This window comes from Salarias fasciatus, chromosome 3 (assembly GCF_902148845.1).
Source record: "Salarias fasciatus chromosome 3, fSalaFa1.1, whole genome shotgun sequence".
In the NCBI taxonomy this organism is placed as follows: domain Eukaryota; kingdom Metazoa; phylum Chordata; class Actinopteri; order Blenniiformes; family Blenniidae; genus Salarias; species Salarias fasciatus.
In genome coordinates this window covers 28,159,029-28,229,393 of record NC_043747.1, presented here as the reverse complement: position 1 = coordinate 28,229,393, position 70,365 = coordinate 28,159,029, and the positions used below count along the sequence as shown (strand labels likewise).

The 70,365-nt window shown below is 45.1% G+C and overlaps 5 protein-coding genes and 1 long non-coding RNA gene across 6 annotated transcripts in view; 5 read left to right on the top strand and 1 right to left on the bottom strand.

Moving 5' to 3' along the window:
- The window catches only part of LOC115409575 (uncharacterized), an 11,336-nt gene extending 11,081 nt beyond the window's left edge, over positions 1–255 (top strand). Inside the window, exon 3 of the long non-coding RNA XR_003933991.1 lies at positions 1–255. This exon is cut by the window's left edge and continues 132 nt beyond it. This is a non-coding gene — a long non-coding RNA (uncharacterized LOC115409575).
- Positions 256–1,992: 1,737 nt separating this feature from the next.
- LOC115409073 (zinc finger protein 239-like) lies at positions 1,993–8,262 on the bottom strand. The gene is made up of 3 exons (XM_030120067.1): positions 8,120–8,262; positions 7,029–7,116; positions 1,993–5,818 (listed from the first exon to the last, which is right to left on the bottom strand). Exons 2-3 carry the CDS (start codon positions 7,044–7,046, stop codon positions 4,868–4,870), a joined length of 969 nt encoding a protein of 322 aa, XP_029975927.1. The 5' UTR covers positions 7,047–7,116; positions 8,120–8,262; the 3' UTR covers positions 1,993–4,867.
- Positions 8,263–13,068: 4,806 nt separating this feature from the next.
- On the top strand, positions 13,069–14,525 carry LOC115409152 (uncharacterized). The gene is made up of 6 exons (XM_030120160.1): positions 13,069–13,206; positions 13,281–13,325; positions 13,494–13,742; positions 13,849–14,088; positions 14,153–14,329; positions 14,390–14,525. The coding sequence occupies exons 1-6, from the start codon at positions 13,176–13,178 to the stop codon at positions 14,500–14,502; spliced, it is 855 nt and encodes a 284-aa protein (XP_029976020.1). The 5' UTR covers positions 13,069–13,175; the 3' UTR covers positions 14,503–14,525.
- A 4,814-nt stretch (positions 14,526–19,339) lies between these two features.
- LOC115409121 (uncharacterized) lies at positions 19,340–22,880 on the top strand. The gene is made up of 6 exons (XM_030120122.1): positions 19,340–19,438; positions 19,513–19,557; positions 21,637–21,885; positions 22,021–22,260; positions 22,326–22,568; positions 22,645–22,880. The coding sequence occupies exons 1-6, from the start codon at positions 19,408–19,410 to the stop codon at positions 22,755–22,757; spliced, it is 921 nt and encodes a 306-aa protein (XP_029975982.1). The 5' UTR covers positions 19,340–19,407; the 3' UTR covers positions 22,758–22,880.
- Positions 22,881–23,116: 236 nt separating this feature from the next.
- On the top strand, positions 23,117–32,015 carry LOC115408897 (endothelial zinc finger protein induced by tumor necrosis factor alpha-like). The gene is made up of 6 exons (XM_030119865.1): positions 23,117–23,361; positions 23,926–23,989; positions 29,177–29,307; positions 29,392–29,639; positions 29,733–29,815; positions 30,111–32,015. The coding sequence occupies exons 1-6, from the start codon at positions 23,178–23,180 to the stop codon at positions 31,393–31,395; spliced, it is 1,995 nt and encodes a 664-aa protein (XP_029975725.1). The 5' UTR covers positions 23,117–23,177; the 3' UTR covers positions 31,396–32,015.
- Positions 32,016–42,736: 10,721 nt separating this feature from the next.
- Positions 42,737–44,110, top strand: LOC115382772 (zinc finger protein 239-like). The gene is made up of 2 exons (XM_030084661.1): positions 42,737–42,754; positions 43,073–44,110. Exons 1-2 carry the CDS (start codon positions 42,737–42,739, stop codon positions 44,108–44,110), a joined length of 1,056 nt encoding a protein of 351 aa, XP_029940521.1.
- The last annotated feature ends 26,255 nt before the right edge of the window (positions 44,111–70,365 follow it).

The following is a 70,365-nucleotide window of genomic DNA, read 5'->3' as shown; positions in this document are numbered from 1 at the left end:
AGATAAAGGTAAAAATGAACACTAAAGACGATGGAGACCCAGAAGATCAATCTGGACTCAGAGAGTCTTCAGCCTTTCAATGAAAAATTAAGACTAAATCATAGAAAATAAGGAAGATGAAAGCTTTCGTTTGTTTCCAACGTATGTATCATTTTTTTAACAGAGCTTAAAGCTGGGGTTGGCGATCTTGGAAAACTAGCATGTAGCACAAATGTAGCATCTCCCCAAGGCTCCGCCCAGCTCCCACCCCATTGGAGGAGCTCCGTTGGGAGCGGAGACGCAGAGACGTTCCGCGCGCGCGCAGCACTTCCGCGTCCAGTGCGTCCCTGGCGTAACCTGTCCTCAGCGCTTCGCTTTTTCTCTTCTCGTGATCAGGAAGTAAACTGAAGTACATTCACCAAGAGACACAGTAGGTGGCGCTGTGCACCAAAGTTGTTGGTCGCCACTCTCCAAAGAAGAGGAAGCAGATGTTTGCAGTTCAGAGATGTGCTTCTTCTTTGGAGCCGGTGGCGATCAACAACTTAGATGCACAGCGCCACCTACTGTGTCTCTTGGTGAATGTACTTCAGTTTACTTCCTGATCACGGATTGACTTCAGAGATCTGTAAAACCGCAACAGCTTGTATTTTGCGACACCGGGCTGTGGTGGAGGAGAGGCGTGAGCGGACCATGGGGAAATATTGGTGATACTAATGAGTTTTTGGACAATTAAAGCCGTCTTGGGAGCCGACGCTATGGATGCCCAATTGGCTAACAGTATATGAAGGTCTGCAGCTTGACTATGGATCTAACATTCTCCCAGACCACTTTTCGGATCAGAAAACCCTTCTGAGTGAGTATATTGTTATACATCTTTCTATAAACAATATGAAAACTGTTTAAACTGAACTTATACTTTAAATGTGTCAGTCTGGTTCGATACTGTAATATAATATTAGCATAAAGCAATATAAAAATTTATATATGAGCTCCGCCTTTGTCTCATAGACCCCCATGTTATCCGAAAAAGCGCCGGTCAGCTTCAGTCAGTAGATTTCGAGCTTCCGCTTTGCCATGCTGTCAATGCAGCCAGAAGGCACGCGCACTCGCCCAGGCAGAGTAGCAGTCGCCGCGCTTACCTCAGATATATCCACTGTCTGCTAGACATCCATCGTAAACAGCTAAACGTGTAGAATGCTTGTAGGACTCGGAGGCACTCATTTTTACCCCACAGGTAATGTGCATGCACAATTAAAGGGGCATGGCTTGATAGCTCCTTAAGACCTTGGATTAAAAAAACCTCTCTCTTTCAGAACTCCGGACACAAGCTTTAAATTACACCACATTAATGTCAGTTTGTGACGATCAATTCTGAGCTGTCAAAAGATTTATATTTATTAATTTTGATTAATTGTGATGTTAGAGTGAGTTATTGGTTCAATGAAAAGAAGTCAGACAGATCTGAATGTCATGTCTGAGTTCAGGGTTTATTCCAGTTCATGTTGTCATTGGATGATCATCGTTTTTATCTGTATTTTAGCAGTGCAGCTGAACTATGAGGATGAAATTATTCATTTAAAGGTGCATTAAGGAATTTTCACGCTTTATATGAAACAACGGCCCCTGCAGGCCTTGGGCGTAACTGCAGCTTAGTGAAATGCTTGTGTCTGTGGCTTGGGTGCCGTACATGCACGGAAGAGGGGAACTCCTTTCTCGCTCTTTAAGTAGCACTCGAGTAAAATGTAAGTTTCTTCTGCCTGGTGGGGTCTGTGCTGGAGTTGTGGCAGTGCCAGAAGCCGGTCGTTTCTTACTTTCTGGAAGATCCATCCTCAATACTGCTCAGTTTTTGTTGCTCACGAAGCATCTGGCAGAGTAATGGCGGACAAAACGAAACTTAAATTAGGCCAGCCGGAGCGCGCATTACGTCACATCATAACAAATTCTCCCCAAAAAAATTCTCATGCCAGACCGGCACTGTGACTTTTAATTGACAATTAAGTGCTGTTAGCGGTACTTGCAATGAATATGTCGGGGCATATTGTACACATCATTGAATATTTGTAACACATTTACGGTGGAAGATAAGTATTTTTAAAGTTGAACAACTCCTGAATGCACCTTTAAAGCTTAAAATGTTCCAGACCTCATCCAAGTCAGTGTTAAATTGTTCTGCTCATGGTTCTATTATTTCTATTTGCAGTATCATCAGAGACTCAGCTGATATGTTGAATCTCTCACAGCACTGTCACTTTATTCCTCCTGATACTTAAAGTTGTTCCTTCGCTGAGTCCTGGTTTCGTCAACACACTGTTGCAGCTTTTTTTTTTAAGGTGGATTCCTGAAGTCCACCTGTGGGTCGGGATGGGACTTTATTTTGAAAGAAAATCAAAAGGTGAAAAAGGAAGGTTTTTTTCTTTGATAATAAATTAAGACTCTCTGCTAAGAAATGCTTTAAGTTGAAGGTTTAAAACTGCCTCCAAACACAAAGTGACAGAATCCAACAGCCGATTTAAATAAACACAATTAATTGTAATCAAAATAATAAGCAGTATCTCAATAGTGTCTACAAATCAACATCCGCACAAAATCACTCTTTTGACAGCCTGACATCGACTTAATTTAAATAAATAAATCACTAAAAGGTAAAGCATCCAAATGGACAAGATTAGCCTGTCTGAACATTTCAGACTCTGCTGTCCAGACGGTTATGACTGACACACTGATCGTTGCCCTTATGTGTGATCGATCCTTATTATTAACTGGGCAGGTCTGCAGCATGTTTTTAATTTGTTAAACAGATTTAACGAGACAGAAGAAGGACAGCATCATAAACAACCTTTACTGCAGTAAACAAACTTTTCAGCTGCCTGCAAATCCCAGCATGCACTGCGGTGTGACGTCACCCTTTGAAGCCTCATGATATTTTGTTAATTTTTTTTTATTTTTACTATTTAATCTGAGCAAGGAGTGCTTTTATTTGAAATGGACTGCTGTGATCGTCTTGGTAACGGTTTATTAACAACAGATTAATAATTTTTATGGTTGGTTTTAGGAGTGTAACGGTATTTGTAAGGGTCGGTACACACAATCACACGACGAATACATGAGTGAGTTGAAAAAAAGCGAATCCTGATTCCAACCTTAGGTGGCGGTAATGAGCCTAAAAGCTGCCGGCGACCACCATTACCACAGAAGAAGAAGAGCAAGCAGGTCCAAACATGAACAAATGAAGAAGAAAGTACAAGCGGAAGAGATGCAGCATGTGGAGTTGGTAGACCTGCGTGGGAAAGCTTGGGAAAGATGTTCTGGTACATTTGTGAGCTTTTGTTACTTTTTCCCCACTGTACCAAAAAACGTACCGAACCGTGACCCTTACACCGAGGTATGTACCGTACCGTGGCTTTTGTGTACCGTTACACTCCTAGTTGGTTTATAAATTTAGCAGTAGGGCAGAACTTTTTATTGTATTTTTGTTTTTAGTGTGGCGTGGAGTCATTGTGTGACTATTGATTTATATCAGAGACTATTGAGATACTGTTTCTTTATTTTAGTTCTGAGATGGATTTAATGCGTTGCTGTATTTTCTGTTCAGCTGTTCGTTGGTCAGAGGAGAGAAAAAAATGTTTAACCTTCAGTCCAGGCTTCTCTATTTCCACTGAGCTGCTCTGTTTGATGTTTTTCATTCTTGTTTTCTGTAGAACGTTTCCTCAGGTTAATAATGTGCAATTAAAACTTCTAATAAGCTGATTAATCCTCTGCTGTCTGATTTGATATCCTCAACACAGTGATCACATCTCTGATAAATATGCAGTTAAAGTTGAGTCATTGTTTCATCAGGAACTGGAGCAGCTCTTGGAGCTCTAAATCTTCCCTGCAGCTCCCCCTGCTGGCTGGATGAAGCAGACTGAAGCTGCTGGAACAATAAAAACTCAACATGAGAATCAGATCAGATGTTTTTAACTGAACTCTCAGAACATCGAACCGAAGCAACGTTACTAAGAACTTCACCAAGAAAAGGCAACAGATCAAAGATCAACCGATCACTGAAGAGATTATAAAGGAGGAAAAAACGCATTGCTCAGAGGAACAGCTGATCCTCCATCAGTCCACTGAACACTTCCTGATATGATCCCTGCATCTGGTCAGTCTGGAGGAAAACATTGTTCTGACTGTCCGTCTACCGAGCATGTGCAAAATACTGTTCACTGCGACTGGAACGCAGGACCAGGACAAGGAGAAGGACCAAGACCAGGATCAGGATCAGGACAAGAACAAGGAGCAGGACCAGAAGCAGAGTTTTAAAGAACTTGAATTTTCCCCGTTTCCAAGAAGATGGAGTCAGAGGGTTTTCAAAAATTTGTGTTTTGCCCCATTTCCATGGAGACAGTGTTTTCAAATGTTGCTTTATCCTTGTTGCCACGGCGACGGAGTTGTCAAAAAGTAGCTTTTTCCTCCCGGTTTCCATGGAGATCTATCCTTTCCAAACAAATGCATTTTTCACATTTCCACAGAGACGGAGCAAATTCAAAAAGTTGCGTTTTGCCCATTTCCATGCAGACGGAGCATTTTCGAGAACCTGCCTTGAGAACGTCGTCGTGGAAACGGTGCCTGGGTTTGCTGGGATGTTGGTTTGATGGAGTCGATGCGCTCTGAGGCCGGTCTCACGCCGGGCTCACTGCTAACTGAGCACCAGTGAGAAGAAACACACACAACTATGAGTAATTTTGAAATCAGAAGTAAAATCAGGAAACAACATTTTCGTTGTGGAACTGTTGCTTCTTTATCAAATACCAACCCGTGTTTAATACTGAATGTGTGTGTTTGTGTGGGAGTGTGTTTAGTCAGCAGTGTGAAGCTTGGTGATCGATCAGCTGGTGCTCCTCCGTCCTCACGCCTCCTCCGACACACACTTGTGCTTCCTCTCCTGGACCTTCCAGGCGAACTGCTTGCGGCACTTGCGGCAGCTGTAGGGCTTGTCCCCGGTGTGGACGCGCAGGTGTTTGGACAGGTCCCCTAGCGTGTAGAAGCACTTGTGGCAGTGCGGACAGCGGTGGGCCTTCACCCCGCCGTGCGTCAGCTTGTGCTTCTTGACGGACGCCAGGTTCTTGTAGGTCTTGCCGCAGTCCTCGCAGCTGTAGCGCCGGGCCTGCGAGTGCGTCCTCTTGTGGTGCAGGTAGGAGCCGCTGGAGGTGAAGATCTTCTGGCATTGGTCGCAGTAGTAGATGTTCTCCTTGGTGTGGGTGTTCTTGTGGCTCTTGTAGCTGCCCAGCTGGGAGAAGCTCTTGCCGCACTCCTCGCAGCTGTAGGGCTTCTCCCCGGTGTGCACGCGCTCGTGCACGGTGCGGTCCGACACGGTGATGAAGCCCTTGGCGCAGTAGCGGCACTCGTACGGCCTCTCGCCGGTGTGGATCCTCTGGTGGACCAGGTAGGAGCTCCGGCTGCTGAACGCGGCGCCGCACTGCCGGCAGGGGAAGGTCTCCTCTTTGGTGTGCATGTTCCGGTGGCGCTTGAAGTTCCCCTGCTGGCTGAAGCTCCTGCCGCAGTCCTGGCAGCTGTAGAGCTTCTCCCCGGTGTGGATCCTCCGGTGGACCTTCAGGTTGGAGGACGAGGCGAAGGCCTTGTCGCACTGGTCGCAGCCGTACGGCCGCTCGTCGCTGTGGATGAGCCGGTGCTGCTTCAGGTGTTTGAGCGACGGGAAGGTCTTCTGGCAGTGCTCGCAGCCGTACGGCCGCTCGCCGGTGTGCATCCTCCGGTGGCTGCGCAGCTCCCCGGGGCTCCGGAAGGCCTTGTCGCACTCGTGGCAGCGGTGAGGTCGAGGTCGAGGCGCTGGTCTCTGCTTCTGAGGAAACACAGAGCAGACGTGAGTCTCTGTGCTCAAGAGTGAGCCAAACATCCAGCCCGTCTCCCAGACGCATGCTAGCTTCAAGACTAAATCAATTAGCTTCGGTTGGAGGAACGGGAATACATAACTTGCTGAAAAATGCTCCAGCTGCGTCTTAATGTTTAGAGCAGGGGTTTTCAAAGTGTGGAATAGTGAGCCTCCCCAAAGAGAAGTCAAAAGCATGGTGGCCCCCCTTACTCGTATCGTCTCAGGTGGTCTACGATGACAGCGAGCTCCTCAGCCAACGCAAATGGAGACAGTGTCAGGCACTCGCTGACCAGTTCTGGTCCAAATACATCACCAACTACCTGCCCTCCCTCCAGACACGATCTAAATGGCAACTGGAGAAGGACAACTTAAAACTGGATGACATCGTCATGATCATCGATCACCAACTCCCACGGGCTCTGTGGCCTGTGGGGAATATTACAGCCGTCATCCCTGGAGCAGATGGCCGGATACGGACAGCAAAAGTCCGAGTCAAGGACAGAACCTATACATGTCCCGTCGCCCGGCTCATCAAGCTTCCAGCCCTTCCCTCAGATTCATCCAACTGACTTCAAGGACAGCAACTTCACTTAGCGAAGTTGGGGGCGGCTGTTCAGAAATGGACTCTGATTTATTCACCTCATGTGCACTCTTATTGCGAGCCACTCAGAATCCTGTGTCCACAGTTTCATTCAAGGCCTGTGCGCAGATTTCTGAGGGGGTCTGCATGGGTTTCACGTGAACAGGGGGTGTGCGCAACAATCATCCAATCAGAAGCATGCATTACCGTCACGCAGTGAGTCCCCCTGCAGACCTGTCGGCTCGTCCGCCGAAGCTGCTCCTTCGGTGTTGAGATCGTTCTGCCTCACGTTAATTACCTGTAGTGATCACTGCCATCCAAACCAATCCATCAATACAGTCCTACTCCATTGTCAACAAAACAGCTATCAAACAGCACTGTTTTGGGGTTCTCCAAGCATCACTGAGGTCCAAAAGGTTTGTTTTCAGTTGAGAACTTTGTGTAAATTGAGCTGAAGCGTCTCTTCCAGCCCTCTTTAGTCTGCTCTGATCTCTGCTGCTCACAGTTCACAGTTCTCTCCTGAGAGCCGATGTTCTCCTCTTCACACCTCCAGAAAAGCTGTGGACACCTCGTAAGGTCCATCAATGCATCCCGAGTTACCTTCTGGAGTGAACTCATGTTTCCGTCCTCAGTGGTGCCGAATCGAAGCGTCCGGACGGCGGCTCTCCTTCGTCCTCGTCCGCTACAGCTGCAAAAACAGAGTCAGAGAATTTTCACTGTTTGGGTCAACATCAAGTTGAATAACAGACGGCAGCAGGTTGAGGGGAAGTTAAACTTTAACTTCAATAAATTAGCACCTTGTAACATGCCTACAAATTTAGATTTTTCATTTTAATGCAGTCTGCGAGTTTGTACAATATCTTTAATTATCAGTGTGAAGTTTTAGAATCCAACCTAAAAAAGTTGCAAAGACATGCTGTACAAGGTAACAGTGGAATGATTTTACTGAAAATAGATACGAAACTGAAATACTAAGTGCATGTACACAATGTTTTCACTGGACTGAAAATGAAGTTTAACAATGTTCTCCAACACTGGACGCTTTGTGGACAGTCCCTGGTTACAAAGAAGAAAGAAGACCCTAATTCTAAAGCAGCTGCAGTTGAATTATAAAAAATGTTCACAAATTTGAAAGACAGTCACTGCAAAAATCCAATTTAGTCATCTGTAGGAATATTGACATCTCTGTTCTCCCATTGTTAACCAGCAGCGCCATCTCGTGGTCTGACATGCAAACTGCATCATTCCCCAAACATTACTGTGCCAATATTAAACTTTTCTCAAAATTAAAGTCTTCACTTGAAACGTAAACAAGCACGGCCTGTGCAGTCAAAATGTTCCTACAGTTGATCTGGATGATGAATATTGTCATTAAAAGGAGATAAAACACTGACGGCCGTTTCCATGCAAGTTATTCTTTTATTTCCGGGATGACACTTTTCAGACAGTCCCTAAAGGAGAAACCCGGAATAATTGTCTTTAATATTATATGACGTCGCTTTAATGGTCAACTGAGTGGAGATATATGTCCGTTACAGTCGTAAATGCGAATTTAAATGGCTGTGTTGGTAGTTTTCATGCACTATGTGAGTGTTTTGCTGCTGCGGCAGACACTTTATGGACGGTCCCCGCCGCAGCGGCCGAGCCGCCCGGAGCATCCGGGAGCCTCCGGAGCCGCGGGTTTTCCTCACAGAGCCGCCGCAGAGCAGTCGGTGGTGTCCCCGCCTCGTCCCCCTCCTCATGTCCGCAGCTCGCTGCTCCACAACAGTCCGCTCGGCTCGGGGAGTCATGGCGCTGAAGCTCCGCAGAGCGCCGACATGGCGCCACAGAGACACGGAAGCGGAGGCGGCGTCAGGGCGTGGTGACGTCACACATAAACACGCCGCACGTGTCATCATGACATCATCACTAACAGTCCGTCATCCCTGTTTTCTATTAAAATCAGAACAAATCCAGTGTCTCTGCTCAGTGTCTCCACCAGACTCACACAGAAAACACTAAATGCTCCCAGTATTATGAAGAAATCCTGAACTCTGAGTTATTAGCAGCATGTGTGACGGAGTTTATTACAGTAAACATCTCAAAACTGGTGGTCGAAGATGACTGTTGAATGTGTTTATTTCGGCTCTCCACAAACTGCAGCGATGAAAAATACTTACAACACAGCAATCTGTGTTGTATCCTCTGTCACACTCTGCCTTTCAGCAGCCAGAATGGCTGCTTTATACTCCATCAGCCCCTCCTGCTGGTCATTACTAGCAAAATAATACATTTATCGGAGCTATTTATTAGTCTTTGTATAATTTCTGAAGATTTATTAACTTGGGTTTGTTTGTAATATTGGAGATACTGTGTCTTTAGCTTTATTATATGTTTATTTGCATGTTTGTTTTGGGTTAAATGACACATTATTTTCTGTTGGGCTTATTTTTGTAGACATAAGTATTTCCACAGGCACCTGCAGTTTATTTGGGAGGTTGCAGGCATGGGACCAGCATGCACCTGGGTGGGCTGATGTTTTGTTTTGTTTTTTACTAGAGCAAGAGAGGCAGCAGGAAATGATGAGACTCCTTTTCGTTTGCTTGCTTCAGGAAATAAACCAAGATGAAGCTCAGTGGAATTTTTGGGACGCCCTCCAGCCCTTGGTCCCTGAACCGGACCCCCTCCAGCCCCAGGTCCCTGAACCGGACCCCCTCCAGCCCCTGGTCCCTGAACCGGACCCCCTCCAGCCTCTGGTCCCTGAACTGGACTCCCTCCAGCCCCTGGTCCCTGAACTGGACCCCCTCCAGCCCCAGGTCCCTGAACCGGACCCCCTCCAGCCTCTGGTCCCTGAACCGGACCCCCTCCAGCCTCTGGTCCCTGAACCGGACTCCCTCCAGCCCCTGGTCCCTGAACTGGACCCCCTACAGTAGGGGTGTGCGATAAGACGATATAAGATAGTTAAGGATTATAACGTCGGGACTATCTCTTAAATCAGAAAGATCGTTAAACCGTCTATAGGGCACGTTCTCCTCGTTGTTTTTTCACCTATATATAATATTTTTTGGAGTGATGATGTTACCTGAAAGCTACAGATAATATCAACTAAACATTCCCTCTCGTGCAGTTCTCCACGAATGTGGCAGTGTGGGGATTCTCTCTCCCTCTTGCTCTCTGTCCCTCTCTCTCCTCACCTGCCTGCCTGTGGCGTATACAGGTGTAGCTGATTTAGTAATCAGCTGGAGAGTGCTACTTAAGCTGCAGTCTCTCCCTTGTCTCCCTCTCTGCGTCGCATCCGTGCATTCTGGTGTCTCTCTTGCAAGGCAGAAGTGATCAGCTTTACCTGGGTTTGCTGATCGGCGTGTCTGTGTGGTGCGAGTCTGTTCTCCACACTGACTGTGGTAAGGTCTCTCTCCTGCTCGTAGCGTTATAGTGCATGCTTTTGCATGCTTTCTCCTGGCTAACTCGCGTGTGGTCATAGGTAGTGTGCAGCTCCGCTGGTGGGCTCTCAGCTTCTCTCCCCATGCGTGCGTGTGTGCATGTGTCTGCAGCCTGGGACAGGTATGTGTGTTTGTATATGGGAGCCCTGTCAGGGTTAGCTTAGCATGCTAATGCTGGGGGTATCATCTCAGGTGCAGGTGAATTAGGAGCACGCACTGCTGCCGACGTCGTGGCCGCACATCGGACTGCTGCTTTGTTTCCACGGGGTTTTTACGACTCAGGCCGGCTGTCCTCTCACGGGACCTTTCAACGTTACTGCCCGGATCGGCTTGATTCCTCCGGCCTGGCCGTCCGGATCTGCAACGTGAACTGTTCGGCTGATCTGCTTTTCAGCATCCACTGTCCCCACTGACATCGGACCTCGGATTTATTTATTGGTGCTTCCGGGTCACCTTACCGCCCAGAGCACTGTCTTATTGAATGAATGAATGTGAGCTTGGGGTTTGGTTTTTGTTCATTTTGTTTATGGTCGTTTAATAGCCCTGTTTATCATCTTTGCTTATTATTTTAGATCAATCCTGGTTTACCTGTTGTCTTGAAATATTCCTTTTTTTTTGTTTGGGGATTGATCTCTTCCTTTTCCTCCATTACAGTTGCTGAGGCCGGTGGTGGTGCGGTGATCCAGGTGGTGGTGTCCCCCTCCTATGGTGTGCTGTGTCCAGGGTCTTGGGTCCCCCTTCAGGAGTGTGTCACATTTACCCTGGTGTTTCTGTTTTTTTTTTTTTGTTTTTTTTTTCTTTGAGTGGACCCCCTTCCCCTCATCTGGCACTGCCCACCCCACAGCTCAGCAACTGCTCGTTTCCTTCTTTTTTTTGGTTCTTTTGGTTGATTTATCTTTAATTTCCTTATGTGTGCGTGGTTGTTCTTTTAGAATGTTTTAATTGTCATTTAAAATAAAGCATTTTAAATTAAGGTCCCACGTCTCTGACCCCGAGTACAACGAACCCGCGTACCCTTGGGGGGGCAAAAGTAATTCCCTGGGTGCAAGTCCCAGGGTGGTGTTGTCGGTCCTGTGAAGTGTCTCCCGCTTCCGCTTGCCACACATACATAATGGATACATGCGGAGAAACATTAACGATGATTGGAAAACAAAAGCGCAGCCACAGCCAGCGCTGCGTTCGGGGACGCAAAGGCGGCTAACAAGGAGCGGAGCGCTGTGGAGCTTTTCTGAGCTGCTGCTGGGTGGAGGCTGTGTCAGGCAGAGCTGGTTTACAGCAGCAGTACGGGATCTACAAGAGACCAGCCACCATAGAAACACCCCGAAAAGCTGGAGGGAGAGACGCTGAAGCTAGCACCCATGCTAATGCTAGCTAGCGAGCTACCGCTAGCAGTTCATAAGCTAGCATGAGGGATTTTAGATACAACAAATCACAGAAATGTGAAAAGACACTGAGTGAACAAATCAAGTTAACAGCTGAAACGGCCCTTTTGTCTAATAACTAGTGGAAAGTCTTTGATTTAATGGGATTATGAGGGGCTGTATTTCAATGGAGACAGAGCCCTCTAGTGGTCATATAGCGCAACTATTAAAACTATATCCTATTAAAACTGCTAAAAAGCTATTTGATATGTTTAGTTATTTGTGTTATAAAAGTGTACTTTATTGTTCATTATCTTTTACCTCATTTTTAAAGGGAGATAAAAAGCTTAGATCTCTGAACAAAACATTGTTCTCAAGCAGCTGTATTATTCACTGAGGTTATAGATATTCAAGTTAAATTGATATTGTTTTTGTTCTAAATTGTTGCCCTTTAAGAGGTAACCAGATAAGTTTACATTTTTATTGACCCTTTTAAATAATCTGTTTGGTGTGTTTAGTTTTTGTGTTACAAAAGTGCACTCTATTGCTGTTCATTACTTTTTGTTTGTGTTCATTGCACATTTTGATTAGAAAAAAACCTCAGCTATTTAAATTAAAGCCAGTTTCTTTAGCTTAAATTGTCTTTTTATTCTTTTAGGGTTTTATATGCTTAAATACATTTTATACATTTTATATGTTTAACATTGGGGGAAAAATGGTCAAACTTGCAAATTAGTCTAGAAAAATCAATATAAAAAAGAATCGTGATAAAATCGTGATCGTGATATTGATTTTAAAAAATCGTGATATGACATTTTTGTCATATTACCCACCCCTACCCTCCAGCCCCTGCCTGCCCCTAGAAGTTCTTAAAGCGATACTTCAACATTTTGGCAAATTGGCCCATTTAGCGCAATTCCTTAGTCATTTCGAACAGTATACTTACTTTATTTGTGAGGGCGAGCTGTTGTTTATTCAGAGGTCAGTCGGGGAAGGTTTTCGGGACGGACACAATGGAAGTGGACGGTATTTTGGTTCCCCCTCGTCAAACTCATCAAATACACAATCCAACAACCCCAAAACACTTTGGTGGGCAAATTATAATCCGCACATTCACTACGCTGTAAAATGTTAATGCAAAATTACCAGATTGAGTTTTTTATGCGAAGATTGCTAAGACGGAACTACTTGTCTGGGCGTAGTGATTTCAAAAGAAAAAGTAGTTCCCAGTATTTGCTCTAGTGTCGTAACGCTACAATATTATTTGTTGGTGTTCCACAGCGTAGTGAATGTGCGGATTATAATTTGCCCACCAAAGTGTTTTGGGGTTGTTGGATTGTGTATTTGATGAGTTTGACGAGGGGGAACCAAAATACCGTCCACTTCCATTGTGTCCGTCCCGAAAACCTTCCCCGACTGACCTCTAAATAAACAACAGCTCGCCCTCACAAAAAAAGTAAGTATACTTTTCGAAATGACTAATGAATTGCGCTAAGTGGGCCAATTTGCCAAAATGTTGAAGTATCGCTTTAAGCATAACATTGTGAAGAGAACCGGTGGCCTCGTCCAGCCCTGCTGGAGTCCAGCAGGCACCGGGACCAGGTCTGACTGACTGCTGACAGGGAGGACCAGACTGCTGCTCCGGTCGTACAGAGACCAGACGGCCCTGAACAGGGAAGAGGTGAGGAGTGTCACCCCCCAACAGTCGGAGCACGAACACCGAGACACTGGTTTTAACAAGGAATCGTTCTGTTCAGCCGCTGAGGCGTGTTTTAACATATCGTGTGAATCAGGAAGTTAGTTTTAACTTCCGACCACATTTCAGAGGTGATACTGACAGAAACTAAAAACACACAGAGACTAAAACCTCCAGATCACTTCTTCTGAGTCCAGTCAGAGAGAAGCAGCTGGTTCTTACCCAGATCCTCCAGAGAGACCAGGAGGAGAAGCAGGACGCTGACTGGACGATGGAGGGAAGACGTGTTGTGCAGCTGCTCTGTAAGAACTGTTCTCTACAGGTTCTCCTGTCTCCTCCACCTGAGAACCTCAGACCAGCTCCTCTCTCTCAGCAGGTCTGACCTTCACTCTCATCTCCACCACTCTGCCATCTCTTCAAGGTCAGTGAACGCCTCGTTCCTCCATCACATCTCATCCAGTTTGTTTGTTGGTTCCAGGTTCTGAGTCCCGTTCTGTCCATCAGTAGAACCACAGACAGACTCAATGATGGATCTTTTGCTGTAACTTGTCTTGTTCTCCATCTGTCCATGAACGTCTTTAATCAGCAGGACTGACTGTGAGTCCCAGCAGGTCTCAGTTCCTTAAGAGAGAATCAGTGTCTCTGAGCTGTGAGGAGGACGGATGGACAGTTTGGAGGAAGAATAGCAGTGGACAGAGGAGTTCATGTGGAGACGGGTGGGGAAAACCTGCTGGTTCCTCCTGTAACATCACAGGAATTTACCCCAGAGGCAGTGGAGTTTACTGGTGTGAGTCCAGAGAGGGAGCAGCTGGAAGCAGCATCAACATCACTGTAGCTGGTAAGTGTGTGTGTGTGTGTGTGTGTGTGTGTGTGTGTGTGTGTGTGTGTGTGTGTGTGTGTGTGTGTGTGTGTCTCAGATGCTGGACTCTGCTCTCTGTGTCCAGATACAGTGGTCCTCCAGAGTCCAGTCCTCCCTGTGATGGAGGGACAGGACGTCACTCTGGGTTGTAGAACCAGCGCTCCCTCCACCCTCTCAGCTGAGTTCTTTAAAGACGGCGTCTTCATCGGGACCGAGTCCACAGGTCACATGACCCTCCGCCATGTTTCCCGCTCTGCTGAAGGCCTCTACAGGTGCAGCTTCAGAGGTGTTGGAGAGTCTCCACCCAGCTGGATCTCTGTCTCAGGTGAGGAGCTGAACTCTGCTTCCTGTTTCATCCTCATGCTCACCTGCTGGGACTCTCTCTGCAGCTCCGCCCACTGAGGAAGCTCCACCCACTGAGGGACCTCTGCCTACAAGTGGATCATCACCCACTCGCACCACCTCCCTCCAGCTTGTGCTCAGCGTTTTCCGCCACCTGGTGGTTTTCTGTCCGTACTTCATCTCCACTCTGCTCATGGTGTCGATATATCGAGGCAGAGCCAAAGGTAACTAACGAACTAACTAACTCACTCACTCACTCACTCATCCTCCTCTCTCGTCAACAGGAGACAGTGTGCCCGTCTCCTTGGCAACCACAAGTGAGGCTCAGGCCTCTCAGCGATTGGACGAAGACTACGATGACGTCATGGCGGCGGTCAGCACGGAGCATCACTTCTGAAGTCAACAAAACTCCTTTAAACTTTATTGCTGTGAAGCTTTAAACACAGCAACAGTGGAGGAAATTGAAACAGGAAAAGAAATAAAGACATAATCTAAAAAATAATCTGAAGGTCTTCACTGTCATTTGTGGTCAATCTTTTCACTGGAAGACAATAAACACCTGTTTCTTCAGCTTTGTTGTTTTATTTTTATTTTTTTTTTTTGAAAAAAAGTCTGATTCATTGTATGTGAGAAAATGTCAACAAAATCCTAAATCTTCTCTCATAAAGTGATATATTTCTATTAGCTTGTTTCCAGTCGAACTTCTTTTCCAGAGTCCCAGCTCCTCACTTCCGTTTCAGTCATAAACAAAGCTGAGTTGTCGTCGGGTAAATTCGGAAAGTGTTCGTGTTGAATCATAGCTTCGCTGACATAAAGCGTGATGAGGCGTCCAGAGCCGGTAACTCGTCGCCACGGCCCCAATTGAAGTTGTCCCTGACCTCGCCGGGCCCAAGCCAAGTCGGTGTTGGTCCTGCGTGTCGTTCACAGCGACTTTAAAGCTTGGGTAGACGATGTTGTCCAAAAGCACTTCTTGTCATACTGAGTGAAATGCTCCTTGCCCCCTGGGAGAAGTCAATACATTACGTGGACGGAAAAAGGTGCGGAAAGAATCTGACAACTGTAGCGGCCACAGGAGTAGGGGTGGGCGATATGACAAAAATGTCATGTCACGATTTTTTAAAATCAATATCACGATCACGATTTTATCACAATTCTTTTTTATATTGATTTTTCTAGACTAATTTGCAAGTTTGACCATTTTTCCCCCAATGTTAAACATATAAAATGTATAAAATGTATTTAAGCATATAAAACCCTAAAAGAAAAAAAAAGACAATTTAAGCTAAAGAAACTGGCTTTAATTTAAATAGCTGAGGTTTTTTTCTAATCAAAATGTGCAATGAACACAAACAAAAAGTAATGAACAGCAATAGAGTGCACTTTTGTAACACAAAAACTAAACACACCAAACAGATTATTAAAAAGGGTCAATAAAAATGCAAACTCAGCTGGTTACCTCGTAAAGGGCAACAATTTAGAACAAAAACAATATCAATTTAACTTGAATATCTATAACCTCAGTGAATAATACAGCTGCTTGAGAACAATGTTTTGTTCAGAGATCTAAGCTTTTTATCTCCCTTTAAAAATGAGGTAAAAGATAATGAACAATAAAGTACACTTTTATAACACAAATAACTAAACATATCAAATAGTTTTTTAGCAGTTTTAATAGGATATAGTTTTAATAGTTGCGCTATATGACCACTAGAGGGCTCTGTCTCCATTGAAATACAGCCCCTCATAATCCCATTAAATCAAAGACTTTCCACTAGGAGTGTAACGGTATTTGTATTCGTCCCGTACCGTCACGGTACGGGGGTCACGGTTCGGCACACACAATCACACGACGAATACACCAGTGAGTAAAAAAAAAAAAATTCCAACCTTAGATGGCGGTAATGAGCCTAAAAGCTGCCGGCAACCACCATTATCACAGAAGAAGAAGAAGTACAACAAGCAGGTCCAAACATGAACAAACAAAGAAGAAAGTACAAGCGGAATGAGTGCTGCAGCGTGTGGTGGAGCGGATCAAACGGGAGAGTATTGGTTCCGCGTGTGACGTGATGTGCCAGTAAACAGGAAGCAGCACGGTCAAAAAACCAGCAGAGAACGCCACGGTGGTGGAAAAACACTTTTTTAATACAAAACCCCGACATAAAAAACATTGGAGAGGCGAGATGGAACCAAATCGCGCAGCAGCGAGTTGTATAAAGAGCTCCATAGCAGAATACGAGCGATCGCCGGCTGGTGTTATGGATTAACTGGTTCCCGTGTTAACGAATGACAGCGGAGGTCTGTGTAAACACCTACTGATTACAGCAGTTGTTAAAGTAAGACTCACAAAAGACTTTAAACGTATACACTCACTGTAACTGTCGATAACCGGCGTTCGCCAGAACGACTAGATGTTTCAGTCATTATTGGTCACAAGTTAACACGGGCACCAGTTAATTCGAAACATCGGCATGCGGCGCAGAGCTCACACCGAGACGTGCTGCTCCGCACGGCGGTGCTGCTCCCCTGACCGCATATCATGGAGATTTTGGGACATTATTTGAGCAAATATCAGCAGATAAAAACTCTCTGCTTGGCGCTGAGGACTGCTGCTGCAGAGAGGAAGACCTGCAAGTTCCTCGTGAGACTTTGTGCGCATGTCACAGGGTCCTTGTAAACGAGGATTCATCTTGGATGCTTTGTATGCTGTACATGAATACACTCGCGTTTAATACTATTGTTTACAGTCGGATTGAAAAAACACCATGCAAACTGGGCCAATAATGTGTCGCATGGGAAAGCTTGGGGAAAATGTTCTGGTGCATTTGTGAGCTTTTTTACTTTTTCCCCACTGTACCGAAAAACGTACCGAACCGTGACCCTTACACCGAGGTACGTACTGTCCCGTGGCTTTTGTGTACCGTTACACCCCTACTTTCCACTAGTTATCAGACAAAAGGGCCGTTTCAGCTTTTAACTTGATGGTTTGTTCACTCAGTGTCTTTTCACATTTCTGTGATTTGTTGTATATAAAATCCCTCATGCTAGCTTGTGAACTGCGAGCAGTAGCTCGCTAGCTAGCATTAGCATCGGTGCTAGCTTCAGCGACTCTCCCTCCAGCTTTTTTGGGGTGTTTCTATGGCGGCTGGTCTCTTGTAGATCCCGTACTGCTGTTGTAAACCAGCTCTGCCTGACACAGCCTCCACCCAGCAGCAGCTCAGAAAAGCTCCACAGCGCTCAGCTCCTTGTTAGCTGCCTTCGCGTCCCTGAACGCAGCACTGGCTGTGGCTGCGGTTTTTTTTTTTTTTTTTCCCAATCATCGTTAATGTTGCTCCGCATGTATCTATTATGTATGTGGAGAACTGCACGAGAGGGAATGTTTAGTTGATATTATCTGAAGCTTTCAGGTAACATCATCACTCCAAAAAATATTACATATAGTTGAAAAAACAACGAGGAGAACGTGCCCTGTAGACAGTTTAACGATCTTTCTGATTTAAGAGATCTTAAATCGTCATATCGCACACCCCTACACAGGAGTGTAAAAACTCCGACCAATCGTATCGCACGGACCGCTCTTCAGGAACCAATGAAATCCCTTCGCCGTTCTACCAGCCCCCTGCGCGTACATTTCAATGGCGTGCACTGGCCCTGGTTCAGTGCGCGTGTTGCCAAGACGCTCTCGGCGCTCGCATGAAAAATAGAAAGAAGTGGAGCGAGCGCGCTGCGCTCCTGTGCGCGTTGTGCGCGGGCAGTCAGAAAGGTTAATAACATTGGAGGCGGTCACAAACTCCGCGCGTGCGCGGCGCTTCAGTGCGTTCGCTCCCAACGGGAGCTCCTCCAATGGGGTGGGAGCTGGGCGGAGCCTTGGGGAGATGCTACATTCGTGCTGCATGCTGGTTTTCCAAGATCGCCGACCCTAACTTTAACTTCAGTTAGTGAGCAATAAAGTGAAAATCATCATAATCTATCTGAGCCGGATTGAGAAACACGCATACCTGCTTCTTTTAATATGTAAAAAATCATGTTTGCATCTTCTGCAGTCTCGATTTTAGTGTGTAAACAAGAAAAATGGCATTTTGCGAACAGAGTTTTGTATGTGTTCTGTCTGAAGTTGTAGATACTTTTGGAAGTGAAGCAGAGCTCATCAGTTTGCATTTCTATCATCTTCTCCATATATTGATAATTATAATGACCATACATCCTGAAATCAGGCCATGAAGCTCAGTGCACTTGTATTTTCCAGGTGCTAAATGCAGGAGGAACCCCAGTCCTGCTGAGGAGAACCTAGAGAACCTGGACATGACTAATACATCCAGGTCTGGAGAACAAAAAGAACAACATTTTGTTCATTTTAAGTGTCCTGATATCAATTCTAGTTGAACTGTATCTGTGAAGAACATGTCTAAAAGAAATGTTCGTATGTAAAAAAAGGAGAAAAAAATGAAATATTAAAAGTACAATAACCTTTAAACAAAGTGACATGTAATTAAATGGGTAAAATTGTGAAAACTTAAATATTTTTGCTCTTAAATGCCAAACTGCTGTAAAACCCCAGACAAAGAAGTTGATCAGAAAGTGTGAAAGCTGTTGAACTTGTTTTCGGTCTTCGTTCTGTTAAAACGTCTCGTTCTGGCGAGAAAACCTGACTGATTTTAATCAGATTAACAGATTAGTGACTGTTGAAGTAACGCCTGGTTTATGCTCTGGGGGGCAGCAGTGAGTCAGACTCAGCAGCCTCACAGTGACTCACTGCACCCTCTGGTGGTACAGAGTGGTATTACAGGACAGACTGTCAGCAGCTTGGTGATCACCAGGTCCCTGATCTGGACCCCCTCCATCCCCTGCCTGCCCCGAGAATTTCTGAAGCATAACATTGTGAAGAGAACCGGTGGCCTCGTCCAGCCCTGCTGGAGTCCAGCAGGCACCGGGACCAGGTCTGACTGACTGCTGACAGGGAGGACCAGACTGCTGCTCCGGTCGCACAGAGACCAGACGGCCCTGAACAGGGAAGAGGTGAGGAGTGACACCCCCCAACAGTCGGAGCACGAACACCTCTTGACACTGGTTTTAACAAGGAACCGTTCTGTTCAGCTGCTGAGACGTGTTGTAACATATAGTGTGAATCAGAGGTGTTAGTTTCAACTTCTGACCACATTTCAGAGGTGATACTGACAGAAACTAAAAACACGCAGAGACTAAAACCTCCAGATCACTTCTTCTGAGTCTAACCAGAGAGAAGCAGCTGGTTCTCATCCAGATCCTCCAGAGAGACCAGGAGGAGAAGCAGGACGCTGACTGGACGATGGAGGGAAGACGTGTTCTGCAGCTGCTCTGTAAGAACTGTTCTCTACAGGTTCTCCTGTCTCCTCCACCTGAGAACCTCAGACCAGCTCCTCTCTCTCTGCAGGTCTGACCTTCACTCTCATCTCCACCACTCTGCCATCTCCTCCAGGTCAGTGAACGCCTCGTTCCTCCATCACATCTCATCCAGTTTGTGTGTTGGTTCCAGGTTCTGAGTCCCGTTCTGTCCGTCAGTAGAACCACAGACAGACTCGATGATGGATCTTTAGCTGTAACTTGTCTTGTTCTCCATCTCTTCATGAACGTCTTTAATCAGCAGGACTGACTGTGAGTCCCAGCAGGTCTCAGTTCCTTAAGAGAGAATCAGTGTCTCTGAGCTGTGAGGAGGACGGATGGACAGTTTGGAGGAAGAATAGCAGAGAACAGAGGAGTTCATGTGGAGATGGGTGGGGAGAAGCTGCTGGTTCCTCCTGTAACATCACGGGACTTTACCCCAGAGACAGTGGAGTTTACTGGTGTGAGTCCAGAGAGGGAGCAGCTGGAAGCAGCATCAACATCACTGTAGCTGGTAAGAGTGTGTGTGTGTGTGTGTGTGTGTGTGTGTGTGTGTGTGTGTGTGTGTGTGTGTGTGTGTGTGTGTGTGCGTGTGTGCGTGTGTGTGTGTGTGTGTGTGTGTGTGTGTGTGTCTCAGATGCTGGACTCTGCTCTCTGTGTCCAGATACAGTGGTCCTCCAGAGTCCAGTCCTCCCTGTGATGGAGGGACAGGACGTCACTCTGGGTTGTAGAACCAGCGCTCCCTCCACCCTTTCAGCTAGTTTCTTTAAAGATGGCGTCTTCATTGGGACCGAGTCCACAGGTCACATGACCCTCCGCCATGTTTCCCGCTCTGCTGAAGGCCTCTACAGGTGTAGCTTCAGAGGTGTTGGAGAGTCTCCACCCAGCTGGATCTCTGTCTCAGGAGTTAAGGTGAAGACTGCTTCAGTAGGTGAGTGTCAGTTGAAGGTGCATTGTGTCCAATGGGGTTCTGGGAAACGTCTCTCAACATGTGGCATAGTGAGAGTCGATTGTTTAAGGTGTTTATTTCACCTCTACAAAGATCCCAGTGACAATAAATACTTGCAACATTGACAAGAACAAAGTATTTCCAGATTTACCGAAGGCATGTTCTCTTGGAGATTTCTGCTGTGCTCGACTGAGAGCCCTCCACTGACCTGCACAACTGGTTCAGAGGAGCGGAGAACCAGGAAGTTGTGAGCTGTTTCCTGTGGTGTGTGTGTGTGTGTGTGTGTGTGTGTGTGTGTGTGTGTGTGTGTGTGTTTGCGTGTGTGAGGGAGTGTGTGTGTGCATGCGCGCACTGCCAGCATTCATTGACGGGGCCACACCGTCACAAGGACGCAGGACACCAAGAAATGTGTCCCTTGGGTTTTTTTTCTGGCGCTGACACAGGGACCAGATCCTGGTCGATAAAAGCCTGGAACGTGAACAGAAGCTTGAAAACATTTCAAAGTTTCCAGATCCTCTTTAAATCCTCCCTCAGACTGGAGCAGCACCTGCTTCAGCTCCAGGTCCAGGTCCAGGTCCTGGACTGTGGCTGGTGTATCAGATGCTGTACTGCAGTCCAGTCCAGTCCAGTTTGACCTGCTTCAGCCGCCGTCTTCCCAGAACCTGAACCTTTAACTGCTGTGACGGGAAATTTCTCTTCTGCTGTTTGTGTCTCAGGTGTAGGATGGAAGGACCCAAGCACAGGCAGTCAGGCAGAGTTCAGCTAGTTTATTCGCAGGATTCCAGAGAAACAAATGCAGGGCAAGCTGAGCTGAGGTGCAGGCAGGGACACAGAATACACGGACAACCCACAACGAACCGACCAGACACACCAGGAGAGCTAGACTTAAATAGGGGTAGACGCAGGTGAGGCACATTAGGGAGTTAAGGAGGAAGGAGAACATGAGGGCAGGTGACTTGACAGGAGAACAAGAGGGCAGAAAAACACAAAACAGGACCCGAGCGCCCCCACATGGCCACAGGGGCACAGGGTGTGACAGTTTGTTGTTCATGTTGTGTTTTTCTCAACACCTTAATCTGTTGATTCGTAAATTTTCTCAGCTTCAGGAGGGTTTTCTTCCATGGAGGGACATTTCTCACTTTTTCTCTGAATGACAGACTCGATGATGGATCTTTTGCTGGAACTTGTCTTGTTCTCCATCTCTCCATAAACGTCTTTTATCAGCAGGACTGACTGTGAGTCCCAGCAGGTCTCAGTTCCTTAAGAGAGACTCAGTGTCTCTGAGCTGTGAGGAGGACGGATGGACAGTTTGGAGGAAGAATAGCAGGAGACAGAGGAGTTCATGTAAAGACGGGTGGGGAAAACCTGCTGGTTCCTCCTGTAACATCACAGGAATTTACCCCCTGGACAGTGGAGTTTACTGGTGTGAGTCCAGAGAGGGAGCAGCTGGAAGCAGCATCAACATCACTGTAGCTGGTAAGAGAAGTGTGTGTGTGTGTGTGTGTGTGTGTGTGTGTGTGTGTGTGTGTGTGTGTGTGTGTGTGTGTGTGTGTGTGTGTGTGTGTGTGTGTGTGTGTGTCTCAGATGCTGGACTCTGCTCTCTGTGTCCAGATACAGTGGTCCTCCAGAGTCCAGTCCTCCCTGTGATGGAGGGACAGGACGTCACTCTGGGTTGTAGAACCAGCGCTCCCTCCACCCTCTCAGCTGAGTTCTTTAAAGACGGCGTCTCCATCGGGACCGAGTCCACAGGTCACATGACCCTCCGCCATGTGTCCCGCTCTGCTGAAGGCCTCTACAGGTGTAGCTTCAGAGGTGTTGGAGAGTCTCCACCCAGCTGGATCTCTGTCTCAGGTGAGGAGGACGAACCTGCTGCAGGTCTGCTGCTGAGAACCTCCTTCAACTGAGACTGATTTCAGGGAACCACAAGACAGATCCTCCTCCTGGTTCCTCCTCTGATCCTCCTCCTGGTTCCTCCTCTGATCCTCCTCCTGGTTCCTCCTCTGATCCTCCTCCTGGTTCCTCCTCTGATCCTCCTCCTGGTTCTCCTCGTCCTGGTTCTCCTGGCGCTGAGTTCAGAGTTTTCTGCCACCTGGTGGTTTTCTGTCCGTACTTCATCTCCACTCTGCTCATGGTGTCGATATATCGAGGCAGAGCCAAAGGTAACTAACTAACTAACTAACTAACTAACTAACTAACTCACTCGCTCACTCACTCATCCTCCTCTCTCGTCAACAGGAGACAGTGTGCCCGTCTCCATGGTGACCGCTGGTGAGGTTCAGGCCTCTCAGGGATTGGACGAAGACTACGATGACGTCATGGCGGCGGTCAGCACGGAGCATCACTTCTGAAGTCAACCAAACTCCTTTAAACTTTATTCATGTGAAGCTTTAAACACAGCAACAGTGGAGGAAATTGAAACAAGAAAAGGAATCAAGACATGATCCAAAAAAATAATCTGAAGGTCTTCACTGTCATTTGTGGTCATTGTTTTCACTGGAAGACAATAAACATCTCTTTCTTCAGCTTTGTTTTTTTTTTATTTCTTTTTTTCATAAAAAAAATGTCAGACTCATTGTATGTGAGAAAATGTCAACAAAATCCGAAATCTTTACTCATAAAGTACCGGTAATACATTTCTATTAGCTTGTTTCCAGTCGGACTTCTTTTCCGGAGTCCCAGCTCCTCACTTCCGTTTCAGTCGTAAACAAAGCCGAGCTGTCTTCGGGTAAATTCGGAAAGTGTTCGTGTTGACTCGGAGCTTCGCTGACATGAAGCACGATGAGGCGTCCAGAGCCGCGGAGCTGCGCCGGTTTGTCGCCGACACTCTCTCCGCCGCCTCCCGGGAGATCCTGGCGGCTGTCGACAGGCTCGTGGCCGAGCTGGAGGAGGAGGCTGCCGGCTTCAGGAGGCAGGTCACCCGGCAGCAGAGGCAGCTGGAGGTCCGCTCCGTTGGTGAGTCGAGCACAGCGCTCTGTTGTGAATCTCATTACCGAACTGTACAAGTTAACATTTACATGTAGAACTACAAATACGCCCACGCATCAATACAGACTTTGACATGCATGTCATTATCTTCTTTCACCCTTTAATTCGGCTTCGGTATGATTAATTACTGTCCCATTAATCAGGTATTAATCTCATCGTTCTTTTCCTGACTGTGCTTACTATTTCTTGGTCCTACGTGTCGTTCAGCGAATTTAACTTCAATTACTTAGCAACAAAGTGGAAATCATTATAATCTATTTGAGCCGAATTGAGAAACACACATGTCTGCTTCATTTGAAATGAAAAAAATCATGTTAGTATCATCCGTAGTCTCAGTTATAGTGTGAAAACAAGAAATGCCACATATGGTTAACAGAGTTTTGTATGTGTTTTGTCTGAAGCTGTGAGGACTTATGGAAGTGAAGCAGAGCTCATCAGATTGCATTTCTATCTTCTCCACATATTGACAATTATAATGACCATACATCCTCAAATCAGGTCATGAAAATCAGCGGAGTTGTATTTTTCCAGGTGCTAAATGCAGGAGGAGCTCCAGTCCTGCTGAGGAGAACCCGGACTTGACCTCTCCATCCAGGTCTGGACTTATTAAACCTTCTTTGCAATATTTATTCTATTTTAAGTGTTCTGATTCTGACAGCAAAGCTGGTTGCTTGTTTTTTTGTGTTCACTGGTTTCATTGTTATTTTATTACTCGTGTTTACGCTCATTTTTTAATTGTTTTATTATTCATGTTTTATTTTTATTTAGTTTTCCAAGACCAAAGAACAAGCCAAACAACACCCCAGCTCAGACACGTAAACTGAAATAAGAGGAACTTCTGTGACATTCAATAGAAGATTTAATAATAAAGTTAATAAACAGTAACGTTATCAGTTATCCGTCCTGATGAGGTCCACGTCGGCCAGCAAAGAACCCTGAATAGTGAAAAACCTTCCCACTGAACTCATCCTCATGAAGCCGAGTCTTTCCATTTGTCTGACTGAGGTCATGTCTGACATCCACTTCTGAAAGAGGGAGGAGATGTCGACTTCCTCTCCATGTAAATCAGTCTTTAGGCACCAACCATTGCAGCATTCAGGCTGTGAGCTGAAGATGGAGAGTTCAGCCTCCGGTTGGACAGGTCTGTTTTAAACTCTGGAAAACCAGTCTGACATTTTGTCCCAGAATTCCATGAGAGAGAAGCAGAACCAAAAGGCTTGAGACAGTGCAGCTCCACACACTTGACATCCGCCAAACGGCGGTGAGGCCGAAGGGACAATCTTGTTCACTTAATTTTACAGTAATGAGGCAGGGAACGATCTTGAGTTGCATGACTGTATCGTATTTAAACTCCTGAATGTAGAGCTTCCCTAATCCCATACCTGGCAGCTTGAAATTTGGAATTTGGCCTCAAACAGAATCTCTGACCTGCAGGTAAGGGAAGTGGTGTGAGTGGTGTAACTGAAATTTCACTCGCAGTTGAAATGAAGCAAATGGTCCGCCTACATACAAACCTTCAGTAGCAGTGAGGCCCCTCTCCCTCCATACATGAGAAACTCGTCTGATGTCAGAGGTTTAAAAGAATGGTTGAAGCCATCGGTTGTGTGTCCAGAGGTCACTGGCAAACTCAGGGCTCTTCTCATCTGAGTCAGAAATCCAGTTGAGTTTTTATTAGTGCTGCCAATTTTAATCGCGATTAATCCATTGAGGTCTGCCAATTGGGTCAAAGAAAATAACTAGAGGATAATAGTGTTTTTTCCTGACATTGGGACTGATTTATGAGGATTAGATTCTTCATTGCGATTAATCTCAACTTTAAAAAAGTTAATTGTTGACAGTCCTCCATGAATTAATCACGATTAATTGCGATCAATGCGATTAAATTGCGGTCAATGCGATTAAAACTGACAGCACTAGTTTTTATATTAAAAAAAAAAAAAAAAAAAAAAAAACTTGACTTCGAACAACGAGGCTGACAGTGAGGTCTTGAGGCTCCAGATTGAGACCTGGGGGGAACTTCAGGGGTCGACCTGCCAGGAGATTTGTGCTGCCAATCAATGCTGGTTTAACTGTGCCTGGAGAAACATGTCAAACAGAAATGACAAAAAACTATATAAAAAACAGCTAAAAATTTACCGTATTGGCCCGAATATAAGACGATGTTTTTTTCCAGAAATTGCATCCTCAGAAGTGGGGTCGTGTTATAATCGCGGACTTACGGTAGATGGTCAATACGCATCCGCGCCGCTAGATGGAGCCAAAGTATCACTGACCAGAGAGCGAGTGGAGCGATGAAATGAGATCAAATGATCTGATGAAAAATGGCGGATCATCTGGAACAAAGGGGCTGAACGCTGGACAACTGAGCAAACAACAGAGGCGAAGTTATGATACCAACTTTAAACTGATGGTGATCAACGCAGCAGAGTCATCAAACTACTGCCAAGCCGCCAGGAGATATGGTGGAGCAGAGCCTCGTTCTTATTGGAGAGCACAGAAAAAAAACGCCTCCAGATGCTAACACTATGAGAAAAGCTTTCCGTGGTCCCGAGAGACGCTTCAGAGAGACTGATAGAAGGGTGAGAGAATACGTTTCTGAAAATCGGAAAGACGGAATGCCCACCACCAGAGCCTGATTCAGCTGAAGGCACTGGAAAGTTATTTACATCATTTATGCAGTTTTGACACCTTGAGGTTCTTATTTGTTGCTTATTGTTTATTTTGAGAAAGAGAATATATTTTTTATTCAATACTGTAGTAATATTTTTTCATTTCATATCTCGTGAAATGTTATCTCAGTTGTGAGTTTTTGAGTTTATAATAATTGTTTAATAAAAAGTTGTTTTATGAGTGACCTTACTGTCTTCAGCATTTTTTTTTTTTTTCACAAAATGATCTTTGAAAAATAGGGGTCGTATCATAATCATCTTATATTCGGGCCAATACGGTACTATTGCAACAACACATCATGAGTAGGGTAAAGGCCTCAGTATACTACCCCGTCGCCGCCACGGCGTTCCTACGCCGGTGTTGTGCCGGCCGAATGCCTGCCGAGATCTGCATCCCCTGGTCGCGGGAGCACGTCCGCTCCGCTAAAACGGAAACTATGAGACACCAAACTGTTTTCTACGGCAAAGTACTTTTTGATAATGAAAAGATGCTATATGAAAGCTTGGATTTCTTCGCAATTGAAGCATTTGATTTAAGTTCAGATTCGAAATTCAAAATGTAATGCCGAAAAATATGTCCGAAGCTCATTTATTTACAATAAAGACAGGATCGTTTATTCCACGTTTATATAATTCACGTGGTTTGATTAAAAGACCCGCATCTGTAACGTGTTTTGTGTGTTTTGACCTAAAAATGTCCATAACATTAAAGAGGGGGATGCATTGTTCGGCTGGACACACTTTGTCTCTGTCGAGATTTGCGTGTCCTGTTTTTTTTTTTTTTTTTTTTTTTTTTTTAAGGGGGGGCAAATAAGTTTCACGTGTACCAAACCATGTGAATTATATAAACGCGGTACTTATTTTGCCCCAGAAAACCAGGGGATGCCAATCTGCCGAATAATGCATCCCGCCTCTTAACTGCTGTTAAGCGGGGGATGCAGATCTCGGCAGGCATGCAGAATTCGGCACAACACCTGTAAAGGCCTCAGTATACTTCCCCGTCGCTGCTACGTCGTTCCTACGACGTAGACGTCGTAGCCCTACGACGGGCTACGTCGGGCTACGTCGGGGCTTGACGTGCGCCTCCCGAAAATTGTGACTTCGCGTCGTTTCGACGCGTGGTGACGTGAACGTCGAGGGCTGTGATTGGTCCGCTTTCGCGTTGTTTATAGAATAAAGTAGAATTCACCAGAAATGCTTTTCTGATCCGAACAGTGCTTCGGGAGAAATTGAGATCCAAAATTGAGCAGCGCACATCCCCATACTGTTAGCAGTGTTAGCACTGTTAGCAGACAGGGCTACGTGTATAGCCGCTCCGAAAACGGCTTTAATCGTCCAAAAGCTCATTAGTTTCACCAATATTTCATCACGGTCTGCTCAGCCTCTCCTCCACCACAGCCCGGTGTCGCCAGATATGTCATATATGCAGATATATGTTCGGTAAATGCACGCGTGTCTAGATACGTACGTCTAGAAATCTATGTGTATAGATCTATGTCTAGGTAAAGCCGGAGCTACGGAAGCCACATTGTTGTTGTGACTGCTAGCGGCTTGGCAGAGGAGGGCGTTCCCTTGACGCAGGAGCAAGATATGTTCAGTAGCGGCGTAGGGTTGCCGGCGTAGGAACGCCGTGGCGGCGACGGGGGAGTATACTGAGGCCTTAACCCTACGCCGCTACCCTACGCCGCTACTGAACATATCTTGCTCCTGCGTCAAGGGAACGCCCTCCTCTGCCAAGCCGCTAGCAGTCACAACAACAATGCGGCTTCCGTAGCTCCGGCTTTACCTAGACATAGATATATACACATAGATTTCTAGACGTACGTATCTAGACACGCGTGCATTTACCGAACATGTATCTGCATATATGACATATCTGGTGACACCGGGCTGTGGAGGAGGAGAGAGAATAGAATAAAGTAGAACTCACCCGAAATGCTTTTCTGATCCGAACAGTGCTTCGGGAGAAATTGAGATCCAAAATTGAGCAGCGCACATCCCTATACTGTTAGCAGTGTTAGCACTGTTAGCAGACGGGGCTACGTGTATAGCCGCTCCGAAAACGGCTTTAATCGTCCAAAAGCTCATTAGTTTCACCAATATTTCATCACAGTCCGCTCAGCCTCTCCTCCACGACAGCTCGGTGTCGCCAGATATGTCATATATGCAGATATATGTTTGGTAAATGCACGCGTGTCTAGATACGTACGTCTAGAAGTCTATGTCTATAGATCTATGACTAGGTAAAGCTCCGAAAACGGCTTTAATCGTCCAAAAGCTCATTAGTTTCACCAATATTTCATCACGGTCTGCTCAGCCTCTCCTCCACGACAGCCCGGTGTCACCAGATATGTCATATATGCAGATATATGTTCGGTAAATGCACGCGTGTCTAGATACGTACGTCTAGAAATCTATGTCTATAGATCTATGTCTAGGTAAAGCCGGAGCTACGGAAGCCGCATTGTTGTTGTGACTGCTAGCGGCTTGGCAGAGGAGGGCGTTCCCTTGACGCAGGAGCAAGATATGTTCAGTAGCGGCGTAGGGTTGTCGGCGTAGGAACGCCGTGGCGGCGACGGGGGAGCATACTGAGGCCTTTAGTGGGTGAACAATCCACCGCTTGGTGAATTCTGCTTCACAATGACAGGAAGAGCCGACATCCAAGGATCAAAAAGCGACGTCACTATGAACGCTTGGCTGCCACAAACTGCCAGTTATCCCTATTGTAACTTTTCTGACACCTCCTGCTTAAAGCCCAAAAAGTCAGAAGGATCAGTCAGTCAATATTTTAGCTTCTAAATGTCAAACTGCGGTAAAAACCCCAGATAAAGAAGTTCATCAAAAAGTGTGAAAGCTGACTAAGCTGTTTTTGGTCTTCATTCTGTTAAAACTTCTTACTCTGACAAGAAAATCTGACTGATTTTAATTAGATTAACAGATTAGTGACTGTTGAAGTAACGCCTGGTTTGTGCTCTGGGGGGCAGCAGTGAGTCAGACTCAGCAGCCTCACAGTGACTCACTGCACCCTCTGGTGGTCCAGAGTGGTATCACAGGACGGACTGTCAGCAGGCTGGTGACAGATGGTTATTATTTTAAACATGTTCCTCTGTCAGGTCGTCACCTCCGCAGCGTCGGAACGGAAGAAGGACGTCCGGCACGCGTCGGGACCAGGAGAAGAAGAACCACATCCAGCTCAGGGTCCGGGTCCTGGACGACCCTCAGACCGCCGTCCTGTCCAGCAGCGGTACGGAGTGTTTTTTCAGGGCGTGTCATGTGTCTGAAGGTGACCTTTGACCTGGAAGCCCTGCTGGTTCTACGTCTCCCTCAGTGCTGAAGAGATGTCCGGTTCGGGAGCTGCGCTGCCGTCCGGACCTGCAGGAGGCCGACTTCGCCCTCCTGCTGAGGACCTCCTTCCCTCAGCTGGCCGCGGGAGACCGAGCCTTCGACGTGCTGACGTCGGACCGCCGGAGGAGGCTGCGGCCGCTGGAGCTGCGGCGTCTGACGCCCGGGGAAATCCACCGGAGCGCCGGCAGCAGCTCCTGCAGGAGGTGCACCGTCCACATCCGCCTGAAGGAGGTCCGTCTGCGTCCATCTGTCCGTCTGCGTCTGTCCGTCTGTCTGCGTCTGTCTGGCAGGGTGAAGGTCTGACAGGATCTTTTCTTCCATCAGGAACCTGCAGGCGTCTGCGATCAGCCGACCGGCAGCTCCGTCAGCGGCCCTGAAGCCGGCGAGGAAACCTGCCGACGGCTCAGGTGAGTCAAGACCTCGTCTCCATGGCAACGGTTCCACCGAAACACATGGTTTCCAGAGAAGTTTAACGTTTAAAACAAATGAACACACTCATAAAAAACAAGGCTGTTAGCAGGTTAATTTTTCTGAATGTCGCTGAGTTGCATGTTTAAAACTGAGAGCAGAGGAGCTGACAGATGTTCTCCAGATGTGAGGAGCAGGACAGGAGCTGCCAGATGACAGTCCCGGGCTGACCTGGTTCTCCTCAGAGAGTTCTTTCCTCCTTGTGTTACATTTCTTTCTTCCTGATTCCTACAGTGAATCTGTTCCTGAGGTCAAAGGTTCCGGAGCCGGGAATTCGTCTGAGACCGAGATGGAACCAAGTGATGAAGTTCAGGAGACGTCTGGACCAGCTGTGACCTCTGGAACGGAGAACAACGGAACCGATGAAGGAGAACCCAGCAGGAACCGGAGACCAGAACGGAGTGAAGACAAACCCAACAGGAGACCAGTTGGACTCCAGCTGGGACCTGCTGGACCTGTTGATCCTGGTAGACCTGCTGGATCTAATGGACTGGATGGACCTGCTGGTCCTCTGGAACCTGCTGGACCTCCAGAACCTGCTGGACCTCCAGACCCTGCTGGTCCCAGTCAGATGGATCTGGAGGAGGAGGTCTCTGAAGTCTCCTGTAGACTCTGCCGGTCTGTCCTCGGCTCGGAGGCGGCGCTGGTCCGACACGTGTGGAGTCTCCACGCCAGTGAATCAGTCTGCGGCGTTTGCGGAGAACCTTCGGCGTCCGTGGAGCTGCTGAAGGATCATCTGCAGGACCAGCACCGATGCAGCGGCAAGCCGCTCCCGGCGGTTCCTCACTCGGCGGCGGCGGCGCTGACGGGCGAGGAGGACCTGCAGGAGGAGCGCCACCGCTGCTACATCTGCCACCAGGAGTTCCCGCTGAGGGAGCAGCTGAAGACCCACCGCCGCACTCACAGGAACAGGAAGTCGCAGCAGTGCGGCGTGTGCGGCAAGTCCCTGAGCGACTACCGCTCGCTGTCCCGCCACATGATGATCCACTCCGAGGAGCGGCCGCACGGCTGCCGGCTCTGCGGGAAGCGCTTCAAGCTGGCCGGGACCCTGAGGCAGCACGAGAAGATCCACACGGACCGCCGGCGCTCGCACCTCTGCCACGTCTGCTGCAAGATGTTCCTGACCGGCCGGCAGCTGCACGACCACGTGATGACGCACGGCGAGGAGAGGCTGCACCGCTGCGGCCGCTGCGGGAAGGCCTTCGTCAAGAAGGGCGCGCTGACGGCGCACATGCGCGTCCACACCGGCGAGACGCCGTACCGCTGCCCGCACTGCGGCTGGGCCTTCCGGTGGAAGAACAACCTGGCGGAGCACCTGAGGGTCCACTCGGGCGTCAAGCCCTACGTGTGCGGGATCTGCGGCAAGGCGTGCGCCCGCAAAGTCTACCTGACCGTGCACATGAGGACGCACAGCGGCGAGCGGCCGTACAAGTGCTCCGTGTGCCAGAAGGTCTTCACCCAGGGCCACTGTCTGAAGACTCACATGAGGAGCCACCAGGGGGCGCCGGCCGCACCCTGACCGAGCTCCTGCTGGTCACGTTCTGCCGTCAGCACCTCACTGCTCCTCACAGGAAAACAAAATAAAATTAAAAGCATTTGATCTCACGTTTAATGGAGTTCAGTTTTCTTCCCTTCTCTTCGGCTTTATGTTTTCTGAGAACATTCTCCCGTTAGAGTAAATATCCCTGTTGGAGTCAGGAAATAGGACCAACAGTCGTTGCCCCGCCGCTCCCCTCCTGCTATTGTTAGGTAAACCTGTTGAGCTACTGCCGTTCTAGCAGTCTTGTACCACTAAGTGGCGCCTTGTAAGTGCAAGTTTTCCAACAGTTTTACTGATATTGTCGTTAATCAGACAGCATGAAAAGAGTATAATTGCAATGAATTTCCTTGAGCATATCGTCCATCCAGAAGGCAGTGGAAAGTCTTGATCCCTGGAACATTTAGAACTGTTCTACACCTCCATCAGTTTGGGCAGTTCTTATAAAACACAATTAATCTTCACCAACAGTTCCATACCAGAATTAGTTCCATTGCTCTTTTGCTCCTTTTCGGGCAGTTTTGGTGTTGTTTGACTGTCCTGCAATGATAAAGTGCAAAATGGTTCATTTTGCTAATTCTTCTTCTGACTTCTTGTTTTGTATTCTGCTGGTAAAAAAATAAAAAAAAGAATGTTAAAGTGAAAAATGGCATAGATTTTATTTCAAAATATTTTTTACCCGACTTTCTTCTGTTTATCTTGACCTGGGACAGCTGTGGCGTGTGGAAAAGTAGGATCCTTGCAGAGTCTCCCACAGCGCCGTACGGCCTCAGCAACAGCGCCAGAACCGGAACCGGACCATAACCACAGGGTGGCTGATGTGAGCCAACAACATTAATTTTAATGATTACTGATTACTTGCCTGCATCAGGTCTCACAAATGGGTGTGGTGTAGGGGAGTGACGGGTGTGGAGGTGTGGGGGAGTGGTGCAGGAGAGTGACGGGTGTGGAGGTGTGGAGGGAGTGGTGCAGGAGAGTGACGGGTGTGGAGGTGTGGAGGGAGTGGTGCAGGGGAGTGACGGGTGTGGAGGTGTGGAGGGAGTGGTGCAGGGGAGTGACGGGTGTGGAGGTGTGGAGGGAGTGGTGCAGGAGAGTGACAGGTGTGGAGGTGTGGAGGGAGTGGTGCAGGGGAGTGACGGGTGTGGAGGTGTGGAGGGAGTGGTGCAGGGGAGTGACAGGTGTGGAGGGAGTGGTGCAGGAGAGTGACAGGTGTGGAGGTGTGGAGGGAGTGGTGCAGGAGAGTGACAGGTGTGGAGGTGTGGAGGGAGTGGTGCAGGAGAGTGACGGGTGTGGAGGTGTGGAGGGAGTGGTGCAGGGGAGAGACGGGGTGGGTGGGGGCTCATCAGAGGAGACTGGAGGTTCAGGCGTGGAGCTGTCAACTTTCTCTTCATTTCATTCCCAGGTCTTTGACACAGAGACAGATGTGACTTGGACTGGAAAGATGAAATCAGTGATACATGTACACATCAAGCATTTCAATTCAATTTGGCTTTATTTATATAACGCCAGTTACAACAGGGACTTTCACAGAGAAAAACCAACGGGTGGGGTGAGGAGATGGAAAGAGAGAAAAGGAGAGGACAGACAGACAGGTTTTCTGAATGCATTTGCATTTTATCCATTTCCACAGAGAACATCTCCAGAACTCGGACGTGGTGTGTTCTCACGGTTCTTCTACTCAGGACCTTTGACCGGCATTTTGAGAAAGTGTCGCGTTTGCCAGTCTACCCGATGACAGAGTGTTTCTAATCATATCTGGTTTCTGACCATCTTCATGTAATTGGCACAGTAAAATTCAATGAAAGATTTGCCTTCTCACTTGAAATCATTAGTTTAAAGTGGAGCCTCAGATTGCAGCCGTCTGGATGTTGAAGTTCCAGTGTCAATAAAAGCTCCCTGTTCAGATGTCCTGTCACCCTATGAGGCGAAAGCAGTCCAGGCGTCCTGCCCGGTGCAGGTACATCAGCGGAACCAGGACCTCGCTGGGTAAGTTGAAGAATAATCCAGCAATCCGAACCACGCACCTCACATTGGCCTGCATCGACTGTGACTCTACCACAACGATTGGCACAAGTAGTCCTAAAATTGACAGTAACAGTATTCCCAAGATAGCTGTGATAAGAATGAACGCCCTGTGCTTGGACTGGTCGGTCTGTTCCCTGTCCCTGTCCCCGCCTCCTCCCCCTGGCCCTGGTCGAACCAGGACCAAGAGGATGGAGACGCTGCAGAAAGAGAGGATGGCAAATGAACAGCACAGAACGCAAATCTGTAACACAACGGTGAGAAGACTGTCGGACGTTAGGATCGTACATGTGGACAGGAAGCTGAGTGCCCAAACACATCCGGCACTGATGTTCCTGATCCAGACCCCACGGCCGGTCCTCAGCCCTCTGTAGGTGACGGGGTGAACCACAGCCAGGTAGCACTCCACACACGTGAGGATTTGGAAGAAGACCTGCCCGTAGAAAATAATGGCAGTAAAGTATCGCCCCACGAGCATCAGCCATTCGTCAGAGGAGGCGACGCCGCAGTAGTACAAGACCATCCCTAGAGTAGAGACCACCTTCAGAACTGCTAGGTGGATGGCGAAGATGTCCGAGTGGCTGGTGGAAGTGAGGGAGGGCTGCTGACGCCACCGTCTGTACCCCAGGATGAGGACGAAGATGTAGAGAGGGAGGAGGAGGACTCTGGAGGCATTCAGTATGCTGAACACCACTGTGCAGTTTGAGTTGTTATCTTGGTGATGGACTGTGACCAGGGAGGAGTTGGAGGCGTTGGAGGCGTTGAGCGACATGTCAGCTGGTCCGAGTGTGGATGGAGGCCTGAAGACGAGCATTTCATTAAGTTAATTCACATCACATGTCTGACAATTCTACACACTCCTCACTTTGACCCAGCCTGCCAACCAGCTGGCCAAACAGCCAACCAACCAGCCAGCTAACCAAACAACCAACCAGCCAGCTAACCAAACAACCAACCAGCCAGCTAACCAAACAACCAGCCAGCCAGCTAACCAAACAACCATCCAGCTAGCCAACCAAACAACCAACCAGCTAGCCAACCAAACAGCCAACCAGCTAGCCAACCAAACAACCAGCTAGCCAGCCAGCCAACCAACCAGCCAGCCAACCAAACAACCAACCAGCCAACCAAACAACCAACCAACCAGTCAGCTTACCAAACAACCATCTAAAAAAACAACCAACCAGCCAACCAACAAGCCAACCAGCTGGCCAACCAGCTAGCCAACCAAGCAACCAACCAGCTAGCCAGCCAAACAGCCAACCAGCTAGCCAACCAAACAACCAGCCAGCCAACCAACAAGCCAACCAATCAACCAACCGACCAGGCAACCAACCAAACTGTCTATTTCCACAACAACTGCGTAAGTGCTGAAAACAGTGTATTTTTTATTCGAAACTGCTTCTGACATGTACAACCAACCTCCTTCACATCAAATCAAACCACTCTGGACTTTGTGAAACTTTCACTACTGATTCCCTTCAACAAGAACACAAACTCATCAGTTTAACGTGTCAAAGCTCACGTTTACCCTTCACTGTCAGACAATTTTAACTTCTCATCTCCCCACTTTCCGTCCAGAGTTTTAAAAGCTGTCAGAATGATGGAGCTGTCCACACGTCTGCTGATTTGGACCTTGAATACATCCTTGAACTTTCTGATTTAAAGCATCTAACCATGTTCATTTTTACTGCCTGATGTTAAAAAAAAGTCTTGAAATTTAATTCAATAAATAACAAGCTAAACATCTGCATATCACTGAGTGTTGCTACGAACGCTAAAACCACATTTAAATCACAAAGTACCTCAGTAGAGTCTGACTGTCCTCCGAGGCGGTTGTGTTTCTCCATTGACTGCCATGTTCTGAAACACTTGAGAACAGACCTTTCTCCTTCATTTTTAATAAACAAATTAATTTCTGAATGCGTGAGCCCCGTAGAGGTCAGATTTCACCATCGGAGGCATCAGCATTTGAATGAAATGACGATAATCTGTTCAGAGAACATACGAAGAAAACAGGCGGAACGCATTAACTGGTCATGGCGTCACTCTCACGGTACGTCCTGTTTCCTCCTGACTCACTCTCATGACTTTCTGACGGTCAATACAGAGGTGAAACACTGAGATGGAAGGTTCTGGAAAGAAAACGGAACATGTCAGAGTTCTGGAATGTGTCAAAGTTCTAGAGCATGTCAGAGCTCCGAATGTGTGCAAGTTCCACTATGGCTTGTACATTTGTAGTATAGAAAAGTTCTATGTTTGAGTGTGACAGTGACTATGAGAGTTCTAGAATGTATTGCAGTTCTATTTCTTTTTTCTGGACATACAATGTGTGTGTGTGTGTTTGAAACTTCTGTATCAGGTCTCTGAATGTGTAAAGGTTCTAGAATGTGTCTCTTCGAAAGTGTGTAAGGGTTCTGGGATAAATCAGATCTCTGAATATTTAGGGATTCTAGAATGTGTCAGTTCTAGAGTGTGTGAGAGTAGTGTGTGAGACAGTTCTAGAATGGGTCAGAGTTCTAACGTGTTTCAGAGTGATGGTGACTATGAGAGTTCTAGACAGTGCTGGTCAAGTTACTTGGAAATAGTCATTTGTGACTGATTATTCTCCAAAAAAGTAATCCTGTTACTACACTGGTTTCTTCTATTCAAAAATAATTAGTTAATTTTTAATTTTACTTACTTCTCAAAAACATGATGCACAACGTGTTCGATTCTTGTGTCCTTATCAAACTTTTTATTAGTTTCAGTCTTTTAACTTTGTGCACATTACATCCACCGCATTTTAATGAAACAAAGTTGCTTTTCTGCATATTCCAGCACACCAATGTTGGGCAAGTTACTTTTAAAAAGTAATTTGTTAGAGCTACTAAGTCATCTTCCCTCTAAAGAAAAACTGAAGTTTTAAATGATCAGGTTATTTTGGAAGAATTTTATTGATCAGACTGGACTATCTGTGGCCTCTAACCCGAGACGAATCCGACACCCTGACCTGGAGGTTCATGAGTCGTGACCAGTTTGCATTTCATCCGTCGGTGCCGCTCATTGAACCGCTCCATTAACGACAAAATGCGTGAAAGGAACCAAATGGCTCATGAACAAAGAGATGAGCATTCAAATGAAATCAGATTGTTTTTTCTCTGATCAACCGTCTGCACACATCAGCCCCGACAGCGACTCAAAGAAAGACAAATACGTCAGGGTTCAGTCTCCAGCTGTTTATTTAACAGTATGTTGAACTAGATTCAGGACCGTTTACCCGGCAGAGACAGTGCTTTGGCGTTTTCCTCTCAGAAAAGCTTCATGTTTACACAGCAATATTCTGAAAACGGTGTCAGGCCACTGGCTGGTGCTGTTGGTTGTTTTTATAATGAAAAAAGTTACGTAAACGGATACAAAACAGTCTTGCGTTTTCACTTGAAACCGTTGCCGTGGAATGTGTCCTGCATAACACAGGATGATGAATACAGAGTGAACAAAACTGTGGTCAGAAGAGAGAATTCATGATGAAAGCTCAAAATTTGAACATCGAATATAAAGGTTCCAATTAGAAATTGACAGAATGTAGAGATCAAACCTTTATATTCAGAATATAGAATGTTACATTGAGAATATAAAGCTTTGAGTGTAGATTCATGAATTTGGTGTTTTGAATTGACAAAAGTTCAATAAATAACAATAGTAGAACTTATGAAAGACGTCCCCAGAAACATTTGGACCAGCAGAGTGACCCCAGTGTTGCTCAGTAGTTCAGCTGCTCAGTGTGTAACTCAATGACATGCTACATGCTAAATGGTTTCAGGGGTTATAGACCAGAGATGCTACATGCTACATGCTAAAGTGTTTCAGGAGTCACAACTCAGCGATGCTACATGCTTAACATGATTAAAATCGGACTGATACACTCATTAACAGTAAGCTAGCATCTATGCACTGCACTATGCGTACTGTAGACTGTGAGGATGCTGGAGGTGACATAGCGTCGTCACAGAGGCTATGTGGAGGTGGTTCGTGTAGTTTCCACGTATCATTTGCATATGGAGTATAAATTAAGCTTAAAAGCATTTCATAAGTACTCAAATCAGCAGGTATCTAAAGGTTAGTTCTCATGTCGGTCCTGGACATTTGCAAAAGGGGAATTGTTGCATCCCTAGTGTTGGACCGTTGACCTGAAGCAGTGTTTACAGCGGGGCAGTTTATTGGCTCGGTGCAGAAAAAGAAGGGGTAAAACCAAACTGCTGGGCAGCGTGAACCAGACCACCAATGTAATGGATTCACAGCCGTCAACGGCGCTCAGCATGTCCAGGTTTTCCAGGGCTTCGCACACCAGCATCCCGCCCAGATACAGCCACAGCACGGCCATGATGGCGGACATGGTGTGAAAGGCCCTGCGCTTCAGCTGGTCCCTTTCCCCGCTCCCTTCTCCCGGCCCCGGACGAATCAGAACGCAGAGAACAGAAATGCAGCAGAACGACACGACCACGAGGGCGAAGGCCACCAGGCAGAAGTACAGGACCATGGTGATGAAGTCGTCGCTGACCAACACTAAGATGGACCACAGCATGCAGGCCAGCCAAATGCAGCCGACGCTGATGTTCCTGATCCGCACTCCGCCGCCACCGGTCTTTAGGCGCAGGTAAGCGACGGGGTGGGCGACAGCCAGATAGAGCTCCACACAAGTGAGCATGTGGAACTGGATTTTCATGCACCAGGTGGTGTCAAAAAGCTTTAAACCGTAGCTCATCAGCTGCAGGTGGCCCGCAAAGGCACCGGCACTATAGAGGGCGCACTGCAGGACCGACACTATCTCCATGGCAACCAGGTGGTAGGTGAAGACGTCGGAGTGGCTCGCGGCACCCGAGGCTGAGTTGTGCCGCTGCCGCCACTGTCTGCAGCCCAAGTAGAGGACGAAGGCGTAGATGGGGAGGAGGAAGACGAAGTTGACGGCCGAGAAGGCGGTGAGGATGGAGATGCTGATGGTGGTGGCATGGCAGTCCAGAGGAGGCTGCCAGGAGGTGGAGGAGGGGGGAGGAGCACTGAAGAGAGGAGAGGGGCTGGAGGAGAGGGGAGCAGCTGGAGTGAAGAGGAGGAGCTGTCGGAGAAGGGAGGAGCTGGAGGATAAGGGTGGTGCACCGAGGACCGACTGGGTCATCTCCATGGTACCTCCAAACAGGTTTGAAAGACAGAATAGACGCACAACTGTAACACACACAGGAACGATACACAACCTGTAACACACAACTTGTAACCTCCAGTCAGTCTGTCTCCAGCCCGTTAACCTCAAGCGTATGTCCCCAGCCCAATCAGTTCCAGTCAGACGTGTATTTGAGGAGCAAAATAAACAAAGCGAGTCGGAAGAAGCAGACGCTTTAAGAAAGAATGAGAACTTGTCTGGTAGCCAGATGTGGAGTGGAAAGGAAGTGCTGGGGCTCAATGACAGATGGTCAGAATACTACCATGGTTGTTTGTGGTTTGTCGTTAGCTGTAAGCCAGTTGCTGAGGCGTTTTCGGTCCGCAAATTTCTTCTCTGACTTGTCTCGCCAGTGTTTGTTTCAGCCGACAGCGCCCCCAAAAGAGCAGCTGTTGTAATTGCATGACACTGTCTGTGTGCTGGTGTGCTCTCAAGAGGGCAGTTTGCAAGCAAGCTGAACCAACTAAAGGTCGGACCCCCCCCCCCCCCAAGAGTGCGGACTATTCTGGTGTGACAGCAGCACCAGTCTGTCTCCAGCCCATTAGTTCTCATGCTCCAGCCCAGCCTTTGACTGTGCTGAGCCACCAATGACCAGCAGAACTGTTAAAGGCTCGCCTCATCCCGTCTCCATGACACCTCGCCTCATCCCATCTCCATGACACCTCGCCTCATCCCATCTCCATGACACCTCGCCTCATCCCATCTCCATGACACCTCGCCTCATCCCGTCTCCATGACACCTCGCCTCATCCCGTCTCCATGACACCTCGCCTCATCCCATCTCCATGACACCTCGCCTCATCCCGTCTCCATGACACCTCGCCTCATCCCGTCTCCATGACACCTCGCCTCATCCCGTCTCCATGACACCTCGCCTCATCCCATCTCCATGACACCTCGCCTCATCCCGTCTCCATGACACCTCGCCTCATCCCATCTCCATGACGACTCGCCTCATCCCGTCTCCATGACACCTCGCCTCATCCCGTCTCCATGACACCTCGCCTCATCCCATCTCCATGACACCTCGCCTGATTCCAGTCTTGTCGATGTGTATATTCAGTGTGCTGAATGATTGATTGTATATTGATAGGTATATTTAAATATCACTCACCTGCGTAGTCTGTGGTGGAAGTTCAGTGGTGTGTCTCTGGTGTGCTCTCCGCCTGTTGTGTCTCCGTCTGTTGTGAGTCTGCTCTGCTTTATAGCATGTCTGCTGTGACTGGATCAACTCTGTGGACTTCTTTGCATGCTGCATAAATTGTCCTACATTTTCCAAGCAATTTCAGCAGGCAAATGTTGGAAACGGAAGATTGAAGAAACACTCCAACCGTCACCAAACACACACTCGAAGGGAAAGTAGTATGAAATGTATTCAACAATTTCAAGAACATGTCAGTACTTTATCACACATATCACATATTTACCCCAATCCTACACAAACACAGTAAAATATCAAAACAAATTTCAGCATGATCCCTTGGACTTGATCCATAGGACTTAATCCTCAGGGCACAAACCCTAGGGCCTGATCCCCAGGGCCTGATCCCTAGGACTTGATCCCTATGACCTGATCCCCAGTGCCTGATCTCTAGGGTCTGATAGCTCGGGCCTAGGATTGAGTCCATTCATTCCGAGCGGCTCCCCTTTGGTGCTGTACTGTGGCGGCACACTGCTCCGAGAAAGACAATGGATTAAAAAAAGAAAAAAACATAAACACACAAAACTGCTTTACAGTTTGTGAGTTTCTGTTTGGAAAACAGTTCTGGATAATGCTAATGACAGTAGCACCATGCTTTACTGGAGAGACCAGTATCTGGATATATGCTCCTGGGACTATTTGAAATGTGAAAGATTAGGCCCTGGTCAGTGTGACGACAGCTGTAGTAAACAGTGCTCAGTAGATGGACACTCACAACAATGTTTTCCTCCAGAATGTAAAGACTCCCAGTCCAGATTCTCCTGGTCCTGGTCCAAGTCCATAGAGTGTATTGTTCTCCATGTTCTCCCACTGTTAATGTTGGAGTGTACTGTTCTCTGTGGTTTTGTAAGAAAAATAAACAGCACCGTGGTGGACCAACATGAGAACTGCATTTTTTTCAGTCTTTCTGCTGTTGCTGTGAAAACAGACATCACATTCCAAACGTTGCTGTGTAAACGTGAAACTGTACTGAAATGAAAATGCTAAAACGATACGTTTTCCATTTGAAATGTCATGTAAAAGGTAAACATGTCACATTTGGAGGACGTAATTCAATCACAAACAGTTATTACAAATACTTGATTGAATATATTTGTTTTTATTATGTAATGCGTTTAACAGATTCACATGCTATTGTTTTAAGTGTGCGTGCGTCAGTGCGGCTTGCTTCCCTCAGAGTGTTTGGTCCTCTCTGAGCCTCCGTAGCTCAGTGTGTGTGTGTGTGTGTGTGTGTGTGTGTGTGTGTGTGCGCGCGCTCTGTACTGATGGTGAGTGCAGCGTCCCTCCTCTCTCATGTCTCGCGCTCGTTGTTCTCATGCCTGTTGTTGTTTCTCCACTGATGACGTCACACGGTTTCACGCGGGGCAGTCGCTCTTTTCGCGCGCTCTCTGCCCTTTCGCGCGGTTCGGGCTCCTGGCTTCAGTCCGAGCGGCGCCATCTTGGCTCCTCACAGAACTTCAGAGGTGTCAGGAAAACCAACATTTCTCGTCCGTGAGGATCCAAAACGTGCTCGTTTCATCTGAAATTGTTAGTAATGTGTGCTTAGATCAAGCAGGAACTCTCTGTAACTGACATTAAATCATAATAAGGCAGTGTCACTCTCTCAAATCACAGAATTTGGTCATTTTATACATGTTTTGTGTCTTCGGTTCATTTTCCCTGGACTTATTTAATGGTATATGGATGAATTTTAAGTGTGGGAGTGAGAATGCAGTGATACCAATGACAGCATTCCGTGTTGTACTGTACAGAGTACTCATGATATTTTTAAAGGGAGGTTGAAAACACACCTTTTTAATCAGGCTTTTAACTGACCTTTTATAGTCCTCTTATTCCATTCTTATTTATGTAATTTTATTGCATTTTATTATGCACATTCAACTTTTTTTTTTTTTTTTTTTTTTTTTTTTTTTACTTTATAATCCTATCTTATTATCTTATTTTAATTTCGTGTCATATTTTATTATGTTTTAGCTGTTTAATTCCAGTGTTTCCTCAGGGGGGTCCTTCACACCGGGAGTTGGTGCTGGTCCAATGCTGGGGTTACTGTGCCCGGGTACTCTGGTCCTGGCTGGCCTGGGGGCTCCACACTTTGGTGTGCGAGTTCCCATGGTCTGTCGGGGTCGGGGGTCGGGCGCTGGAGCCCCAGTTTTAATTGACCCTCGACTTCCCTTGGTGTGGGGGGCCCCACTGGTGGCGTTTTCCCTACGATGCTCAGTGCCATGCCATGTCTCCTCTGTTCTGTGCGAATTAATGGTAGAGTGTGAGTGTGAGTGTGAGTGTGAGTGTGTGTGTGGTGCATACTGTTTGATGGCGCGGTTTTTTATTCTTTTTGTTTTTATGACTGTTTTTAATGTTCAGCACTTTGCGTTGTTTTTATTAATATGAAAAGTGCTATATAAATAAAATCTGATTTGATTTGATTTGATTTGATGAACTGGCAGCACAACATTTTATAAATACTCAAAAGTCTACTAGTGTCTGTTCTTTTAAAAAGTAGTATCTGTGCATCCTGAGGAGAAAGATATGATTTGTTACAGATCCGTACACTTAAATAGATGAGATGAGTGTCCTTGTGCTCTGAGTTTTGCTCTTCTGAATATAATACCTTGTTACCCTCTAACTTTCACCTTGTAGCTTCACATGATGTAATCCATATTTCCATCTGGTGAAAGCAAGGCCATCTTTCATCAGCTGCAAATAAATCAGAGGTTTCTTTAATTTGAACTTGAATTAGCATGAATACAGACGCTGAGGACATTTTTTCTAGTTCAGTTTTTTAATGTGCTGCTGTCAGCTTTGATGAAAATAAGACTTCTGAGACAATGTCTGTTCTCACAGATGATTGGTGGAGGATCAGAGGAACGCTGCTGCAGGACGGCGGCATTATCGACTGAAGAAGAAGAAACATGACTGAACCACAGAAGGTGAAGATCGCCGTCTTTTACCCTCTTAACTAATTAATATTACTTTGCAGTGAGAGATAACGATGGAAACAAAGGATTCAATTCCTCCACTAACATCCAGATTAAAGAACATTTTCCTCAAACATCCAGATTAAAGAGCATCTTCCTCCACTAACATCCAGATTATAGAGCTTTTTTTCTCTACTGACATCCAGATTACAGAGCATATTCCTCTACTAATGACCAGATTATAGAGCACCTTCCTCCTGACGTAACTTCAGTTATTTAAAGTGAATCACTGCAGTTTCGTCTGATTTGTCCTCTGTAACTTTGTCACAGAAAGAGAAAGTGACCCCTCGACCTCGAGCTCACCACTGTGAACAGTGCCACAAGGCTTTCCGGACCCCAGCAGAGTTAAAGATCCATCAGAGGGTTCACACCGGCGAGCGGCCGTACGCCTGCGATCGATGCGACAAGAGCTTCACGTCGGCGCTGTACCTGAGGAGACACCGGCTGACGCACAGCGAGGAGAGGCTGTTCATCTGCGACCAGTGTGGGAAGAGCTTCCTGACCTCGCACCACCTGAAGGATCACCAGAGGCTCCACACGGGTGAGAAGCCGTACAACTGCCAAGACTGCGGGAAGAGCTTCACCCAGCTGAGCAGCTACAGGCACCACAGGAACCTGCACACCAAAGAGAAGACCTTCACCTGCATGCACTGCGGCACCGTCTTCATCAGCAGGAGCTCGTACCTGACCCACCAGAGGATCCACACCGGCGAGAAGCCCTACCAGTGCAAGTACTGCGGGAAAAGCTTCTCCGTGTCCGAGAACCGTCTGCGTCACGAGCGCATCCACACGGGGGAGAAGCCGTACCGCTGCCGGTTCTGCGACCTGGCCTTCGTGACGGCGTCGGCCCACACGGTTCACGAGCGCGTCCACACCGGCGAGAGGCCGTACGGCTGCGAGCGGTGCGGCAAGACGTTCAGTCAGATCGGAGACTACAAGACGCACTTGAACACTCACACCAAGGAGAAGATCTACTTCTGCGACCGGTGCCAGAAGGTCTTCTCCTCGGTGAGCGCGTACCTGCGGCACGAGAACGTCCACACGGCGGCCAAATGCTACGTCTGCAATCGCTGCGAGAAAACCTTCACCCATCTGTCTCTGTTCCAAACACACAAGCTCGTGCACACGGGAGTGAAAGCCCACGCCTGTGTCCTCTGCGACAAGCGCTTCTACACATCTGGAGATCTCCGCAAACATGGGCGCGTCCATGCCGGAGAGAAGCCGTACTGGTGCGTCAAGTGCAACAAGGAGTTCACCTGGAAGTCCCAGGAGAAGAACCACAGGTGTGTCCAGGTAAGTGTGGAATAACACGTGTTGTAGCAGGCCGGGACCTGGGATGGTCCACTTCTTCTGGGAACCTGGAATTCAGCTTGAGTTTGGAAAGCTACATCAACTTAGAGCGTGAACTCTGCAAAACTGTGGAAACTCCAAATTCAAGTCAGTCTGTCTCTTTAGGGTGTCATCATGTGAAGTAGAAGAACACAACAACTAGAGCCCAGTTCACACACATCCTTTTAAATCACGAAACAGCAATTTTGCATTTTCATTTTGGAAAATTTTTACTTTGACACGGCAATGTTCTGAAAACAATGCCTGTTTCCACGGTAACAACAGAAAGTCTGAAAACGTGGATGTGCAGAACTACCCGACAAGGCGACAGAGTCCAAGCGTCTCCCAAAGTTCCTCCTCGGAATTCTTATTGTTTACTGTGACTCCGAGCGAGAAGCACAACGAAACGTTTGAGTTTTCATTTTAAATCGTTGTTTAAACAGAGCTTCAGTTTATCCTGATGTCTGACAAGTGGTATGTTCCAGTTATTTCACAATCCAGGTAATCATTTCCTTCAAAATTGTGAACTGTTTTCAGTTGAGTCTCCAGAAACTGTCAAGGTGCATTCCAATCTCTGAGAACTCGGGATCTCTGACATCTCTGAGAATTGAGATTTCCAACATCAATCTCTGAATTCCTAGTCTGGAAGATCAGTGGAACACTTCATATACCAAAAGTGAATATGTCAAGACTTTATTTACATGTTTCTTTCCAGTAACTCTGAGATTTTTAATTGTCCCAGAACCGTTTTCTCCTCATTGGTGAAGCAGGGTTCCTGTGGGGTCTTAAAAAGTCTGAGAACTGTTGAATGTGACTTGTTATGAAACCTGTGTTAACCCTGTAAAGGTTTGGAACATTTCCGGGTCAGTAGTTGGAAGTGAAGGTAGTTACATTATTCATGAACCTTTTATGTGCACATTTTATTTATTATATTGACAAATATGTGTTGTTTTTGTTGTTTTTTTCTTTTCAAATATACATTTGCATTGTGGCTGGAGCTGTTTACAATTAATTGTCTGAACTGTTACTGTGAAATTTGATTAGAGTTTAACGTTTTATGTAAAGTGTCTGTGTTTGGTTTGAGAGAAGCTGGAAACTGTCATTATGATCAATGCTGTGACCATGACTGATTATTTCTGAATGTAGCAAATACTTTTTTAAGTAGCATATATTTATTAGGATGTCGTCGTGTTTTGAAATGTATTTTTCTTTGAGATGTGTTTTCAATCTGTTCTGGATTCATTCTCATGTTATTTCATTAGCTTTTCATGAAGAAGATAATTAGAAATTAATGCCTGCATGTTGGTGTCCCACCAGCAGGGGTCAACTCTATACTGTAGTTATTTTTACAATAGGTAGTGTATTTACTGATCACTGCAAATGAAGAGGAACTACTTCCCTGTAATGAGTTGGTCACTTATTGTGGTGTTGCTTCACCATGAGCGCTCATCAGTTGCTTGATTCCAGTTACTAGTTTCTGTGTCAGGACTTCTCCGGGTCCTGTCCCCTTTGCTGGTCTATCCTGAGTCCATGTCTTTCGCTCTGTGTGCGCGACGTGTGTGTGTGCGACGTGTGTGTGTGTGTGTGTGTGCGTGTCCCTGTGTGTGTAAATTAGCCCCTCCTGTTGCCTGTGTTTGGTTCTGCACCCTGTCTGGCCCCTCCCTGGTTCCCAGTGTCGTCAGTCTGATGTGCTCCACCTGTGGTCTTCAGCCTCACCTCATGTTCCTACCTGATTGTCCAATCACGTCCCGTCTCGTTGCTCTGCCCCAGTGTATTTAGGCCCCGCTCTCCTCATATGTCTCGGTTGGCTCCTTGTGGATCTGTCAGCATGTTCTATTCCTCGGACCTGGGCTCAGTGCTTCCCTGTGTTCCTCGTGTTTGTAAAAATAAAGAGTTGCAACTCATCCTGTTCCGCTTGGTCCTGTCCAATACTGCAGTTAATCTACTACTTACTGTAAATGAATGCTTATCTCCTTTTCAAAGTACTTTGCAGCCCAGTGTTTGACTACAGCCACTACATATTTTGAAAACCAGTGGACTAACCTAATCTGTCATAAAAAGTAACTAGTAACTTGATGAACTCACACTTTTTACAGAGGAAGCTGGTAAAGTTACTTCTAGAACCAGAAGTGGAGACATAAAAGCTGCAAATATAAAGTTAGTCCTATGTTGCTTTTAACTAGGGCTGTCAAAAATAACGTGTAATGGTGTTAATTAATTTATGTAATCAATCTCATTAAAATTTTTAACGCAGTTTAATGCATGCGCATCATGACAAGCCTCACCTCGACCAGCGGGTGGCGGTAGTGCACCCGCGTGGAATGCAAGCTGCTTTTAAGCACCGAAGAAGAAGAAGCCACACCTCTGAGACCATAGGCATATTAAAGAGTAGACCCCGCATCGGCCACTACGACCAATGGGTGCTATCGAGAAATGCGGCCGCCATCTTGTTCCGGTCGTCTGGCTCCACTCTGCACCGCTGTTTGACCGGAGAAGCGAAGTCTCAGCGCATTAAATGAATCATAGTTCGCTCAATACTACGCATTTTTTTTAAATCTGCAAACGTCATTCAAAGAGGCATGATAGAGGCCACAATTTTTGGCGTTTTCTTTTTTTTTTTTTTTTTTTTTGTCTGCATTCATTTCGAAGTCAAACAACACCTGCTGTCAACTTCTAAGATCACTTTGCAGTTTTATTCTTTTTGCAATTTAGTGACCATCACCAGCCCTCATACCTATGATAGAGGGCAGTGTAACACCACGTGGGGGTTGTGAAACGTTGTGAGGGTGGGGGAGTAGGGTGAGGGGGGACTGACTAGATGGAGATGATAGAGCTGAGGGTACCGATGATAGAGGACACCAACCAGTGTCTGGGCGCTGAAGGGGAACAACCGGCGTGTTCTGGTAAGTTCTATACTGCACAGTGAGTCTGAGCAGAGGCTGGAATGATCATATAGACGTGCATGTGATGTTACCCAGTCGACACCAATCCACGCCACAGGAGCCCCCGTAATGCCGCGACCCAGGGGGGAAACCGGGAAAGGCCGCCCCCCCAGAGGCCCGGAGGCATGCAGGCACCTGCCCCCAATCCCCCAGGGCCGCCCCCGAGGGAGGCAAGGAAACAGGGAGAGCCCGCCGCGCACCCCCCCAGGGCCGACCTGCATCCGCACCACAGGTACCCGGGGCCAGCGGGCCGACCCCAACACCCCAGCCCAACCCGAAGCAAAGGGCCACCAGATATCCCCCGTCCCCCGGAGTCCCATCCAGGCACCCCCCCCCCCACGCCCAGGAACCCCCGCCCCACCAAGGAGCAGCCCGCGACCCAGAGTGAAGCCAGATTTTATCTTGTGGTCTGGCCAGGGAGGGGGGGCTGGACCTCACGAGCCAAACCATATTGGCTTGTTGTTCACCTTCCCTACCTATTAATATGTGACCCGATTCCTAGCGAGCTACATTCTCCCTACCATGTGAGTTGCGATTAAAAAGTGCAATGTGGTGCATTAAAATTTTTTTTTTTTTTTTTTTTGGCGTTTTCAAATGTTTATAATGAATAAAATAATATTTTAGAAGATGCCGGCAGAGCTGTTGATGCCATAGTATAATAATTAATCATGGATATATCTAGGTTTAGAGCTAGGTTCCTGCTATGTCTCAATAATATTAATAACTGGCGGTTTTAATAGGCTAATTTAATATTTTTAATTATTTTGTTTAGTTTAATTTTATATATCTATCTATCTATTTATGTCAAAATATAATATAATGTCATATAGAAGCAGACTGTTTTAAAATGAAGACAAGACAGAAAGACATAGATAGATAGATAGATAGATAGACAGATGGATAGATGGAGAGAGAGAGAGAGAGAGGGAGAGAGAATCACATTGATAAGTAATTTCTGCCATGTAATCAATAGAATATTTCCCTTCATCAATGCTAACAGCCTTATTGTGATGCTCCTACTCTTTGGAGGAAATCTGGAAACTTAAAGACTTAGAACACACTTAAAGCAGGTTTTCTGTGTTGTCTTTTTGCTTGTTTTTCCCTTTTCTTTTCTTTTGTTGTTGTTTTTGCTTTTTTCTACTCGTTTTATGTGTCTTTTTGTTTTTGTTTTTTGGGGGGTGGGGTGGAGGGGGTCATCTGTTTGGACGGATTCTCTCTATCATGATCATTGTGAACGCCTGAATCAGTTATTTCTCTTCATCAATGGGGGACAATCTAGATATTAATGTGCCTGTTCCTGCTTCGTCTATGTTCAACTACAAAAGCAACTTAAAGAACAATTTAATATCGCGATATCTGACCTGATCCAAACACAGTGAGAGATACATGAGATACATGGGAATTGCTTTAGATTGTCTGTTTTCTTTTATTCTTTGTTTATATTTTTGTAAGATTTCTTTTTTTCTTTTCTCTTTATTTTTCTTTTTCTATTTTTTGTGCTGGATTTTATGTCATCTTCTTATGTACGCCATTTACATGGTCATTTTTTTTTTTTTGCACTTTGAATTTGTGCAGGATCAGCATTTGTACAAGCTTTTTGGCTTTTTTTTTTCATTCCCATGCACAGTCATATTATTTTGACTATATGTGCAAAAAAAAAAAAAAGATGGATGGATGGAATAACGCCATCTCTAAGGCAGACAACCTTGTCCTGTCCTGTCCCGTCCCGTCCTGTGGACGTCCTGCTCTCTGAAGTCTCACTACAGCACAGACGAATCTCTTGCTGGGAAATTCTCCCTCCTCAGAGCGATCTCTCACTTCTTCCTCACATTTCTGTCTTTAGGAAATCTGCAAAATGAAACAGGAGATCAACACAAAATAATGTAAGAGTTCACTTTCTTCCTTTTTCATTCTATTTTATTCCTTAAAGTTTCTTAGAACCTCTCATTCTCATTTTTCAAGTTAATACAAATCTGTTCCTAAAAGTTCCTATAATTGTTAATGAGCAGCTGTTTGCAAATGACTCTACAGTCAGGTGTGATGTTGAAAAAATGTTTAATCCGATCTGTGAAAAGTTATTCCTTGAGCCCTGCTCGCTACCGTCCCACACAGGAGTCCAGCAGAGCTCCGACTGAATCCCCATACAAATGACTGGAGCGTCTGCGCCTCTTGACCGGACCAAGATGGCGGCCGTATTTCTCGCTGCGCAGCGCCCCAAGCGGGGTCTACTCTTTATTACATACCGAGCCATCAAAGGGTCTCAAGATGTCTTAAGATGTGTCATAAGACGCATTTGTTGAGATGTCTTGAGATGTCTTGGTAAGTCAAGACGTGTCTATAAGACGCGTCTATAGACATGGGTCTTAAGATGTCTTAAGATGTCTTGAGATGTCTTAAGATGTCTTAAGATGTCTTGGAAATATGAAGATGTCTTAAGATGTCTCAAGATGTCTTAGAAATAGTTCTGTCTCAAGATGTCTTGTGGGCTCTATTCACAACTCAACCACTTCCTGAACTTCAGGAGGCTCCTTGTTTCCTGTCTTTCATGATAGGACGAGCTGATTAATGCAGGTGTGTCTGAAGTTGTTACAGAGGTCAGACACACCTGCATTAATCAGCTCGTCCTATCATGAAAGACAGGAAACAAGGAGCCTCCTGAAGTTCAGGAAGTGGTGAAGTTGTGCATAGAATCCATAGGGATAGTTCAGTTTTTTGAAGTACGACTGTATGAGCTCCATACAGCCACTAAGTCCATTAAATGCAGAGGAAAAAACTAAACTTTTTACTGCATCTAATGTATTTTGTGGCCATATGGAGCTCATACAAACCCACTTCAAAAAAACTATCCCTTTAAGGTATACCTTTTCACTATTCCTTTTCCGTCAGTTGACTTTAAGATTTTATCTTTTTTTTCAGTTAAACTTTCATTACTAATGTCAAAGAAGAATGAAAAATTGTATGACATACTCAGCATTTAATAGTAAAACATAGTATTTACAGAATGATTATGTTTACAAACTGATTATATTTATATTGGTACCCTTCCACCCCCGATCATTCCAGCCCCTATCATATAGGGCATACATCTCAAAATCACATTGCACACATTAAAGACTGCTTCATTCAGACACAACAAAAACATCTGTATTTTGGACTGGCACCAGTCCAAGGCTTTAGCAGCACAAAGAACTGATTGAGTGTTTACTCTATATGAGAGTGGAGGAATGTGTTCTTCAGGTATTGTTTGTTCCTGGAATTGTGGATGATTTTTTTGTCAACTATTTGACAGTACTGTTCATTGGTGGCAGTGGACTTTTTCCTGATTCCTAGTCGACGATTTGGTTCCCAGAAGCATTTGTGGTGGAGGAAGATGAGGGTGTCAGTGATGACTGCCGTTGGGAAGAGGAGTTTTCCTCCTTCTTGGAATTCTTTGCAGCCTGTCAGGGGATCTTCTCTGTGTTGAGGCAGGAAGATGGTGCCCTCAAACAGGACCAGTGGATTATCTGGGGAAAAAACATCATGCATTTAGCTATGGGTTACATCAATATCTTTAACTAAAACATTTAACCTAACACGATAGCATTAAGCATTATGTTATCGGTTCATACAGCCTGGTTCCTCTGTAATCTTCCTTACATATTTTATTCACGATCTTTTAACTACTTTACCTGAGATGGTAGCCCATATGGCGGTGATTTTCACTGGTTGCCTGTCATTCATATGGATTTGGTTGAGGGGAGCTGTCTCCACAAATGAGCCAACTTTTATAGTCTTTATATCAAATCTGCAAATGAAATAATACAAGTTAAACACACTTTGGTTTGCTAAAAAGATGAATTAAAAAAGGGGTATTCCATGTCTTTAGATAAATGTCTAAGGGCCTAATCTAGGATGCACAACATCTGGGAAATTATATGCAATCCTATTGTGTTGTTGGTACAAATGCAGTTCTATAATGCACTGAATACAGGTTTCCCAATTAAATACATTGCTTCCGCTATTAAACACATTGATAACATACTTGTATTCTTGTGGGGACAGTGTAGCACTCTGGTGTTTTGTGCATCTTTCCAGTTGCCCAGAAAGAGGGTTGTCAATGATGGTGATGACAGGCTTCCCCCTTATCCAAACCTAGGAAATAACAGCAAAAAATGCTTCCATACAAAAAGATTGTACTGATTTATTAATACGCATTTTCTGTATTGGACTGAGAATGATCAACTACAGGGATCATACCTTAGGTCCAAGGAAGATCTATTCCCCTGCCAGGACTCTATCCTCCATCCTCTCCATGAGGTCCGGCTGCCGCATCATTTTTGCCACTTTCAGACGGCATAGCTCTGGCATTTGGTTTCCAAGCTGTAACCCTGTAAAGAAATAAGTTAGAATAAAATGAAGAATGTTGTTACCATCATTTTAGACATTGTTGGTTGAACTAACATGCAGGAATATGTTAACCCTTGACTACTGTGTTAAAACACATCCATAAGTCCTGTTTTGGCTTTTTAAAAGCCACAGCTTGAGCTGTTGTAAAAACATAACCCAATATGTTTTTTAATTTGTTTTTACTCAGATCTCTGCATCAAGTTCAGCCCTGATCAATACCATTTAAAAATCTTAAAAATTTTGGATTTTAACCATTGAAATGCCTTTTTTTTTATAAGAGATGAAACTGATTTGGTGAAAAAAAATGGTTATCAATTTAAGTGACTGATTTTCAATTTAAAAAACAATCAGAGGCTGGAGATTTTTTCACTCACTTAAATATAGCGAAACCTAGAGACCCAGGGGGTTGACAAGCAATACAGTTATTTCAGTAATATATTTTAGCAACATATTTTGAAATAGATTATCCTACCAAGCCCACATCTTTGCCGAAGTTCAGCAGCAGATATCAATGTGACCGATCCTGATGGCCTGTAAACAGGGGCGTAGCCTGGAAGCCCATGGACACATGCATTGTTTGCTGCTTCATCATTTGGTGTTGACAGTGTGCAAAGGGCATCCAGCACTGCAACCCTCTTCACCATTGTTTTCTCGATACTGACACCATTCTTGTGAGCGATAACTGAAGTACAACATGCATATCAAAACAGTGAGCTTCAAGCATCTGTGGGGCCTAGCAAATAAAATGTCTGGGAAATTTACTTACCAATATCCTTGACCCTGTGGTGGTATTGCCCAAAGCGGTTGCAGTCACCAATCATGGGGTGGCCCAGCATCTCTATTTGCTTGCCAGTATGATAGCCACAATGGCTGTTGGGCCGGTTTGCCACCTCTGCCTTCCATATCTTAACAAAACAAAAAGTTCTTAAATGTGTAAACATACAGTAGCAGCATTGAAGAAAAAATAACATGGTTGTGCAAAATTATCCTCTCAAATAGTCTGTGATGGTCACATATCTGACTTCCATAAACTTCCATAATTGAAAACTACATTGCCTATTTTTATTTTATAAATAATTAATTTAGCCATGTTCCCCCATTAAATTCAATTTGATGACAGCTTGAAGATAAATTCAATAAAATTAATCTGCGTTCTGCATTTTGACAAAGGGTGATGTTGCGCTTACACTAGCGGCTCTTGCAGTGATGGAAGTTAGGCTCTTGTCAGAGAGTCGGTTTTTCAGTGCAACTCCCAGATAAGAACTGACTCTTTCGACTCCCGGACGACTCTTCATTGTTACCTTAAGGTTGTAAAACTTAATAGCTTAAGTTTAGTGTTTTTATGAAAATCACCATAATTGCCAATTTTTATGCATTCATTTTGTCATAAAATTAATCTTATTGCCAATTTCTGATTCACTACAAAGAATCAGGTCTGAGAGTCAGTTATTTTGACCGTGACACATTAGTAGTGGGAACTGCCCGGCCAAGAGCGCAAAAGCGCATTTGGAGAGTTATGACCGCAGGCTGCAGCACAAGGTAAAAACACGCTAGATTGTTATTTTACCGCCATGCAGTCAGTAAACATAATCTATCAACTGCTGAATTGTACAGAAATATCAGTTTTACATAGCTGTATCATATGATGCCATCACTAATAGACATGAGTTCAACATGTGTTTTTATTCTGCCGCTGAGCAGTTTGCATTTTTGTGATGATTTCAAGGTTGTTGATGGCCAGCAACACGGTCAGCACAAGAGTATCTCATAACGTTAGGCCTGGTACCTGTGTGTGTGTGTGTGTGTGTGTGTGTGTGTGTGTGTGTGTGTGTGTGTGTGTGTGTGTGTGTGTGTGTGTGTGTGTGTGTGTGTGTTTCTTTTTTTTTTTCCTCCCTTGTACTGTCCCACCACCACCACCACCCCGACGACGTACATCCTGAGGGATTGGCGATTTGAAAAGTAGATCTTGGGTCAAAAAAGGTTGGACACCCCTGTTCTAAGGTTAGATGCTAACGCTGACTTGTCTTAAGACATCCGAAGACATCCTAATATTTCTTACAATCCGCTTGCCTCATAACTAAATAAGATAGACAGATAGATACAACTTACCTTCTGCATCTTCCCTGACTCTCATGGGATGAGGGTTGACATTGTTGGAGCGAATTCGATACATTTATAGGACGAAGTACACACGATAGTGTCAGGCTGCTGCTACACTGTTACAGTTGGGCTTGATGTGCGCTTCACTGTCGCGTACCGAGTTGGCACGCGCCGTCTTTTCCAACCACTGTTGAGCGCGAGCTGAGTTGGCAAGTGCAAAAGCCCACGAAGCAATCGCTGTGTCCGAGGAGAGTGGGCTTTAAATCATACGAGTGAAAATGCCTCTGTCCAGACTGGGAAACTTAACATCAAGGTTAGGTCATTCCCTAATTCATTTAAATTCATATTTATTCATTTAAATGATAAAATATTATATTCTTTACTACATATTGTTGCATAGATCATTGAACTTGTCTTGTAGTGTATTTAAAATTGAGTTCTGTGAAATTTTTCTGTGATCTTTATTTAATTCAATAATTTATTAAATAAACATTTTGTAAATTTAATTTCACCTCATGTTTATGCTCATCTTCTGTTGAAAACGTGTTTCAAATATTTGTTACAAAAAAAATCACGAAAAATCATCTGAAGCAATGTTTTACAATTTTAACTTAAAGCGACACTAAGGAACTTTTCAACCTTAATAAAACATTTTAATATCTTTTGTGATGATACATCGACTTACAACGGGTTGAATGACCCCTTTGTCACGTGCTGAGGGCGTCAGTATTGCTTTCACTTGGACTAAGAAACTGTGAGGAGGGTGGTAGGAACCCAGCACACGGCATGCGTCACATTATGATATAATATTGTTTAGCCACCATTAGATTCATGACCTCGTCGCTATCCGTCCTTCACACAGCCACTGGAAACAAATGTAGGCGAGTTCAGTCTGACAGCACGCCACCGGGAGCAGCATTTTACGACGTCACGCACTAGGCCTCATGGGAACTGTAGTATTCCTTTAGGCAAAACACTACCGCTTTTGTCCACTGGCGCCGCCAAAATCAACGGAAACTGAAAGTTCCTTAGTGTTACTTTAAGTTATTATTTGTTTTTACCTTATTGATCCCATTATGCAGAGCTCTCTGGGAAATTAAAAATAATTCAAAATACAGATTGAAAAAAAATAAGTAATTATCATTTAACACTCCAACAATGTTATAAGATTTTACAGTAAAATATAAATAGACCATTATCATAATATTATCATCATAATGCTCCAGTTGAAACGAGACAGCTTGACCATGTCTTTGAGACACACATGCCATGTCTGAAGCCATCTTAAGATGAGAATGTCTTAAGACATAGGAAATATGTCTTAAGATGTCTCAAGACACTCAGTGTCTTCAAGACACAAAAATCTGTCTGGGTGCATCTCATATTCTGCTTTGGCATGTCTTAAGACATCTTCAAATTTTTGTCTTAAGATGTCTTAAGATGTCTTGATGTACAAAAATGTCTTGATGTACAAAAATGTCTTGAGACGTCTTGATTTCGGGTATTAAGACATCTGAAGATGTCTTTAGACATTTTGATGGCTGAGTATGTATGTCTATGTCTGAGACAGCAGACAGGAGGCAAAGGAGGCCTGGTCAACTCATTTATCAAATCAGAAGAAGAAAGCAATATGGAGGGAGATAAGCCGGCTGGCCCCATGGATTCTACTTGTTTGATTAAAAAAAATGTTGCAGCAGTTTTCTGTTTTCCACACAAGAAGGAACACTGGCTGAGAATGCCCTTTTTAATTGTGTAAGAAAAAAGTGTGGTATCTCTTAGTTTTACTTTTCTTGTGGTTCTACATTTGTTACAGACCTGAAAATGTAACTCCTGCCAAAAGCCAACTTTAGAGGGACTGCAGAGGGAGCGCTGCACACACAGACAATATGTTATGGTGTGCATGTTTTAGTGTTTTGAATGTTTGTTTTATTTGGAGCCTTAAATAAAAAAACACATCACGTGTTAAATATATATAATCATGTCCTGTTGTTTTTTTTGTTAATGCAATACAGGAGAAAAAGGGTGTTTTTCAGACATAGTTGGAAATTGCGATTATTTGTGATTAATCATGATTAATTAATTTGTAAGCTGTGATTAATCTGATTAAAAAATTTAGTCATTTGACAAACCCTACTTTTAACAAAAACAACTGTCAGTTTTTAGTTTTTTCCTTCCTCCACTCCAGAAGGGGGTGGCAGGCAGACCAGTACAGGAGGTTTCTGTTGGCGCTTCATAGGAAAGAACATGAAGCCTCAGTCCACAAGAGTGAAATGAAAATATAAGGTCCTGCACAGAATTCTCAAACTGCCAGACGTCTGTTAGAGGAGCTCAGACAAACAAGAGCCAGAAGACCAAACTGAAGAACATCCGGATCCCAAACATGCAGAGAGGGCAAAGCACGGTGACATTTCCAGGAGTGTCTGTGGTGGCGTCACCTGATGAGACGTTGACCTGCTTTGACCTGGAGCTGCGAGTCATACTGTCATTGTTTTGAAACATGCAAATCAGCTTTGTTTCCATCCATCATCCTGAAGTGTGGATTTCATTAATAACTCTGAAGAACCAGCGAGTGGATTCGATCTGACAGCTCAGAACATCACGGACAGACCAGGTGGGCTTTATTCTTCACTTTAACCGCTCAGTTGATCATGACAGATTTTTCATGAGTTCATGATGTTGTCAGAGTTCTTCATTGGGTGATGGTAAAGATTTCCTGAGAGGGGAAAATTTCTCTAATTTCTGATAGTTGGAGGCATTTTAAGTGTTCTACAATGTGAGATTCTGAGAAAAGAAATTCTCTGGAAGCATGGAATGTGTAAATTTTCAAATTCTTACAATTTAAGAATTGAGGAACCTTCTAGAATATATTTGAATTTTATTAGTTTTATATATCATTATTGAATTTGTGATACTTTTACTTACCAGCTTTTCTGAAATTAGTTAGAATTCCAGAACTCGTGAAGATTACAAGAATTTAACTGATGGTCCCATACGGAGTCAGTCAGTTCTAACAGTCAATGCTGAAAGTAAGACCAGCTTTGACACACTCCACCTTCATGAGTCCATTCACATCAATCCAGATCAACTCCAGATGTCTTTCATTCTTCAGCCATCAAGTCCCTTCAAAACAAAAAGCAGATCATTGTTTGTGTTGGTTTGATGTTCAGAATGTCTCTACTGGAAGAACAACAGGAAGACTGCCGACACACAGTAACATCCATCCAACAACATTTACAATGAACTCTGAACTCTCAGGCCTCCTTGTCAGTCCTGGTCGTCTGTGTCCCAGACTGTCTCTCTTCGTGTTTCTGCTCTCGTCATTCCGGTTGTATAATGAGTCTGATGTGTCTCACCTGTTTATGTGTTCAAACCCTCTCCTTCAGTGTACCCGTACCAGATTTTCGGTGTGCCCCATGTCATCATTGTCTTGCTTTTTTTTATACTTTCCCCACATCCTGGTTTACTAAACTCTGCTCCTGCTCTGTACTCTGTCTTTATTTTTGATTTGGATTACCCATGATGTAGCCTGGTAAACTGGCCCCGCCCACTTTTGGATTTTGGAGTTGGGCTCAGTCTGGATAGGAGCCCATAGAAACTTTGTGCAGGGGGCGTCGGTTACTCCTTTGACTGACAGCGCACTTCAGCCAATCAGTGCTTCAAAACAAATACGTCATCAAAATGCGTTAGCTTCTCTAGGGGCTAGCTTTAGCTCTTTAGCTGTAGCTTCTCTACACGCAAAGACACGCGAAAACGTCTTTTCTATTTCGTCATTTTAGTAGCAAAATTCCGCGCGCAAAAAAAATCATTGTTGCGCACAGTTAAACCACTTATTCTGCGATCGCGATGAATCTGTGCGCGCGCGCGGTCTGTTTCTGTGCGCGTGCGCGATCTCTTTCTGCATGCCCGGTGACATGTCTGTGCTGTCTGCTCGCGCGTTATGTTGAGTTTTGTATGGAAAGCCAAAAGAGTCACAATTCGTCACCAATTCTGATCCTTAATATGCCGTAAAAAACGCCCGTTTTTTAATAAAATTGAGAGAGCACAGTGTATTCAGCCACGGTGATTATACTTAATTCGTGCAGATCTATATTTTAATCCTCTGAATTTTAGTCATTTTAGTCACAATCTGATGATTAGCTTCAGAAACATTAAACTTATTGGCTGTTTTTCAGAGGGCAGAGTTCATTGACATCTCGTAAAATACAGTTAAAAACGCCAGTCTTGCATGTTTGAAACGCACAGTTTTTACACCCGTTCTTTAATAAAATGGGTGTTTTTTACGGTGTTCTACAGCAAGAGCGGCGTAAAATATGCACGTTTGAAGAAATAAAGCACGCATATTTTACGTTTTTTACAGCGTATGAAGGATCAGACGCATTGGATTAGTGGCGAATTGTGACTCTTATGACTTTCCATAGTTTTGGCACCCAGGGGGCGGGCTTTGAGTTGACTCCACTCAACCCCCCCCTTCTTCTGATTGGTTGCTCTAAACGTCTACTGTCTTCCGGTCAGAGCCAGTCGGAGGTTTAGTAGGGCGGGTCATCATCATTTGATGGCAGAATTGGAAAACTGAGGAGTAAAATTCATATAACATAACCTCCGTTACAATGATTTGATTACTGTGGAGGAGACCCAGCTGTAACTGCCACTTTTTAATTTCTCTGTATTTTTCTTTGTATTTTGATGTCATTGTGGTTTTGTGCCAATAAGGGGCGCTGTGGTGCTAGAGTAAGCCTTTGTATGCTTGATAAGAGTTTTATTGCACTAGAAGAAGCATCTCAGAGAGAGAAAAGAAGCATGAGAAAAGTTAAGAGAAAGAGCTGAAAGTTTAAGAAGGTTTAAGAAATACTAAGAAGAAAGAAGAACCAAGGTTATTTCCTCTTTCGGTACTCAGCCAACGAGGTATGTTTTCAGTTTATTTTGTAATAGATTTATTTTGCCAATTGTCTTTATTTTCTTGAAGCTAATTGATGTCTTTTTGTTTTTTTATAGTTTTCACAGTGTGATTTATGAATCTGTGACAAGATGGATTCAATAAATTCATCAGTAGAGAAAGCCACTGTGTCTGTCATACCTGGAGGAAATACACCCAGTTGTTTCCTGGGAGGAGAAAGAATGAATAAAAACATTTTCATGGAGCTATCTGTCTTAAATGTATTACATTTGATTTATATCTGTTGGTGTATATCTGTTATTTATCTAATTAGAAATCTGTCTTAGATTTTTATTTAAATTACATTTAATTTGTATCTGCTAGTGTACATCTGGTTTTTATTTAAGTGCAAATTATAGCTAATTCGCATCTCTTAGTCTATATTTGTTATTTAATGATATGTCTTAAATTCGTATTTAAACTATATTTAATTATGTTGTGTACTTTATATCTGTTATGTAATTATACCTATCCTAAATTTATATTTAATTTGTATGGTTGGGCCTTGTAAATTCTAGCGTTTCACATTTCTTTTCTATTTATATTTCTTTTCATGGTGCAGCTTAACACTGCAATTTCTCTCTGTGGGATAAATAAAGGACTTTCAGTTCAAGAGCAAGTAAGTCCAATACAGTCTCTCTCAGATTTTATTTGATTTTATGCCAGGATCAGTGGAGTCCTTTTGCTTTTTTTTTTTTGGTTTTTAGCAGGTGGTATGTTACGGAAGAGCATTAGGGCCACCTGGGAGAAAAGAAAAGTTAGAAGGGGAAAAAAAAAAATCTCATCATGAACTTCGAGAAAAAAAGTCGAAATGTCGAGAATGAAGTCGTCATATAATGTCGAGAATAAAGTTGAAATATTATTTCGAGAATAAAGTCGAAATGTCAAGAATAAAGTTGAAATATAATGTCGAGAAAAAAGTTGAAATAGGATGTGGAGAATAAAGTCGAACTGTGAAGTCATGCACCTGCTGCCAACAGCAGCAGATAGTTCGCCTGCCGGCTGACATTTCATACTCCGAGGCCACGCCCCCTCACTGCAGGCTCCGCATTCTCTAGCTACATCACCGAAGGTGTAACAATGGCGTTTTGTGGAAGAATTGATGAAGGATTTATTATTGAAGCTTGCATTTGATTAGCAGATGAAGAACAGTGGAGTCCATCTCCTGGTTCAATTCGCAACTTCACCCGTCCTCATTCAGGTATTGGTGATCAATTAATCTCTTGTCTGTGCATAAAATAAATAGAAATAAGCTCATTTTTGTTCTTCAAAAGTTGTAAAAGTTTATTTTTTTATGGCTGGAAGCAAGGCAGGTTGTTCAATGGTAAACAGATCAGAGAGGTGCAGATTTGACAGCAAGAGCTTCCTCTGTTTTTCTATTGTTCTTTTATTATTAAATATTTCACTTTTCCTCTGCCAGTGATATTTGTCCCCAAATGTTTTTTAAAAAAATTTCCAGTCTATAAATAACATGCATTTTATTCTTACATTAATATAAAAATGATTTCTAATGTATTTCAGTTTCTACAAGACTTTTTGCTTCTGCCCTGACCATCAAATCTTCAGGAATTAAGACGCCTTGTATTTTATTGATCCGTCTGCAGCTCCAGTAGCACAGTGAAGGAAGCTCTTTAACAGGCAAGGCATTGATAATTATTGTATTTATGGTAAATGGACTACACTTGTATAGTGCTTTTTACCCTGCATGACAGAGCCCAAAGCGCTTCACACTCAATATCACATTAACCCTTTCACACCACACTGGGTGGTGGTAAGCTACTACTGTAGCCACAGCTGCCCTGAGACAGACTGACAGAAGCAAGGCTGCCAATCTGCACCATCGGCCCCTCCAGCCACCACACTACTTTCACACTTAGGCACTTAGTGTCTTGCCCAAGGACACAACAACAGTTTTACGCCTGCGGGAGCGGGGATCGAACTGCCAACCTTCCAGTTATGAGACGACCCACTCTACCAACTGAGCTACTGTCGCCCCCATCATGATCTGCACATGCAAAAGCACCACTACCAGATACCTCCACCAACTCCACCTGCTCTGCTGGTCTGGTTCGAGGAGGAACCAGCACCTCCAGGACCAGAGAGAGACCATCTGACCCGATCATCTCAGGCAGCCCGGGCACAAGAAATGACTTTCTTTAGATTTCCAGACTCCTCCAGGACTGGGCCCTGGCAGGAGGGAATTATAGGGGCTGTATTAATTCATTTTAAAATAAAGAATTCAATAAAAATATTTTAAATACAGCAATCGATGTGAATTTCTGCCATGCCTTTTAAAGAACTTTAAATTAAAAATATATCTTTTTTTAAATTCTGATTCATTATTTTTTTGGAGAGATGTGAGGACTAAGTTGCATTTTTTTTTTAATTTTTTCGGGGATATGAAGTGTTTGCGGTATCTTATATGATAAAGCCATTATGTTTGAAAACATCGTTATCAGAGTCATGAAATCCATCCTTTGAAAACGTGTTCACTTCAGTTGTTAAATAAAATCAGTTTAAAACACGATCTGAGTCCAGAATAATTTTCAATGTTGGGTTGAACAGTAACATTAATGAGACTTGAATTTGAAACACATAAAGTTGGTACAAACTATGCCACCGCACGCAGCTCTGCTCTGTCCTTCTCCTCACTGGATTTATCAAAGAGAATTGGGACATCGACTTTATTCTCAACCTCCTATTTCAATTTTATTCTCAACATTCTATTTCCACTTTATTCTCGACATTTCGACTTTTTTCTCGAAGTTCATGAGGACATTTTTTTTTTTTACCCCTTCTAAAAAAAAATTTTCTCATGGGTGGCCTGAATGCTCTTCCGTACTATGTTGATAAGTTTCATAAGTCACAAAAGTATTAGACCCATTTGAAGACAGTAGACATTTAGAGCAACTAATCTAGAGCGGGGGGGGGGGGGGGGGGGGGGGGGGGGGGGGGGGGGGTTGAGTGGCATCAACTCAAAGCCCGCCCCCTGAGTGCCAAAACTTAACACCAGCACAGACATGCCACCAGGCGTGCAGAAACAGACCACGTGCGTACAGAGAGGCATCGCGAGCGCAGAATGAGTGGTTTAACTGTGCACGGTTATGATTTTTTTGCGCGCAGAATTTTGGCACTAAAATGACGCCATACTTTTCCTGACTCTTGCTCTTGCTTTTTTCTTGTAATACTTGGTATTTTGGCTATAACTTTACTGATTGCAGCTTTCAGACAGACGTTGGTTAAAGTTTATCTCCCTAATCTCCGCTACGCGCAGTGATGGTGTCACTTCCAGTTTAGCCACTGGAATTTGCCCAAAACATTTGAAAACAAAAGCAGCACCGCTGATTGGCTCGGTGTTATGGTGAACTGCATTAAGTGTGCCATTCCAGTTCCAGGTTTTGCAGCCTGCCCTGAACCTGAGGTCTATAAAAGCCCCACCTTGGCCACGCCCTCTCTCTCTCTACTTGGCTGGCAGCATGGCAGCAGCTGCTCTCCACCTCACCTACCATTGATTTACTTCGTGTTTGTTTTAACTCCTAGACCTGTAATAAATTGTTAAACTTTTCGTTGGCTCGTCTTCCTTTATGTTGCACCCACTGAGCCAGGGTGTAACATATTGGGGGCTTGTCCGGGAAATGAAGGGTTTGGTTTGAATTAAGGGTGAGTTTGGACTAGCCTTTTGTTTCCCCGTGTTTAGTTCAGTTTGTTAGCTTGTGGGTTAATTTAGTTTGGGTTGAGGTGCTGTCTGCCTTGTGTTAGCTGCCAGGCTAACCTCCCTTTTAGTTTGAGTGCTTTGTTTGGTCCCTCTGGCTAGACCAGGGAGTATTCCAGCTAGATTGACTCTGTCATCTTTCCACCGGATCACTCATTTGTTATTTTGCCTTTTTTATTTTCGAGGAAAACCCTGGGTAGGGGTTTCGACCTCAAGCCCGGCACTCCTCAGAAGATACTTAGGTTTAGTTTTAGTTAGGCAGGTACCAGGGGACCAATTAGTTTGTTGTGCGCTCAGTTTAATGTTTTGGGAGGATTTGTGTTTAGTTAGGTGAGTAAGGTGAGCTTTGGTTGTGTCCTGGATCCTGTTTGCAGCTGTTGTACTGTCAAGTTTTGGTACCGTGCTTGACTTTGTGTGTGGGTCTGGTTTGTAGTCTAGCAGCTTGCAGCTGAGTTGGCTACTTTGTTGCTACTAGCTTTCACTGTGGTTTGGGCCTGCTTGTGTGAGGTGGGAGAGCATTTTATGTGCTGCTTTTTGTGGGACACTTGGATTGCATTTTACTATGCATTCGTGTAGCTTTGGTTCTTCCTACTTAGTTTCCTAGTTTAACTTTGTAGTAGTTGTGGGTGAGGACCGCTACTGTGGCTACAGTTGAAGAATTTACTCAGTCACCATCAGAAGACTTACTTGAGAAGTTCACTAGAGATCAGTTGTTGGTTTTGGCTTCACATTATAACATCGATACCTCGGGCTGGAACAAGCGTTTAAAGGACAACGTTAAGGATAAACTTAGGGCTGCATTAGTTGTGAGCGGCCTGCTTAAGCCTTTAGACCTGCCACCTTCTCCTGTTCCAGACAGTGTGATTGTGAATGTTCCGGAACCTGCAATGTTGTCCCTGGCCTCTTCGGACATCGCTCTGGAGGTGAGACTCAAGGAGCTGAGTATTAAAGAGAGAGAATTACAGTTAAGAGAAAAGCAACTGAATTTGGAACACGAACGTTTTCTGAAAGAACTAGAATTTAAATGGGCTTCTCTGACAGGCTGGAGCAAACAGAGTTTGATGTCGTTAAAAATATCAAACTGGTTCCCCCTTTCATTGAACATGACATTGAAAAGTATTTCCCCCACTTTGAACGGGTTGCCACAGTTTCTGGATGGCCGAAGTCTTCCTGGACATTACTTTTGCAAAGTGTTTTAGTTGGCAGAGCACAGGAAGCCTATTCTTCCCTAACCGTGGCACAAAGTGGAGATTATGACACTGTCAAAAGTGCAATCCTCAGAGCATATGAGCTGGTTCCTGAAGCCTATCGTCAGCGCTTCAGAGGTTTAGCCAAGTCTGAAAGACAGTCATATGTAGATTTTGCTAAAGAGAAAGAAGCACTCTTTAATCGGTGGTGCCTGTCTCAAAAGGCAGAATCTGCAGATGAACTTAAACAGCTAATTCTCTTGGAGGAGTTTAAGAACTGCCTGCCTGAAACAGTTTGTACTTACATCAACGAGCAAAAAGTTACAACACTTTCCAAAGCGGCTGTGTTAGCGGATGAGTTTGTGTTAACACATAAGTCAAGCTTCAATAGAGAACAGGATGAACTGAAACCAAAACAGCCTAGGCAGAATGCATCTCAGGGCCCAAGTTTTAAAAGACTGGTAGCTTCTACTAATGGTTCAAATGAGAAACTTTGTTTCTATTGTAAGAAACCTGGCCATGTTATTGTAGACTGTCCTGTTCTGAGTAAGAAGAAATCAAAGCCTTTAGCTTTCTTAAAAGCTGATCTAAGACCAAGCTCGAGTCAGGAATCTGTGCCCAAACCAGGGCGTGAGGTTGCATGTTCCTCTTTATTTTTGATGGATGGTCTTGTGTCCTCAGTCTCAGACCCAAACACTAAATATCCTATAAAGATCTGGAGGGACAGTGGAGCATTTCAGTCTGTCATTTTGCGGGGTATCCTTCCTTTTTCTAAGCAGTCAGAGCAGACATGCAATGCTGTTGTTCAGGGTTTCGGGGGCTATTTGACACTGCCACTTCAGAATGTTAACCTGTACACTGATTTGGTGTCTGGACCTGTGTCCGTAGCCGTTTGCCCAACTATCCCTATTGATGGTGTGTCCATGATCTTGGGAAACGATCTGGCTGGTGACCAAGTTCTGGCGACGCCTGTGGTTGTGTCCACTCCTGTTGCTTGTGAGCACCCTGATGAAATGGAGCAACAGTACCCTGAAGTTTTCCCTGCATGTGCCATCACTCGAGCAATGTCCAAAAAGATTGCTGCTAAACACACTGATGCAGATTTTGACTTATCCGATACATTTTTAGCCAGACGTGATGTCCTTGGGTTTGGTGATCATTTTCCCTCTTATGATGAGCTTAAGTCTGCCCAAGGTGAAGATTCTGGTTTGGCTGCTGTATTTGACAGTGCTGTTTCTGAGGATGAAGTTGAGAAGCTCCCATGTGCCTATTTTATTCACAATGGGGTTCTCATGAGCAAATGGACTCCTCCTGAGTTAACCTGTGAGGACAACTGGAGCAGCGTTTACCAAATAGTTGTTCCCGAGGTTTACCGCTCTGAAATTCTCAGACTTGCCCATGACCATGGTTTAGCCGGACATATGGGTGTAAGGAAAACTCTGGATAGAGTGAGGCGTCACTTCTATTGGCCCGGTGTTAAGTCTGATGTGACACAGCATTGTAAAACTTGTCATGCATGCCAGATCGTGGGTAAACCTAACCAGACTATTCCCAGGGCTCCTTTACATCCCATTCCTGCTGCTGGAGAGCCCTTCGAACACATTCTAGTGGACTGCGTGGGTCCACTTCCTCGAACAAAATCCGGTAATCAGTATCTCCTAACAATCATGTGTATAGCCACTCGTTTCCCAGAGGTTGTTCCTCTTAGGAAAATTACAGCTGTGACTGTCTCCAAGGCTCTTGTTAAGTTCTTCACTCTGTTTGGTCTTCCTAAAGTTGTTCAAACTGACCAAGGATCGAACTTTATGTCCAATGTCTTCTCTCAGGTGCTTCAGCAGTTGTCAATCCAACATCGTATGTCATCTGCTTACCATCCAGAGTCTCAAGGGGCTCTAGAGAGGTTTCATCAAACTTTGAAGCACATGTTGAGAGTCTACTGCAAGGAGTCTGGGAAAGAATGGGATGATGGTGTTCCTCTACTCCTCTTTGCAGTTAGAGAGGTGACTCAGGAGTCACTGGGATTTAGTCCAGCTGAGTTAGTGTTCGGCCATACAGTTCGGGGACCACTGAAACTTTTGAAAGAGAGATGGCTTGGAGAATCATCTGGTGGGTCTAGCCTCTTACAGTTTGTGAGTAATTTCAAGTTCAAACTTCAGAGAGCATGTGAACTTGCGAAGTCAAACTTGGAGGAGGCCCAGCAAAGGATGAAGCATAGGTTTGACAAGAAAGCTAAGCATCGAGTGTTTTCTCCAGGGGATCAGGTGCTGGTGTTACTGCCACTTCCTGGGTCTACTTTGCAGGCACAGTATAGTGGGCCTTTTGAGGTGGAGCGCAAAGTTAGTGACACCGATTATTTGATCAAGACCCCAGACAGGAGAAGGAAAACACGGCTGTGCCATATTAACCTTCTTAAGCCTTATTTCAACAGGAACAGTGTTCCACCAGGTCAGAAGCCTGTTGCTGTGCTGACAACCACAGTTTCAGAGCCTGACGACTCTGTTGGTATGGCTGACAAAAACATGCCTGCAAGAAGGTTACTAAACTCTGAGCTGTTGTCAAACCTGGAAGCTCATCTTTCTTATCTAGACCATGATAAGCGTACTGACATTATGGCTGTCATTCACAGGCATTCTGAGCTCTTATCAGATGTTCCCACGTGTACAAGCGTGTTGCATCATGATATTGATGTTAGTGATGCTACCCCCATTAAGCAACACCCCTACAGAGTGAACCCTGAGAAGCGCCAGGTGATGCAGGATGAGGTACAGTACATGTTGCAGCATGGTATTGCTCAGCCTAGCAGTAGCCCATGGAGTTCACCCTGTCTGCTAGTTGAGAAGTCTGACAAATCCCCTCGGTTTTGTACAGATTTCAGGAAAGTGAACTCAGTCACTAAGCCCGATTGTTTCCCCTTACCCCGCTTAGATGACTGCATTGACAGGGTTGGGTCTGCTACATTCGTCTCAAAGCTAGACCTCTTGAAGGGTTATTGGCAGGTCCCTTTAACCCCGAGAGCTTGTGAGATCTCGGCCTTCGTCACTCCTGATGATTTTTGTCAGTACAGTGTCATGGCTTTTGGTATGAGGAACGCTCCAGCCACTTTTCAGCGTCTTGTTAACACAGTTCTGAAAGGCATTGATGGTTGTGAAGCTTACTTGGATGACGTAGTCATCTACAGTTCCTCTTGGTCTGACCATTTATCTAAACTTGGTTGTGTATTTTCCCGACTTGTAGCTGCCAATCTAACGATAAACCTGGCTAAGTGTGAGTTCGGGCAGGCTACCGTCACCTATTTGGGAAAAGTTGTGGGCTGTGGAACCGTATGTCCAGTCGGAGCAAAGATCGAGGCCATTGCAAGCTTCTCTGTCCCTACTACCAGACATGACCTTAAACGCTTTCTTGGAATGGCAGGGTACTACAGGAGGTTTTGCAAAAACTTTGCCACTGTTGCAGCTCCCCTAACAAACCTGCTTAGCCCTAAGGCCCCTTTTGTTTGGTCTCTGGCATGTCAGGTAGCTTTTGAAAGCTTGAAGGCTTTGTTGTCCAATGCCCCCGTTCTTATAGCTCCTGACTTCGGGCAGCCCTTTAAACTGGCAGTGGATGCGAGCGAGGTTGGTGCTGGAGCTGTCCTCCTGCAGGATAGAATGGGGATAGAGCACCCTGTCTGCTACTTCTCGAAGAAGTTTAATGTCCACCAGTGCAGATACTCCACCATAGAGAAGGAAGCGTTGGCTCTAATCATGGCCCTCGAGCATTTTGAGGTTTATGTCTCTTCCAGCCAACCTGTTGTGGTCTACACTGACCATAACCCACTCGTTGCCCTGGGTCGCATGAAGAACTCGAACCAACGACTCATGAGATGGAGCCTGTTCCTGCAGGGGTTCACATTGGATATTCATCATATCCGGGGACGTGACAATCTCCTGGCTGATGCACTTTCCAGGTCGTGAGACTCCTGTATAATGTTGCATGTTGATATGATCAACTTGCTTATGGGAGGGGGTGTTATGGTGAACTGCATTAAGTGTGCCATTCCAGTTCCAGGTTTTGCAGCCTGCCCTGAACCTGAGGTATATAAAAGCCCCACCTTGGCCACGCCCTCTCTCTCTCCACCTGGCTGGCAGCATGGCAGCAGCTGCTCTCCACCTCACCTACCATTGATTTACTTCGTGTTTGTTTTAACTTTTCGTTGGCTCGTCTTCCTTTATGTTGCACCCACTGAGCCAGGGTGTAACACTCAGCCATTTCATGAATGAGTCGAATCCCCTTCTGTGGGCTCCTACCCAGACTGAGCCCAACTCCAAAATACAAACATGGATGAGGAGTGGGCGTGGCTGGTTTACGAGGCTACCCCTGCTGTGGACTGGAGAGTAAACTCTGTGATAAAGGCACCTGCCTGTCGGTCTGATTTTGGGTCTTGCTAGTGTCCTTGACAAGTACAGATATATTTTCATCTCCTGTTCAGGCCTCCACCTCCTCTGTATTCAGTGGGGATGTCGATGGACACCACCTCCAACTCCTCTGAGGCGTGGCAGCCTTCTACAACCTGTATCCTAATAAGCGTCACTCGAAACGCCACCAGATTTGTGATCCTGGTTCCTCTCAGCATCTTCATCCTCTACCAGGCCTTCCAACAATGGCGGCGGCAGCGCAGCTTCAGCACCACCAGTCATTCTGACATCTTCACCTTCCACAACGGCGTCATGGAGATCTTCTGGGCTTTGGGGACTGTCTTCTTTCATTGGCATTACTACGTTAACGTCCACTGGTTGACTGCTGTTGGGGATTATTTGATGTCTGTCAGTTATTTAGGGCAGGGCTTCTTCCACATACTCACCTGTGTGGAGCATTACCTGGCTGTAGTTCACCCCGTCACCTACAGGGGGCTGAAGAACAGCTGGGGGGTCCGGATCAGGGACTTCACCATCGCCTGTGTTTGGTTGCTGTGTTTTCTTATCGGTTTAGTTGCTGAGCTGGGCAATGACACTTCTGAAGTAGTCGCGCTTCTCATCGTAGCAGGCCTCTCATTGGTCATCAACTCCTTCTGCAGTGTCTCTGTTCTCTGTGTTCTCATTCGTCCAAAACCTGGGGAAGGAGGCGGTGACAGGAAACACATCAACCAATCAAAGCTGAGGGCCTTTTATACCATCATGGCCATACTGGGAGCCTTTTGTTTGTGGGTGATACCCTTTTTTCTCAGCATGGTTTTGTCCAGAATGATGTCGAGGAATGACCACTGTGTGGTAGGTGCTTTGGTGTTCTGGTTCAACCTGCCCAGCAGTTTGGTTTTACCTCTGCTGTACCTGCACCGGACAGGAAGACTAGCAGGTTGTCACAGTAACTGAGGTCTTAATCGTCAGCTTTCATATCTTGTCTCATTCCGAATCAGAATCGGAATCAAAATCAATATCAGAATCATACCTGTGTCAGAAATAGGGATGGGAACTGTTAAGAATTTAGCGATTCTGATTCCATTATACTGCTAATTGATACAATCCCTTACCGATAAGAGTGTGTAGGTAGAACAGTGGAACAGTAATATTAGAGCTTTAACATTTGACCAACTGTTATTGTCAGGATTTGCTGTTCCAGATATGTTTCATTTCCAAGTGAAATTCTCTGGAATTTGATATGTATCTGATCTAGTTTGTAGAAAAAATAGACTGTGTAGTTCAGATATGTCTTCGTAGATCTTTTCCTTTGATGTGAAATGCTTGTACTTTATTTTATTAACAAAGTTCAGTTTTGGTGTCTTAAAGGTGTGTGAAATAAAGGTTTGGTTGATTGACTGCTTATTTTTTGATTGATGTTTAACAGTGTAGTTTGACTAAAGTTCTTATTTTTTACTGGTTATCTGGTAAATTCACTGAGATCTCACAGTTCTTCAGTTAGCAACCAGATGTCGTTCAGGTAAAACAAGAAGTCTTCAAATGAGAATAATTCAGCATCAATGAACTGAAGGTTGTGTTGCTATCAACATCAGTAGGTCCAGGACCTCTGATGGAAGACAGAGTTACAGTAACATTCACGATAAGATAAATGTAATAATTAAACAAATTCCCATGATCTGGAATCATCCAAATAATATTAATGATTGAAAACTGGTTGTGAAAGTCACAAATTCCAGAGAACACAAATACTGAACAGCTGAAGTTCCAGAACAAACCTTTGTGTCTCTGAGTGTCTCAGATGTTAACCTCTGTTCAGCAGTTTTCTCATTCCTCCTGGATGTAGAGCTTTTTCTATTTCATTAGGACTTCTTTGATCAGATTCTCAGCTGGTTAACTTGTCTCTGAGCTGCTTTCAGTTGTCAACACTTGTAACCAACTCAGTAACCAGAAAGAATCATTTGGGCCACAGAATCGAAGGAATTAAGGTTTATTTTGTAGCCAAAATCATACTGCTCCATTTGAGTCCATTTTAATTACTTTTGCATGCAGTTTTGTGGGTTTCTATGTACTGGTGTGTATTTTGAAAATGTGCATTCTTGTATGTTCCAGGTTCCTGGTGTTTTGTGTCAAGTAGTGAACAGAATCTCTTTTGCATTATGCTCCATCTTCCTGTCACAGAAGACATTGGTGTCTGGTATCAATGATGTTAATTTCCTGCATAATTATTTGGTGGAGGATAGAACTGGTCAAATCAATGTGTTAAGACAAATCATTTGCATGCCTTATTTTGCACGAAGCTACACTGACAGCTTGCACTGTTACACTGGGTATGTTCTAACCTGGGAAGTTTATAAGTAGCGTATTTTCTGCAGTATAAAACACAGCTTTTCTCATAGTTTGACTGGTCCTGAGACTTTAAGTCAGATGTGATTCTTCTATCAAAATATATTTAATTTAACATGTTCTGACTGCTGACACAGAATTTAAGGCACTAGTCAAGGGGAAACATTTTGGGCAACCACATGGGTATATTCAGTAACACAATGATATTCATTCGTAAATTGGAACTGGCAACCGCTTGCT

Coding starts and splice junctions, on each gene's coding strand:
- LOC115409121 (XM_030120122.1), top strand. CDS start 19,408: ATGGAGGGAAGACGTGTTCTGCAGCTGCTCT. Junction 19,558..21,636: donor CACTCTGCCATCTCCTCCAG/GTCAGTGAACGC, acceptor TTTTATCAGCAG/GACTGACTGTGAGTCCCAGC. Junction 22,569..22,644: donor ATATCGAGGCAGAGCCAAAG/GTAACTAACTAA, acceptor TCTCGTCAACAG/GAGACAGTGTGCCCGTCTCC.
- LOC115408897 (XM_030119865.1), top strand. CDS start 23,178: ATGAAGCACGATGAGGCGTCCAGAGCCGCGGAGCTGCGCCGGTTTGTC. Junction 29,640..29,732: donor TCCACATCCGCCTGAAGGAG/GTCCGTCTGCGT, acceptor TTCTTCCATCAG/GAACCTGCAGGCGTCTGCGA. Junction 29,816..30,110: donor GAAACCTGCCGACGGCTCAG/GTGAGTCAAGAC, acceptor TGATTCCTACAG/TGAATCTGTTCCTGAGGTCA.
- LOC115409152 (XM_030120160.1), top strand. CDS start 13,176: ATGGAGGGAAGACGTGTTGTGCAGCTGCTCT. Junction 13,743..13,848: donor CATCAACATCACTGTAGCTG/GTAAGTGTGTGT, acceptor CTCTGTGTCCAG/ATACAGTGGTCCTCCAGAGT. Junction 14,330..14,389: donor ATATCGAGGCAGAGCCAAAG/GTAACTAACGAA, acceptor TCTCGTCAACAG/GAGACAGTGTGCCCGTCTCC.